This window comes from Electrona antarctica (genome assembly GCF_951216825.1).
Source record: "Electrona antarctica genome assembly, chromosome: 17".
In the NCBI taxonomy this organism is placed as follows: Eukaryota; Metazoa; Chordata; class Actinopteri; order Myctophiformes; family Myctophidae; genus Electrona; species Electrona antarctica.
This window is the reverse complement of record NC_136798.1, coordinates 39,279,654-39,351,742: the sequence shown is the minus strand read 5'-3', so window position 1 is coordinate 39,351,742 and position 72,089 is coordinate 39,279,654. Positions and strand designations below refer to the sequence as shown.

The window sequence follows — 72,089 nt, the reverse complement described above, 5'->3', positions numbered from 1 at the left end:
TTGCCCAAATCACAAGACCAACTGTGACTTAGGCCAGACAAATGGCCTAATTGTCACACTCTTGAGATAGGCCATTTTACTAAAAGGGGGCAGAAACATCATGATCCTTTTCAATAAGGACTCTTAGGCAGTTGTATCAGAGGTGGCCAGTGTCATGACATGAAGAGCTGACTTGGGCTAAAAATAAAAAAATAAATGAACAGGGGACAAAATCCTCAAAAAATGAGCCGCGCCATTGTTTTAACCCTCCTGGGTCCATGTTATAATTGTCCGTTTGGGCATGCTTTTGGTTTTTCTTTTATAAAACACCTAAATACCTATAGCAGTGTTTGTTATCCTGTTTTCCAGGATGACCTCAGCTATAAGATTCAGCAATACATTATTGACTTTTACATACTATTGGAACCAGAAACACATAAAACAAAATAAAATCAAACAAAAGGTGACGAATGACGATACATGCATGCACTCCATGCACCACAAATATGACAGACTGAGTTCCTTCTCTCTTCTCTTCTCTTTCTCTTCTCTTCTCTTCTCTTCTCTTCTCTTCTCTTCTCTTCTCTTCTCTTCTCTTCTCTTCTCTTCTCTTCTCTTCTCTTCTCTTCTCTTCTCTTCTCTTCTCTTCTCTCATCATCTTTAGAATATGGTAGCAGGTGACATTTTAAGGTGTTCAGATATGGCCAGTGAACCGTGAACCTAGCATCTGTCATCAGCAGATTACATAATCCCTGCTTTCTGCTGCTGCCTGTCTGGGATTAACACACTGCTTCTAGTTCCTGCTAGCTCAGCATAATATTAGCTTATGTCGTCATAGGTTCATATAGGCTACAGTATGTGCTGATGCTAGCTCAGCACATATAGCTTTATATATAGTCAATGTTGGGTGGAAACGTTATATGTCCAAAACGTTCCTTTTTGTATTCCTTATTTTAGAATCACTTTGAAATGGTGAAAATAGCCCAAACTGCCTGACAGCAGTGATATGCTGTATGTTCATGTTCTACTGTAACTCAGCATAGCTACAGTGCTGTTGCCATGGATTAATATATGCTACACAGTATGTTCTTATGCTAGCTCAGCATAACAGCTTTATATATCAGGGCATTAATACTAATGGTATGCCTGGTGGAAAACCTTGTATGTCCAAAATGGTGACTCTTCAGGAAATCTAAAAAGGAACTAACTTATGGTAAAATGGTAAATGGTGCATTTATATAGCGCCTTTATCCAAGGCGCTTTACATAGATTGTGCATTACATTCACCCATTCACACACACACATTCATACACCGATTGCGGCGGAAGCCATGCAAGGTACCAGCCAGCACATCGGGAGCAATTTGGGGTTCAGTGTCTTGCCCAAGGACACTTCGACATGTAGACAGGAGGAGCCGGGATTCGAACCGCCGACCCATGGATCATTGGACGACCTGCTCTACCTCCTGAGCCACAGCCCTAATGTAGTTACTAACAATACTATTGGTGAATTGATTTTGAATTCCAATGATACAACTGCATTGAAATGTAAACAGCAATTTATCAAATTGCGTGACTTCATATGGTGTTTCGTATGGTGTTTTTAATGCAAATAATCGATTGTATCGATACCAAGAACTTGTGTGTAGTAAATGCTAAGACAAGAAAGAGGGGTTTAAGTGCTTTTCCATTCCATATCGCTAGACTTTGTCTATCGATGATGTATGATATCTGTTTTCATGTCAAGGTGCAAGTTTGCCCCATTATGTGTTCAAAATAAATACAATGTATTTGCCAGATAATCACTTTCCGTTAAAACACATCATATGTATGTTAAAATGTTATGTTATGTATGTTAAAATGTATCGTTACACCTTACCTTGCTGTACTTTATAAGCACTTGTGAATACTAATATTTTTAAAAGCAGGTTAAAACTTTTTTGTTTCGTAAACATTTTCCCCATGTTGTCATCGGATTCTCTTATACAGGTCTACGTTTTGTTTTGTTTTAATCCTTGAGTACTGACTGTATTGTGCATTATTATACTACTGTTTTTAACTTGATTAAACACTTACAGCACTTTGTAACCTTGTTTCGAAAGGTGCTTTATAAATAAAATGTACTTACTTTTCATTTATAAAACCCATGGACACACTTATACAGTAACCACGTTCACTACACTTGTTTTTTTATTTTCTTTAAGACTTGTTTTTGGCTTTTGTGCCGCAGTGAAGACGTACAGGAATGAGGGAGAGAGAAGGGGAAAGACATGCAGCAATGGTTGTCATGAACGGGACTCGAACACGCGGCACGCTGTCAGGCCAGAGCCTATGTGGTCAATGGCCAGCGGGCGTCCCCACTACACTTGTTGAAGATAAGTACGAAGAGTGTACGATGTACTGTACCTTATACACACACAATAGTGAAAATAGCCGCAGAGCGACATAATTGACGGGGCTGATTTGTTTATTTTTGGAACACAGTATCATGCATGATATTTTCAAGGGAGAACTAATATCAGCACAGGATCTCCCCTCCGAACGCCACAGGACACAGTTATGTCACCTTATGTTCTGCGTGCGTGCGTGCGTGCGTGCGTGTGTGTGTGTGCCGTGCGTGCGTGTGCCGTACGTGCATGTGTGTGTTCGTGTGTGTTGTGGCATTATGCTGGCTGCGAGTGTGTTGGGGATGTGACTAGAAGACAAATCACCCGAGGCTGAGAATTACATCACCAGTGAGTTTGTCGCCATTTCAACAATAAAGCCAGTGTTCGGTGTGTGTGTGTGTGTGTGTGTTTTTTAATGGAGTGACAGCTCGCATTGAAATGAGGTCAAATTAAGGGGGGGTGTAGAGGGGGGTGTATGAGGGGCTCAGTGGCTGTTGAGAACATGAGAGGCTTTTAACACCACAAGACATCTGCTCCCAATAGTAAATACAAATCACACCCGTGTGAAGTGAGGGGCACTCATTACATCATCATACATCATCTCATGAACAACTGAATTTATGTGATTGGTTAGCTGATTTGCTCGTCTACATATGACGTACATTTTCCCTTCATTGTCAATGGCATTTAATGTTTGTGTTGCCACAAATTTACGTCATATTTGAGGCACATAATGACCTCATTTCTCCTTTCATTGTCAATGGCAAATATGAGACTTGTGTGGACAAAAGCTGTAGGGGCTAGCACCCCTCAAAAAAGAAATACAAAAAACACTGGTTCTCAACCTGTGGCCCAGGGCCCACTGGTGGGCTGTGAGGGTATTGCAATTAGGCCCCCACATAATTGAAAAAATAAATAAAAAAAGATTGTGATGCTATAAAATAACATTAAAAAGGAAGCCTAAGTGATATTTTTGGGTTAAAACAAAAAGGTTTTCATCAAAATGTTAAGAGCTCTATATTGTGATATTAGTAGGCCTATTCATTTCTATAGACCAGGGGGTCTTCAACGTGTTTGAGGCCAAAGACCCCCTAGCCGAGAGAGAGAGAGAGAGAGAGATAGAGAGAGAGAGAGATGAAGCAGGGGGACCTGCTGTCAAAACGGACCAAAACTGCAAACGTTGGAAGCCAATCTTAGCCAATCGGGATGGAATGCGGAAAATCGGACAGATCCATGTTGATCACATGACTATATAGAGTGTGTACAGATTTGCATGGTGTATGGATAAAATATGTAGGTGTGAAGTGAGGGGCGCTCTTATCATCGTACATCATACAATTACATCATCTCATTCCGGCCAATCAGAATTTGCGTCCTCACCTTCGTCTTCAATGTTTGTGATTACACGAACACTCAAAATTCCATTCATTGTCAATGGCATTTAATGTTTGTGTTAGAATAATGTTTACACACACACACACACACACACACACACACACACACACACACACACACACACACACACACACACACACACACACACACACACACACACACACACACACACACACACACACACACCAAAAGCTGGACATAGGAGGGGCTCAAAGAAATGTGTTTTGCAAAAATCGGCCTCATGGTGGCGCTATAACATCCCGTTCTGGACCTCCATTTTTAAATGGGGGTCCATCCGCAGACAAATTCATACACATCTGGGGGTCCAAGGGCATTATAGGAAGGTAGCTCCTCCTCCCCTCTCTGTTCCTCCCCTATAGGGGTTACCGACCATAAGGATGGTTACCACGGCGACCACAACATCTTTCCTCCACTCTGATGAACATGCTGTTGTCCAATTTGCCCTTGATGGAGCTGTGTGTGTGTGTGTGTGTGTGTGTGTGTGTGTGTGCGTGCGTGCGTGCGTGCGTGCGTGCGTGAGTGGTTATGAGTCATACAGCTAGCTGTTGCTGGCTAATACCCTCAACCACTAGCATCTCTATTCTGGGGGGAATATTCTCCGAAAATATCCCATCTGAGGGATTTTGCCTGTCAATCATTGCCTCTGCTCCGCCCCTCCCTGGGGGATCTGAGGTATTTTTCCTGTCAACCATCGACCTCCGCCTAAATGCCTAAATTGTAAATTGTCATAGATCTTTTGCTCTTGAGACTGTAAAATGAAACCGAATGGACCCTTATAGATCTTTAACCCTTGAGACTGTAAAATGAAACCAAATGGACCTGTGATCCATTTGGTTTCATTTTACACTCTCCTACACAATCATAGAATGCAAAATAATTACTTTGATCAACGTTTTCTGTTATCTCTCCTATGGTAGGCCTACCACATCAACACAGCATGGAATTGTGGACAAATTATTATTCAACCACATCAAAATATTCTTTCATTTTGGGTCTGAGAGGCTAAATGTCATCAAATGGTGGTCCATATGGCTCAAATGCTACATATATAATGGACCGATTATTGATATTTATTTATGACATTGTTGGACACTTTCCCCAAAATATAGGTCTGTGTCTAACCCTAACATCCCATGTACACATTAAAAATGTAAAGGGCTTTACATACATTACATAATTGTAATTATAAAAAACACAAAAAACAAGATCAATTTGGTTCTTGCAAATTCAAAACATTCTCCTGGATGGAGGAACAGGTGATAGGCTATGTGTGACTGTGTGGTGCCGTGGGAGGGAGGGATGGAAAAACAGACTCATCATGTATTGATTGTGGAGGTGTGAAAAAAACATGATTTTCCTCTCCCTTCGTCTATTTATAGCTCATCCTCAAAGGAGGAGAGGAGAGGAATGGAGAGGAGAGGAGAGGAGAGGAGAGGAGGTGACTGCAGTGGTGCAATCTCCCAGAGTGCACCAGGGCGATGTGGTGGTATTAGGAGCGTGACATGTGTGTCCCTCTGTCTGTCCTTCACATAACCTACATGCACATTATGTAATCGAATGGGTTGCATATCTACTCATGACAATATTGTGTAAATAGATGTTGTTGAATGCATGTAACAGAGAGGACCTCTGTTACTATGTTTGCACATGTATTCAATTAATTTAGTGAATGATATTTGCACAGCCTATTGGCACTTTATTAACTTGCACAGTTGAATTTTGCCCAGTCATGATTTTATTGTTGGATATGGATACTGTTTCCTGCTTAGAGCTGAGATGGCCACTCAGCCAACGAGTAACACCTGGAGAAATGCTTGGTGTTTAACAAACGAGGGGCAGGTGCAATGTGGGTAATATAATACATGCAATAGGGACTAGGTACAAATTGTTTTGAGAAGTGCAATATATCTAATGTGATGTTTTTATTGTGTAGTAATTCATGGAGACTTTTGATATACTGTACTTGTGGATATTGATGTATTTATTGTGTGTTTATTTATGTATTTATTGTGCTATATTTATTGAATGATAGGTTTAGAACACACCCTTCTAATGGTATAGTCCATGCTGGCTCATTAGTTCAGCTGAGCATAAAAGGCTGGCAATTGCCAGTTGATAAAGGTCTGTGTTGAGGGGAAGAGCTGCATGCTGTGCTTGTCCTTATTTTATGTTCAAAGGTGAATAAATACACCTAGTTTGCTTGCAACCTATGATTTGGCTCTGTACTGTCTGTTTCAGCTGCAAGACGGTCATCCTAACAATCGCATTATTATAACTACATAATGCTGTCGTTTGTCTTTGAAGGACAAGACAGACCGATTGAAATTGACCAATGATGACCGATAATAGCAAATATATCGGTCAATACCTGTATAGTGGCTGATATGTCTGTGCATCCCTATCCAAAATCAGTACATTTCAGCAAATGACAATCCTCAAATACTTTTGAGGAGATGCTGTAGCGAGCACACTGCACGCCAACTTTTCACCAATAGAAAACCTGCCATTTCTATTAGCTTGGATTCCCCATCGATGGTGTCACTGGTTGCTGGGTTTCTGAACTATCCACAGCCTAGCCTGGCTAATAAGCCAGACTCAAATCACACTGTCGTGTGGTATTTGAGTTTGGAGATGCTGTGTATGGATCTTGTTTCCCGGGGGGGCGGGTTCAAACATTTTCTCTTTGACGCAATTGGTTAGAGCTACTGTCAGTCAAAGGTCTCAAGCATTGAACGTCGCTGTACCAAAGCCCGCCCATATTGCATACCGTGTCCCGATTGGCCACACCAGTTCTCTGGTGTAGGAAATGGGCGTACAATTGAGCCTCTCCAGACCGTAATCCGCCGGCAGGCAATTGTTTTTTGCCAACGGCTGATTCGGTCTGGCTTATTAGCCAGGCTATCCACAGCCCTCCTCTGAGACACAGAATGAGTAGACAGAAATGAGGATACGACTGAAAATAGCTGAAGTGGCACCGGCCCCTGAATCGTTAACCTGGCCATGGTTCAAATCAAATGTGCATACTTTTTTTGTCCCTAATATAGACACACACACACACGCACACATACACACGTAGCACTTGCCCTAGCCTCGACAACCTTATGGCGTATGCATGCATAGGCTCAATTTATGTAATTTAGATAGCATTTTATGTATAGCACTCTAAAGTGTATACGCATAGTTTCATTATATAGACATTCCACTGTTAGGTTCTTAGCTTTCGTGTGATTCATGGTGACTATTTTTTATTTGATGTATTACCATTACATTACCATGTTTTTGTTCTTGCTTACTGTAAATCGCTCTGGATTAAGAGCATCTGCTAAATGCCTGCATTGTAAATTGTAAATACAGTACAGGACACATGCCAGGTAGAAGGTTGTTTTTGTTTGGACCCCCCACCGCACAGTCCAGGGGATCCTTGGCATGACCGGCACTCTCCCACGGGCAGCGGTTGCCAGGCAACCAGCGGCGGTCAGCCATGCTTGCTTTTGTCTGGGTGGCCTTTTTAGCTGTCAACGGAACCGAGCCGTTGTCGTGGTAACCGAACCGAGGGGTACGCCTGCCGTTCCAGTGGTCCTGCGAGCGGCATTGTGGGTCTTCTGAGGACAGAAACCCAGCAGGGACAAAACTCAACTGAGACTAATTTGACATAATCTACGAGTCAGTGGCTCTTAAAGTGGGGTCTGCGGACCCTCTGGGGGCAAATTAAGGGCTCCCAGGAGGTCCCCAAACATTATATACAGTACATTGACCATTTGAAATTAGCAGTCGCATTGTGAGTCTGACGCATTGTGAGCTTGTAGATCTGCTATTTAAGAAGATAAACCACATTCACAGAAGATATAATATATTATATTATTTATACTCTAATATTAAACTGACCTTAAAATTAAGAACAATATAAAACCAATAAAAAAATGTAAAACGATATGATCCCAGACAAATAATTATATGTAGCCTACTGTAGCCTACATTAACGAGACACATGACGTGCATTTATTCATTTTTTTATTTTATTTATTTGGAGATGTTAATTGGAACCTTAGGAGAGAGTGGGGACAATATGATTACTAGTACATTGTGTTACAGTCATGCCTACAGTGTTGCATTGAAATGATGACCATATTTGCTTTCTCCATTGCCTCTATTTCGAGGTCCAACTTCCTCATTTTCCTTCTTCGATACTCGATGTTGACCTCACCCAACTCAATTTGGGTTCTGAGGTGTTTTGCGTATAGGTTCCTCACAGTCTCTGAAGTCTGTTAAACACATATCACTTTGCACAGCAGCAGGAATTGTGCATTGGAGGTGAATGTCCTCAAGTTATAGGCTAGGCCTGGCACTCACTGCATTGGCATGCTGGCCATCATCCGGCTGGGTCTGTCCAGCATACAGGTATGGTGCTTCCTCCTGTAAGGAAAGTATATTTTATATGACAACCACATCACTGACGTCTTAGACAATGTAGACAAAATAAATAGGCATATTTATTTGACAGATGATTGACAATTTGACATGATACCTCCAACACCGACACAGTCTCCTCATCATGTGCCATCCCCTCGTCGTCTGCCTCCTCTTCAGAAATGCCCTCACACCTGCACATTCAAGTCTGTCTCTTATCTGCGTTGTGAAGGGACTAGACGGACCCAGAACTCTCTTTGGAGAAAACCTCCGTTTATTAAGGAACAATAAACAACACGTCTCCACGTTAGTTATTTTTGTACTGCATGGATTCCTCTCTTCTCTGCCGTCTGGCTGTCGATGTGACGGCGGAAGGCCTGGAGCTGTTCCAGCGAGGGGACTGAGGCCTCATCGATGGAGTAGGGCTCGGAGCACAGGTGTCACCCAGCGTTTGTGTGACACCAGCAGAGCTTGGAGCTGCTGCACCCTCTGGCTCCTCTCCTTTACCAGCACCTCCGCCCTGGTGCGGAGGTCCTTCTCCTGCTGGAGGATGGTCATCCCGCCCTGGCTCGCAGGCTTGTGGGGACATCCATCTCACAAGAAGAAAAAAACACATTAAAATAAGCTTGATTCGTGGGTTTGGTGCACCGGTTTTGTTTGCGTCTGTTGTTGTTGAGAAAATGAGAACGCCGTTCTTAAATCTAACTACAGCTGTGCGGAATGTGGAATTTAGAGTGTATTAACCTAGTCTTGACAGGGGCCATTACATTTAAATTATAATACTCACTGGATCCAGCAGTGGCTCAATCAAAAACATAGCCCTTCCTGACACTGCAAGACAATGTCAGACCTTTAATAAAATGTGCCCATCATTTATAGCGCCCGGACCACTTTTACCGGGGCACCGGAAGTTGTTGTGAATGTCTGTGTAGCAGCTAACAATAGCCACACCACTCTAGAGTCGATCGACAACAACGGGAGGTAAGAATAAATCTATCGCGACTAGCGACTGGACAGCGGAGCGCCGTCTAACACAGGATCTTTTTTCAGAATTAGATGGGATGATTTAGATCGCGAGTTATGAACGTTTTAAGATTTTCGTTTTCGTCCGCTAAACAGGCAGGGAACATTTTCTATGACGTGTCACTGTTGTGCAACACCGAGGATTGGGCAACAAGCGCTTCTAGGCTGTGGAGCGATGCGACCGGTTTTGATATCATTAATCTCCGTCCCGTTTATCAATCTCCGTCCTGGGCAACTGACCCAGGACGGATATTGACATCTCTCCTGTTAATCTTGTTCCGAAGATGATACATTGTGCCAAAGTCAAGGGAGGAAGATATGGTGTAGAACATTATAGACGACATCATTGAAATTCATACTGCAGTGGAAGTCAGTCGCTTTTGTTGTGATTACATCCTGTCTTGCTTTTTTTTGTGTTGCTGTTGTTGATTGAACGTATATGGCTTTGTCAGAATTTTGCTTTGTCAGCTGATCTCCAGAAAGTGTGATTCTGATCGGTTGCATTATGGGTTCTCCGTACATTTCTGATTGTACATAGACATACATGACGTATCTTTCATTGATTAACTTAATAGTGTCTACCATGTCTTCATGGCTTTTTCCATTCCAGGATTTCTTTGTCATAAGTTTCACCCATCTCTTTGAGTTTCAGTAAAGTCTGGTTGTACGAGACACACATCCCTTGTGTCCGAAACCACTGAAAACAAAGTTTTGTTGCTCCTGCATGTCTTAATAGTAGTTTCACTAGTAAGTCTTGGGAGCTGACGGCCATCGTTGCTCTACTCGAGGAGCGGTCGGTCGTCTCTGCTCCGTCACTGCCACACCTGGATTCCTAGAGAAATAGAGAAGGAAGGAAGAGTGAGAATTGAGGAGGAAGGAGGAGTTTGGGGTGGCCTCCTCCACCTCCTTGACCCTTTTGTTTGGTTGCTGGGGTGCCAGTCAGGGCGGGGCCTGACAATAATAAAGTATTAAATAAAATACTCAAACCCTACAAAGGGTGCATGTACCCTCCCATGAAGACAAAGCAGGAAAGGGCGCGCACAAGTGTTGGTGAGGTGCTGGCCTAAGGCTGAGCTCACACAGTTAATGCAATGCTCTATGCTCGTTGGGTAGTGTCATGGCCGCCCCAATGCATTTCCAATGGGAGTCACATGGTTTGACACAACATTGTGTTGTGTGAGGGGGAGGGGCGCAGTCGAAACACAGCTGAAAGCCATACAACACACCATGTGACCTCCATTGGAAATGCATTGGGGGCGGCCATGACACTCACAACAAAAATCACTGCATTAACCGTGTGAGCTCAGCCTAAGGCAGTAAATAAGTAAAAATGAGAAAAAGGCAGCACACACGTAGCCACGAGGCTGTATTATTTATTCAGAATCCAACGTTTCGACCTAGGAGGTCTTCTTCAGGGAATAAACCAGCCAGAGGACAAACACACACACACTTATAGGGGAGCAACAACAGGTGGACTCCATAGGGGGTGTGGTCGTCATCAGGAAAAAACAATCAAGTGATTGGGAAGCCATTTTGAGGCAAGTAACCATGCATAAATAACAAATATAACCAGAATAGGTAAACATTCAATGCACAAGATGTGTTTACTGTTTAGCTATGTGCAATAATAAATACATTTGAAGTCATTGGTTAAATATCTGCAATAGCATTTTTATATTAATTGAAGAGATACCCTCCCATGAACCCTTAAACATATAGAGCAGGAAACCATAAACCATAAATCATTTGTCAATAATTCAACTCTTAAATGCACAATTAGGCAATCACAATTCACAACAATAATAAATAAACACCACACAGTATTTCAAAGTTGCGTTTTCTTATATTAAAAAAATGTAGAGCAAGGGAATGCAGTTCAGATTAATATCCAGTTCAGTTCAATTCAAATATTCAACCCACAGAAAACTTGAACCAAAGAATCCAGAATCTGGGTTTTAACTTTCCCCCAAAACAAAACAAAATCAACTGAAAACTTCCTTTTTAGGTACTCAAAATAATAATACTTAATCTCCAAAATAAATGAGGCTCCAAAATATTCCAAGCAAAAATAAACTCCTCTTCTTTATTAAATTAACTTTCCAAACAGTGATTCCAACCGACCTGTCAAAACTCCACTCCGGTCCGGGTTTTACGGCGCTCTGGCCATTCACCGTCAGCAGTAACACCAGACAGATTGTGTTTACTATGCGACGTGGTCGTAGCTCGTCTCTTGCTGCGCTTAATACGAGATAGACCTCTGACTTGGAATACAGCCGATCCTCTCCTGTTGACGACTGGCGCTAACTAACGCACACAGACGCGCAACGGAGAGGTGTGTGTATGGGCGTGCATGTGAAGTTGGATTTGACAGGTTCAATGTTGTTGTTTAGAAATAACGGTGGCTCCAAACGGATCTCCACACTCCAATCGTTAAGGCTTAAAATCCTTTAAAGTCCTCATCCACAGTCTCGTCCAGGAAGACTTTGAGTACTCGTTGTCGAGCATCCTCCTCCTCTGTACTGTTCATCAGGGACTCTGAGAATGAGAGATCAGGGTCGGAAGCATTTACATATTGTGTGGCGGAGTGAGGCGACAACGAACCCCACCATCCGGTGGAGGATGGTGGGGTTTTACCGGTGGAGGGCTCCCGTAGGTGAAGGTATGGGGTATCATTGGGATTGGGTTCCGTGGATCAATGTTGTAAGTGGCCCTCACCTGTCGAAACGGCATCAATTCCATATTCACGTCAATCCTGGCATTATTATAGATATAGTGGAGAGTGTATCTCCCCAGGGCCATGGCCGCCCCAATGGCCACGGCCAGAATGGGGTCCATCCCATATTCTGAGGCCTTCATGCCTGGAAAGTCGTTCAACGACATTGTTCCACCTCTGAGTTGATGTGCAGCCGATCCTCTCCTGTTGACGATGCAAGCTAGAGCTAACTAACGCACACTTCTGCAGCCGTGAGTCCTACTTCCTCCTCCTCTCTCTCTTCCTCCACTCTGCGCCTCCATTCATACAACGACGCTCCATGCGTCGCCTGCCGTGAGTGCGTGAGTGATTCCTAGTGGTTGAGACAACGGAGAGGTGTGTGTATGGGCGTGCATGTGAAGTTGGACTTGACAGGTTCAATGTTGTTGTTTAGAAATAACGGTGGCTCCAAACGGATCGCCACAGCTACTCACAATCCATGTTTGGTCTGTTGTGAAGCAGAACAAACAAGCTGGCTGAGATATCACAGGTGTATTTATACCGTGGTGATTGCAGCAAGGATTGGCTATGGTGAGTGGAGGCAGGTGTAGTGGATACGGGTGATTGTGAATGGGGAGTGGCTAATGAGTGAGGGCAAGTGTGGTAGATGGGGAAGCGATTGAGAACGGGGAGTGGCCGTGATAAGCAGAGGGTGGTCTCTACTCCTGAACCTATGTTGAACACAACTACATGAGTTGCGGAAAATGGGTGCATACTTGATTGTTTGAATGTACTTTATTCTTAATTACGTCCACAACATAATGAATCAAATTGACAATTGATGTTTTTTTTAATGCTCACTCAGTTTAATTATAAGATAGCATAATTATTTTTAATTTCATACGTGCAAATGCATGACATCATGAAAAAGAATGAAAAAACAATACATGGTACAGCATCCAGACAGGATGAAAAAATGACATCTTTGGAAACGATGCAGCGTCTCGGTATAACTCCATTTGTTGACAAAATCCTCTGCACAGGATTCGATGTAGATTAATCCTTGAAGAATTACAGCATACATCATCATAAAATAGTTACTGGCTTTGAGGATGTTTTTCAAGCGCCGGTGGTGTTTCCTCCTTTGTTGTAGAGAGTGCGGAAAAATGCGACCTACCTCCTTGGCTGCCATCACCAAAAAACCCATTGACCCTAACTCTGACTCTGTGTTTAAAAAATGGCTTACGGTACAGCATTAATACTTTCAAAAATTATTCAAGTTGTAGCACGAGAAAATCCACTGACCCACTGGTCACCGACCCTCTAAAAGTCTGGGTCCGAGTCCACTTCAATTCGGCATAGAGTAGTGCAAACATCTCTCACTCTCTGCTGATTTCTGATCGTCTGCACCTTTGTTAAATTGACACACACTGTCGCTCTAAGTAATTAGTCTCATGTCGCGCAGCTGCGCATAGTTTCTCCCGGCGAATCCTGCCGGGAGCTGCCTATGCCATAAAAAGCATAGGTGAGTTCCAGGCTACTGACCCTCTGACATGCGCACGTGACAGCTTTTATACGTTCAAACACGTTTTTAATATTTTTGGTTTTAGCTTCAGTGGTGTCATTAGGTGTGAGCTCATTCAAAGATTTTTAAGTAGCACTTTGCATGGAACTTGTGTAATGTTGGTGGCTTGGTGCACTTGTCCACCATTCCTCAACTAAGTCCTCCCAACGATAGTTCTTGAGGGACTGTAGAGAACTTTCCTGTAAGATGCAACCAAATGCAGGATGTGCGCCGCACACTCTTTTTAAAAAAATAAGTATTCATCACCTCTGTAATGACCAAGTCACGAAGTGCAGGTACTGCCAATCTGCCATCATGTCATTTGGCAGGGTTTCAAAGGCATCTTCAAGATAAAGACAATTAAAGAATGTTTAGCACATCAACAGGCATGTATCAAACTTTTCAAACTCTTCTATCAAACTCTTCAAATGCATCAACATATCAAACTCTTATCAAACTCTTCAAAGGCATGTATCAAACTCTTCAAAGGCAAAGGACACACAGCCTCTACAGGCATACACTACTCGGGTTGTCTGACCACTAAGCACCCCTGCAGAGCAACGAAGATCCCCCCCCCCCCCCCCCCCGATATTGCTGGTACCAAATATTTTCCTGTTGATCTTGCAAGGCCCCTTCCCTAGCTGTGCCGGAGCCCTTCTCATCTGGTAGGGGGCGGGACTGCGACGCTCTATATAAAAAGTGTTAAAAACATTGTGTTTAAAACAGCAGGAGTGCTACAAAATCTTCTGCAATATACAGAGTAATAAACCTGGATGCTTGGATAATTTAAAGGCTAAAATACAAAACAAAACATGACACGGTAGCAGAGCGTGTGTGACTAGCAGCCGCCATCTTGGAGACCGGGAGCTCAGTGTGGGGCTACATTAGCCTGGCTAATAAGCCAGACCGAATCAGCCGTTGGCAAAAAAAAAATTGCCTGCCGGCAGATTACGGTCTGGAGAGGCTCAATTGTACGCCCATTTCCTACACCAGAGAACTGGTGTGGCCAATCGGGACACGGTATGCAATATGGGCGGGCTTTGGTACAGTGACGTTCAATGCTTGAGACCTTTGACTGACAGTAGCTCTGACCAATTGCGTCAAAGAGAAAATGTTTGAACCCGCCCCCCAGGAAACAAGATCCATACACAGCATCTCCAGACTCAAATACCACACAACAGTGTGATTTGAGTCTGGCTTATTAGCCAGGCTAGGGCTACACGACCATTACATTGTCCGAGTCTCTAGAACGCGAAACCGGACAACAGATATTTGGCACCTGTAGCACGGTCTCCCCCCGACTCAGTGTTGTTTTTGGCAGCAAATTTCTATTTTTGTTTAGTCATAGTCTTTGGAATAAAACTTAATTTAGTTTTAGTCATATTTTAGTCACCTGGAATGTTTTACTAAATCTACAGTTGATTAAGTTGACTAAAATGTATTTTGGCGGGCCTTGATGCTGTCGCAATGACTGTTTTTACAAAGGTAGTCGACGAACATTTTTCGTCTTAGTTTTAGTCGACGAAATCAACACTGCCCCGACTGACATCAAGCTATTTTCATGGAATATGCTCAAGGAGAACCGACCATGAGAGTCTGGCTGCTATAGTATCAATGGGGTTTGAGGTACAAGCTTGTGCATCATCCTGTGTTGTGGTGCACTTTCAGTGAGGTTTGAGGTGGAGTCTTGTTCCGGACATCGATGGGTGTTTTATCATTACAGATGCACATCTAACAGTCACAACTTGCTGTTACTTAACATTTAATCTGTAATGAGACAACGTGTCAACGTCCACACAAAGCAAAGCACTCATTCATGATTCACCTCTGTTGTCACCCGTTTGTGATTATTTCGCTTGATAATCACTGATGTCCTGACGGAGGCGCGCCGTGTCTGGTGGCCTTGAGCGTTGCGAAGGCCACCAGACCCGACTCAGCGCCGTCCGAGTTACGTCCCGATAGGCAGAGAATAGTATATATTAGTAGCTCCTAGTTTCCATGCGCCGACAATAGTTGGAAATGACACGTGCACCAGGGGGAAACCTTGACCAGGACATCAGTGATTATCAAGCGAAATAATCACGGAGAACTACCGACTGAGCCGTTGGGTCGGCAGAGCATGCCCATACTCGTCCGAAAAAGTCGTGCTGATCCTAACTGATAACTGCGGTCTTGTCGGTTGATACCAGTCGAATCGGCTACTGTTGTTGTGTGTATAAGCTCTGCCATCCACGTGAGTTAGTTTTTTGGTAGTACATTAATGTATTTGGCTGAAAATCAAACTCAAAGTGGCTGCCAACTTATAACAGAAAACATTTGACAGGCATAATATATGTTTTGCCTAAAGATTGTCACATTCACAGACTGAGATATGGTGAACCGAGACGTCAGCTGAAGAAGAAGATGAAGAAGAATAAGAAGGAGAAGGAGGTTGTTGCCTGACAGTGATGGCATACAACATAACGTTTTAGTATTTGACAGATGGAGGTCTGTTTCTCCATAGGCTGTGAACGATATAACTGCTAACGCAGCTACCAATGTGAGAGAGGGAGAGAGAATGTGTGTGTGCGTGTGTGTGTGGGGGGGGGGGGGGGGGGGGCAGATGGTGTCCCAGTTCTCTGAGACAAATCTGGGTTCACACACACACGCACACACACACACACACACAGGCGCGCATGCACATACGCACGCACGCACTATAGGCACACGCACGCACGCACGCACGCACACACACACACACACACACACACACACACACACACACACACACACACACACACTGAGTGGCTGAGCTACAGAACAACAGATGTTCTGATTGGCCGAGAAACAGACAGTTGCTGTTATGTAACATCCTGCTGCTGACTTCAACCAGGTGCATGCTGGGATACCTGAGGAGGTCATTGCGGACAAAGAGGTACAGATGAGGAGAGGAGAGGAGAGGAGAGGAGAGGAGAGGAGAAAAGGGGAGAGGACAGGAGAGGAGAGGAGAAGAGAGGAGAGGAGAGGAGAGGATGGTCGAGGAGAGGAGAGATGGGGAGGGGAGAGGAGAAAAGTAAAGGAGAAAAGGGGAGAGGAGAGGAGAACTGTGTTACATAAGCTACCAGAGTGAGAGAGAAGGAATCCATTCATGTATTGTAACCTGGGGGTGGGGGAGGGGTGGTAGGGTGTGATAGAAGGAGAGATAGAAAGAGATAGGGATGGACTGAAGGTGATGAGTTAATGACGCGTTGGAATGACGTTACTGATGATGGAAGAATGTACGAGAGAGAGAGAGAGAGAGAGAGAGGAGACTGCAGAGGGGGGTGATATGGAGGAGGTACTCTCTCTCTAAGTGACAGTGTGTGTGTGTGTGTGTGTGGGGGGGGGGGGCAACCAGGCCATGTGAATGTTGCCATGACAACAAAGGAGAGGGGAGGGGGGGTGAGAGTGTTTAATGTGTGCATGCATGTTTGACAAAAAAAAACACACACACACACACTATTTGTCGGGTGACTGAGGCTTACATGACCACTAGGTGGCACCAGAGATCAGATGTGCATTCTGTTGACCATTCTTTTCCACTGTCCATTTCTGTGTGTTCTGTTCGTATTCTGTTCATTATAATAACTACATCACTCGACTGGTCAAATAGCCAGCATACCTGAGACGCACGCACATACGCACACATTATTATTATTATTATTATTATTATTAGGCTATTCTTTTTATCTATTTCATTGAAAGTTTACTCAACCTATGGCCCGCTATGGCATTGTTGAAAACAATTAGACATTTAAGTTGATGATTCATATGATTGCTTTGTTCCTTTAATTGAGATTCATTTGCTTTATAGGACATTGTGGGTAATGTGGGAGATTAGACGTTTGCCCAGGACCCACACTAGTGAAAGTAGCAGATACTAAGCGCACAATCAGCTATCTTCACTACTTCTTAAAGATTTGTTTTCTAATTTAAGGAATTTCGTAGTAAAGGGACCCATAACAATTTGGGTCCCGACAGTGGGCAGTGGGGAGCATAGACAGTAAGATTGCACACATGCAAAGGTTTTGATGTGCGGCGTTGCATGTTTTCCTAGGTGTATATCAGAAAACCATCTCAACAGGATGACTCAAATTGTTTTAAACATTTGTTTATTGACATTGTCTGGGGAAGTTGAATTGTTTATGGGGTCACCTGTCTCTCCTCTGCAATGCTGGCAAACCTGTTGATTGAAATGGGCCAAGCAGAGAGTAGAGAGGGGTGTGTGTTGGTAGGGCCAAGCAGAGAGTATAGAGGGGTGTGTGTTGGTAGGGCCAAGCAGAGAGTAGAGAGGGGTGTGTGTTGGTAGGGCCAAGCAGAGAGTAGAGAGGGGTGTGTGTTGGTAGGGCCAAGCAGAGAGTATAGAGGGGTGTGTGTTGGTAGGGCCAAGCAGAGAGTATAGAGGGGTGTGTGTTGGTAGGGCCAAGCAGAGAGTAGAGAGGGGTGTGTGTTGGTAGGGCCAAGCAGAGAGTAGAGAGGGGTGTGTGTTGGTATCATGTTTTGGGCTTTATTATTATCTGTGAAGGAATTGGCACCTGCATGGGAAACATTATTGATTATGTTTATAACTTCAATATCTGTGAACTTATGGGCCTTGGTTAAGTTATAATTGGTTAAGTTATAAGAGTTACCAATTAGCAATCAGGTGATGGTTTGCCTCACTGTGAACTGAAAACATCCAGGGGAGAGCTACCAGGGCCTTTGCAGAAGGTTTTCCTTACTACTGTAGTTTCTTAAATTCCTGGATTGTTTCATTTAGTTAGCTGTCAAGTGTTCATAAGTTCTGTTATTTGAAGCTCTGTTTTGGCCAGTCTTTTTTGTTTTGTTTTTGTTTTGTATGATTCTGCATGTTTGGAGGTTAAAACAAAAAACTGCATCGTGGACTCGTCAACTTTTTGGAACCTTGGCCGTTAGAGCCTTTTCACAGTCACTCTTGAGTATGAAGAATGCTTTTATATCTATCGTAAACAAATCACAGAAGGCAGTAATGCCATTAGTTGATAGCTTTATTTCCACAACATACATTTTTAACTGCAAATCTTATTTGTGGTGGGTTCTCTGAGTCCACAATGCATTCACAACAAACAAAACAAAATGTTGGCATAATCATGGTCTGCCAATAGTCTGTGTGGCTGCCTAGGTTCCAATATCTGGGCACACGTTTGTTCTCTGATGTGGTTCACAGTGTTCTCCCTGTCCCCGGTGTCTCTGATGTGGTTCCCACTGCTCTCCCGGTGTCCTGGTCAAGTGGAGCAGGGGGACCAGGCTCTTCAGTCCGCGGCTCTTTGGGCTGACAGTCACATCACCATTGGCCAAACAAATATTGTGGAGGAAAGCACAGGCCAAGACAACCTCTGAGACAAGGACCTCCAGTGCCTCGGATAAGGTGGATCGCCAGCATGCCGTCATGAGGCCAAAAGTTCTGTCGTATATTACAGAGCCACATTACGATGAAATATCCATATAATGTTGTATAATGTCATATACTGTTTGTGTAGGACAAACCTTCACTAGCTGAGTTTCTGCATGTGAGCTCTGAGAGGCTTGATATTAGCTGGCCCACAGCCACATTCCAAGAAGGGCCTATGTGATCAATTGAAAAGGTCTGCTATGAAATTGTAAAGGCTATTGTATTGAACCGTGGATACCATTGTGTTAATAATCTATAGAAGTGACCATCTACTTAGTATGCGGTGGTTTAGACACATTTGGGGACGCACATGCACGTGCGTAGTGCGTACACACATACAAGGGCTTTGGGGTGCACACCCTACACGCACTATTTGGATAATTATAAAGAGGGTCTCAAATGTGCGGAGATCCAGAATCCAGGGAGAATCAACAGAGTCAGTCAGAGTGAGATCTATAGCCAGGTTCCAGATGAGATCGGGGACAGCTATGCGGGGACTGCTCTAGGATGGCTCTGGAGTGGACTGATCATGAATTTGGTAACTAAGCTTTGTCCTTAATAAAATGATACAGAAATAAGGACACGCCTGGCCTCTCCAATCATTTATGCAACAGGGTAAAAAGTGCTTCCTGGACACTCAATATAAGACAAATAATGGCAGTACACTACAAATAATGGCGAGCTAGATCATGGCCTCATTGTTCGCGCTCGGGGGGGGGGGGGCAGTCTGCTCCTCTGGGACGGATTGAGGAAAGGAACTTTGTTTTGTCACGGAGTGTGTCTGGGAGTGCTTGACCTTGTTGTTTAAGTGGTTGGAAGGCCATGACAACTTGTAGGGATTCAGATTATTGGAATTGAGGATTTAAGTTTAGTTCACTACAGTTCTTTCCACGATATTGCGAGCCCTGCTATGCAGCATTGGCCCATCATATGGCTTATTAAGCGGGACCATGATTGTGATTGGCTGGTCAATGCAGGGGTCGAAATATGGCGGCCCCCCTCCGGGCACGCACTTCATGTTTGCGAACAACTTGGCGCCAAATGACTCGTAAACTGGTATCCTTTATTATCATACTCACTTTTCAATGGGCATCGCAAAACTTTGTCTGTTTTTACACAAGCAACACAGTGTCCAAACTGTTTTTCTTGTAAAGAAAGGATGTTCCTCACTCATGATGAGACAAATGCATTTAGATTTACACTTCCTACACTTCCAGCAATTGCCACCGGTTGAATTTTTTTTAATGATAATAATAATAACGTCCTCCAAAGACACCAGGACGGGCTCCTCCCCGTCCACAAGTAGGACTGCGTCTCCACCTGTAAAAAGTAAAGATGTGATGTTTGAGTGCACTTAAAGTGGCACAGATATTTTATACAGCATCACTGCGTCATTGGTTGTGAATTATGTTCAGTTGCCATTTTCATTGCAGATACTAAAGTGTGACACATGCCTTCTACTACGTTGGTGAGCCAGTCGCGGAAATAGCCCACCGCTCTCTCTTCTGCCTGCTGACGAACAGCTAACTGTACAGCCGGACTGGTTTTTAGGGCCTAGATCACACCCAAGTTAACTCCTCCCTCCCGCTGTGCATACAAAAGTCAGTGACTGGCAGGCATTAATACGTAATAGGCATACAACTACTTTAGTAGTAAGGTATTCTTTTTTTTCCTTCTCTCTATTCATTTTTATCCCACGATTTTGCAACCCATTTTTTCACCTGCAGTGTCAATTATCTAATGTCTAACGTCATGTGAAAAAAGGAAAATAGAATGCACACACGCAAATGCCAAAGCAAATCCCTGTGTTTTACACAATGGCAAATAAAGGAATCTGAATCTGAATGTAATCCTGGGCTGGCTGAGTAGTCTGGGAGGCCCCACTCCTCCATGGACCAAGCACACCGAGATCATCACTGCTATTGCTCTGTAGTTGCCCCTTTGGAGCCCTGAAAGTAAAAGACATTTGCAGTATAGCAGGATAAAAAGTCAAGCTAAAATACAGCCGGTTGGGTCAGGGATATGCAGTTGTACACTGGTTGATACACATTATATAATGCCATTTCCCATCTAGTTTGCATTGTCATCTGACCACTGAAAGTTGGTTGGTAAAGGGATGTTTGCTGGATGTACAGTATGTCTAAGGGTGCACTCACACGGTTAATGCAATTCTCTGTGCTCGTTGGATCAATGCTGTGTTGTGTCATGGCCGCCCAATGCATTTCCAATGGAGGTCACATGGTTTGACACAACATTGTGTTGTATGAGGGGGAGGGGCGCAGTCGAAACACAGCTGAAAGCGATACAACAGACCCCTCCCCCTATGTTGTGTCAAACCATGTGACCTCCATTGGAAATGCATTGGGCGGCCATGACACAACACAGCATTGATCCAACGAGCACAGAGAATTGCATTAACCGTGTGAGTGCACCCTAAGTAATAGAGGACGTTTGCTGGTTGTACATACACCCTAACACCAGGGCTCCACCGGACGCGTTGCGTCTCCGTCGCGTGCGTCAAAAAACGCACCGGTTCAATTTGAATGCACGCGTCACGCGGGCAGTGGAGCCACCCTTCATTGATTAAAAAGGGAACATTCCCTGACGGTGACGGAGACGCGACGCTGCCTATTAGAGCACATGGTATATTTATTCAGAATGGTGAATGAATGATGTTGGACATGATGATTTTTAACTGAAGAAAGGAAACAAGGTATCAGTGCAGAAAACAAAGGCACAAACAAACTTAGGCATAAGCAATCAACAAATACTCAAAAGGACAACAGAAAGGAGAAAACTTACATGATGCATCAACTTGAAGAAATCAACAAATACTCAGAAGGACAACAGAAAGGAGAAAACTTACATGATGCATCAACTTGAAGAAATCAACAAATACTCAGAAGGACAACAGAAAGGAGCAAACTTACATAATGCATCAACTTGTGGCACAACGTTCAGGGTTCCTGCAATACTTCTGATAGAAGGCACAATGTTTGTGAGGTTACCGCCTGTGCCTATATAGGCCAGCCACAGGTGTGCCTAATTAATACTGGTAGGAGGCCGGTTGCTGGGAGGAGGAGCTGTACTGGTTGGAGACCGGTTGCTGGGAGGAGGGGGAGTAGTTACCGCCTGTGCCAGCCACAGGTGTGCCTAATTAATTAACTGGTAGGAGGCCGGTTGCTGGGAGGAGCTGTACTGGTAGGAGGCCGGTAGCTGGGTGGAGGAGCTGTACTGGTAGGAGGCCGGCTGCTGGGAGGAGGGGGAGTAGTTACCGCCTGTGCCAGCCACAGGTGTGCCTAATTAGTATAGGGCCCCACCCACCACTAGATGAGGAATGAGGTACAGAGAGCCGAAGTCCTGACGTCACTCGCTCATCCCCTCGATTCCCCTGGTTCACGGAAGTAATTTCTCTATGGAGAATAACATGGGCTCATCTTAAAATTGTTTCATATAAGCATTGTGTTCCAACAATAAAAAAGCTGTCTCTGCGTTATTGTCAGGGAGGTGTCTCTGTTGTTTGCAACAGTCAGTCACTCATATATGTTATGAGTATATTTCTAGCGAAAATTTAACTAATTCAGTAGCAGTAACAATAGCGTTTTCTCTCAGTCAGTTGATTCTTCATATCCATATGAGTGAAGCGGCCTGGATGATTTGTTTATTTTTCAAAAACAGTTATTATATGAGGCGATCTAAAATCCCACTATGGGGATTACAATGCAAATAAAAAGTACATGAACCCGTGGATTTGCGCCCTCTACCGATATTGACGTCAGACTTCGGTGCTATATTCAGCTCCCACTCCACCCCACTCTCAGCTAGAGAGTGAGGGGATTTTGTACAACCACAATGGACACAATGGCTTTCATTATCCTTTTAGCATATCTTGTTAGATTGTACTAACTACGGTTTACCTCCACACAGCCACAATAGGCCTACTAGAGTGAGCGATAACAACAATCTGGTAACACCCACCTATAGAACAAACATGGACAAATTCTCGAAGGAGAGGATGCAATTCAAGCCCTTTATTTAGGTGCTAGTATAAAAACAAATTACTAACGTTTTTTCGACCTAAATGATCTTCATCAGAGTCATACAATGGCAGCATTTGGGGATGTATTTATATGCAAGGTAGGTGAGGGCTGAGCTCTCAATAAGCCAATGGAAAATGGCCATGTTACATGGTAGTAACCCCTTTCTGCCATGCAGTCTGCAGAAGTATAGGTTTGGCTATGGAAAAAGAGTTACATAAATAAAGTCAAACAGTGAATTAACCACATAAAAGCCATAGAAAATATTAAAGTCAGCACAACCAGCTGAGCTAGAAAGTAAGTGGGCTGCAGAGTTATTAAATGGTATTAAACTCATACAACAATTTTAGTTTCTGAAACATAATTTATTAACAACAGCTTTGGCCATTTCTTGTGACCCCCAAGAGACATGAGACAAATAAACACCAAAACCAGATATAATCATTATGGAAAGTTTATCCATTATGTAAACTCTTAATTTCCATTTTCCAGCCATTTAGTTGCATTTCTTTTTTACACATTCAGAAAATAATCTGGCGCCCCCCGGAAACAATTTGGCGACCCCCCGAGTGCTCGCGACCCACATGTTGAGAACCTCTGATCAAAGTGACAGTCGGATGTAAACAGAGCTACTGATGAGGACTTCACGTCAAAGTAAAGTCTTCCTTTGGGAACTTTTTTCAAGTCTATACGGGCCCCCATTTAATGGCATTTTTATCTCTGGGACTCCGATTTATATTGTAAAATCAATGTTGATTCAACTTACAAATGGAACACTCTCTAAGTTACAGACCCATAAGGGTCCATTTGGTTCCTATCTATAGGCCTATAGATTTTACATTTAGGAAAATGTAGGTGAACCCATGGGTTAACCCCCTCTCATTCAGCACCATGGACAGCGACTAGTCTCTCTGTCTGTCTGTCTGTCTGTCTGTCTGCCTCTTTTAGGCAGGCTGGGTACCCCAAAATTATACCAAAATTAAACCAAAACACCCCAAATTGTCAGGGGTGGTCGTGACATTTGGTCTAGCCCAGGGGCCCCGACTACTGTAAAACCTGGCACTGGACACCCCTGAGCTTAATTGTATCTTTATGTTGCTGGCTTCCATTGAGAATGAAGGGTAGCCTGTATCTTTGTAATCTTCATGTTGCTGTCTCCCATTGAAAATGGATGGTAGCCTGTATCTTTGTAATCTTCATGTTGCTGTCTTCCATTGAAAATGGATGGTAGCCTGTATCTTTGTAATCTTCATGTTGCTGTCTCCCATTGAAAATGTATGGTAGCCTGTAGCTTTGTACCTTCATGTTGCTGTCTCCCATTGAAAATGGATGGTAGCCTGTAGCTTTGTAATCTTCATGTTGCTGTCTCCCATTGAAAATGTATGGTAGCCTGTAGCTTTGTACCTTCATGTTGCTGTCTCCCATTGAAAATGGATGGTAGCCTGTAGCTTTGTAATCTTCATGTTGCTGTCTCCCATTGGAAATGAATGGTGACCTGTGGCTTTGTAGCTGCCAGTGTGAACATAGCATAAAAAAGAGACACTACTGAAACAACCTCATCCTGTCGTCCATCTTGTTTGGCACGGTTATTTTCCAGTGAGGTCAGCAGGAGCAAGATTGAACATAAAGTTTACATTTTTATTATTGAATATATTTCCCATACAAAAGTGTTATTACCCACTAAGTTCCAATGGAACTGGCTCCAATTGATCCTTTATCAGACCACATCACTCTCGTATCACGCAGGCAGGTTGCAAAAGAGCCTGACTGATCATAAGGCGCCATGGAAAATAAGTCACGACACTCACATGTAAAACTTGAATTCGATAAAATGTTCAGCTGCAGATAGTTTTCCTCCCAGCATTAGGATGTTTACCGTGATATCTCTTTCTTGAAATATGGTATATATTCCTTGCTTTCTGCAGTTTGTAAGAGATAAAAATCCTGCCCTCCAGTCGTCGTGACTCGTGTGAGACACGCAAAGTGAGTGCTCGTACATCTCTGTAGGGAATCCCTTTTACACAGCGGATACAGACGGTGGTGGAAAACAGTACTCAATGTAGACGTACATTGCGGTATCAAGTAAAAGTCCAGAATTCAAAATGTACTTGAAGGATTTTCCAAAGCATTTTTTACAGTGTGTGCCCAGAGACATCTTAGAAGCCTGTTTGTCTACAAATAATCGGTCTGTCTGCTCTCTGCTCCGAGCATCGACCTGCTGTATCCATTAGGGCATGTGGTTCGGAAACTTTTTTGCTCAAGACCCAAAAAAGAAATGAGACCTTTGCCCGGGACCCAAACTAGTGAAAATAGCAGATCTACAAGCTCACAACGCGACGCAAACCGTCACGTTGTGAGCTTGTAGATCGGCTATTTTCACTATACTTCTTAAACATTTGTTTCCTAATTAATGGAATTTCTTCGATTATTTCGGATTTCTTCATGAAATTATTGCATTTTAATTCATTCATTAATTAGCCTTTTGGGAATGTTTTTTGAAAATGTTTTGAAACAATAATAATTAAAAAAACAAAAAAAACAAGGAAACAAAAATAAAATTAAGGGACCCATACAAATGTGTCCGTTCATGGTCCACAAATGGGTCCCGACCCAATGTTTGGGAACCAGTGCATTAGGGAACAGAACCAATCCATGAGGGATATATAGGAACCCTGGCCATGACATCCTGGTCGTCGTCAAGGACTATTGAAAGAGGACGGCAAGCGACATGTTGCTCCCTGGAAGGAAAGAAACAAGCGCAATAGAGACCAAGGAAGCTGAACGCGGAAGTGTTGGCTGCATATAGCCCATTGTTTCTTTCCATCCAGGGAGCAACATGGAGTCCACCGTACGGTCTTCGCTTCCTGTCCTCTTTCAATAGTCCTTGGTCGTCGTCCTCAGACAGGCTGCTGCTGCTGTCTGGAAGGCACTTCCACGGGGGACGGTCCCGGGTTGGGGACGTTGATGTTGGGGTCCTCGTGGTCCTCCACCTGGTAGCACTTGCCCAGGCTCTTGATGATGTTGAAGTTGTGGCGGGCCGTCTCCGCCAGGCTGCTCTCCAGGATCCAGCCGTCCGACTGCAAGTCGGGGTCTCCGCCCAGGCGCACCACGTTCTCCAGGGCCGTCTGCAGGTAGCGCACGCCCGTCAGGACGAGCAGCTGCATCGTGGTGACATTGGACAAAACACACGTGACACATCAGTGTTGTTTTTGGCAGCAAATTTTGATTTTAGTTTTAGTCATTGGCCTCAGTCACACCTATAAAACACCCGTCTTGTCCGTGTCTTGTGTCTTGTCCGTGTTTAATGGCCGCCCCAATGCATTTCCAAATGGAAGGTTTCACCAAACATTTTTGTTTGATGGGGGGGAGGGGGGCACAACACAAACATCAAACCAAAATGTTTGGTGAAACCATGTGACTTCCATTGGAAATGCATTGGGGGGGCCATTAAACATGGACAAGACACAAGACACAGACAAGACAGCCGTCTCAATAGTGTGACTGAGGCCATAGTCTCTTGAGTAGTTTTCATTTGGTTTCAGTCACATTTTAGTCACCTGAAATGTTTTAGTGTTAGTCTAGTTTTAGTAGACTAAATATCATAAGATTTTAGTCGACTAAATCTACAGTTGATTTAGTCGAACAAAATGTATTTTGGCGGGCCTTGATGCCGTCGTAATGACAGTTTTTTTTTCACTTGCTATAAATAGACGATCTACAAGCCCACAACGCGTCGCAGCGTGACACGTTGTGGGTTTGTAGATCGTCTATTTTCAGCATGCAACTAATTGTAAAATAACTTATACTGGATCTCCTGTCCACTAGTCCCTTCCTAACATTTTAGTCTAGTTTTTATATTTAGTCTTAGTTTTAGTCATCAAAGCTTAGTCTTCATTTAGTTTCCATTTAGTTTTTGTCAGTGAAAACAGGTCGACGAACATTTTTTGTCTTGGTTTTAGTCGACGAAAACAACACTGTGACACATCTTATGGATTGCACTTCCACTCCCTATCTTCCGCCGTAGTCTGAAAATCCACCCCCTTCAGACTCCAACTTAGCCCATAGCACTTGCCATAGTACTTGCCCCAGCCTCGACGACCTTACAGGCGTATGCAAAGGCTTAGATAGAATTTTATGTAGACATGGAACTCTATAGTGTATACGCATAGTTTCATTATATAGATATTCCACTGTTCTTAGCTACGTATGATTATTGCTCTTGTGCGTCTGCTAAATGAAGCAAACACTGCATAGGCCTATGTCAATGGGAAATTGCACCTAGTTACCACCCTGCCATTAACTTATACAGGTATGGCCGCGGTGTGCATATGGTCTATCGCTATTAGTGTAACGACACCTGCAGTACCTCAAACAGCCAGATGATGGAGACGATGAAGCCAATGGACTGCATGATGCCGGTGTAGTGGTCGAGCAGCACCTGGCGACAGCCCCGACGCCACAGGTTCAGCTGCTCTGATTGGTGGTGGTAGTTGAAGTGGGCGGAGTCGTTGGTGACGTGCTGCTGGATGCAGGGGCGCGGCGAGTAGGTGCTGCAGCAGCTGAACGGGACGCCGTCTGTCAAATACTGGCCCGCCACGTTGCTATGGAGACGACTGGACAGACAGACAGACAGACAGACAGACAGACAGACAGACAGACAGACAGACAGACAGACAGACAGACAGACAGACAGACAGACAGACAGACAGACAGACAGACACTTAAGTACAATTTTGAGGTATTTCCAATTTCCAGTACTTTTACTTCTACTCCACTACATCTCAGAGACAAAATGTGTACTTTTACTCCACTACAATTATTTGAAAACTTTAGTTACTAGTTACTTTGGAGATTTTCATTTTGATTAGAAAACATACATTAACCACTTCAACCCTATACATTTTGGCCATTTGAAAATAGCTGATCTACAAGCTCTCAATGCGGCTATTTCCAATAGATTTTCTACACATTTTGAACTTGTGAAATGGGACATTCTGCAATATGAATACTTTTACTTTTAATACTTTACATACATTTTGATGCCGATACTTTTACTCAAGTACATTTTCCGTATACTTTCACTTGTAACGAAGTAGTTCTATGTTCTAAATTGGTACTTTTACTTAAGTAAAACAATGCAGTACTTTTTCCACCACTGAAGAGCATTTCCAACCGCACAACAATTTACAATTTACAATTTAGGCATTTAGCAGACGCTCTTAATCCAACCGCACAACAAACGTTCTCCATGGAGAATGGAGAACGTACTCTTGGACGTGGTTGTCGGTCATGTCCAGGTATCTGCTGCTGATCCACTGGATGGACAGCCAGTCCTTATAGCCGCTGTTCCCACAGCATTCGAACTGCATCTGCAGCACGTCCACTGTCCTCTTCAGAAAGCACCGGCCCGGAGTGTCTGTGTCTACACAGGACATGACAACAAAGACAGAGTTAGTGTCAAAGTGTCCTTGAGCAAGACACTGAACCCCAAATTGCTCCTGATGTGCTGGTTCGTGCCTTGCATGGTTTCCGCTGCCATCGGTGTGTGAATGTGTGTGTGTGAATGGGTGAATGTAATGCACAATCTATGTGAAGCGCCTTGGATAAAGGAGCTATATAAATGCACCATTTAATTACACTTACAAACACCCCATTGCAGTCAGAACTGCGGTGCAGACTGTTACAATTGTCCGACGTAATCTGAAGACTCGCCTCTTCAGACTCCACCTCATCCCCTTCACACAATGGTAAATGGTGCATTTATATAGCGCCTTTATCCAAGGCACTTTACATAGTTTGTGCATTACATTCACCCATTTACACACACACTCGTACACCGATGGCTGCGGAAACCATGCAAGGCACCAACCAGCACATCAGGAGCAATTAGGGGTTCAGTGTCTTGCTCAAGGACACTTCGACACTAACTCCGGGGGAGCCCGGGTTCGAACTGGCGACCTTGCGGTTGCCATCCAGACACTCTACCCCTGAGCCACCGCCGCCCATCAATCCCCCACAATCCCTTCCTGGCACCTTCTCGTCTGAAGCTATAGCGACTGACTGTCCAAGATATGGCTACCATGTAGACATTGGTCACTCATTCTCATATTGTTACATGAGAAAGACTAAAGTTAGGCGTGTTTCTTTTTTTTCTTTCTTTCATCACAATGTTAAGAATGTAATTTAGATAGCATGCCATTTTAACACAGATGCTAGTTCCATTGTTTGGCTGTTTGCCTGGTAGTAACTATGATCGGCTAGTTTACTGAGGCACTACAGCAGGGGTTCTCAACGTTTTTGGCCGGGGACCCCCGGAAATGCTTTGGCAATGTCTCGGGACCCCCACCCCGCCCCCTCCCGACCCCCAATATAAATTGACTGCTACAATAACCTTAAACCATTTTGGGCGGGAACCCCTTTTGGTGTTTTAAGCATTGTTATAATTTAGCTATTGAAAAATAGCAGATCTACAAGCTCATAGCGCGCCACCGAGTGGCACGCTATGAGCTTGTAGGTCTGCTATTTTTGAAAAATCGTGAAAATAAAGATTTAAAAAACTTTTTTTTTCTTTTTTTTTGGAAAATAGTTTGGGGACCCCCTAAAATAATTTGGCGACCCCCCGAGGGGTCGCGACCCACGGGTTGAGAACCCCTGCACTACAGCACTGTCTGTCTGTCTCTATACAGTCTATGTGATTACCTTCATTGTTGTAAGTCACACTGCATAAGAGCGTCTGCTAAATGCCTGAATTGTGTAAATTAGTCTACCGAGATAGTGATGCCCATAATTCATGCGAGGCCTATGGGACATTGGAAACCCGGTGGATAATAAATAACCTTGCATGGTTATGCGAGGTTCTCACCTTTGTAGTAACGCATGGCGTTGCGGAGCCCCACGAACAACGACTCCTCCAGCTGATTGCGTATGCTGTAGCACATCAGCGCCCCCACCAGGACGCAGAAGGTAAAGACGAAGGTGAAGGCTATGTAAGGCAGCATGACCAGCTTCCAGCGCAGGAACTTGGTGGAGTCCACGCAGTCGTAGCAGATCTTCCCGCCCAGGAAGTTGATGCAGCACGCCACCACGCCCGTGGAGATGAGCATGTGGGGCACGTACAGGATCTCCTGGTCCGACATCACTTCCTGCCGCTTCTGGATCTCCACCTTGAGCAGTGGCGGAGGAAGCAGTAGCTTGTTAGCCCATTTAGGCCTGACATCGAAATTTAAAAAAATGTCTTCTAAATCCTGTTTCTGTATCAGTGGTGCTCAATATTTCATGTCAATTTCATGTAATTGGCCGCCGAACCCCATCTAAAAATATGTTGTTCCAGGGACCCCCATAGAAGCAAAGATTTGAGTTAAAAACGTTCGCTCTGAAAGAATATATATTCAAAGATTTGCGCCACATTTTCACGTTTTTTTCAAAAATAGCAGACCTGCAAGCTCGTAGCGCGGCACTCGCTATAGGTGCTGCCACACTATGTAAAGAGTTGCGCACGTTCTCGGCTGCGCGCAGCTTAAATTCCGAGTTTTTAGACAGCTGGTGGATGGAAATTAAGCTCCACCTCCGCGGAAGACTTGCGCGACGGCCAGATTCCCGGAAACGCTCTCCTCCGCGCAAGTCGTCCGCGGAGGTGGAGCTTAATTTCCATCCACCAGCTGTCTAAAAACTCGGAATTTAAGCTGTGCAGAGCTTAAGAAGTGCGTGGCTGTCGACCGTTTTGCGCTTAGGTGTGGAAAGGGCGTATGAGCTTGTAGATCTGCTATTTTTCAACAGATAAAGTATAACATAATGTTTAAAACACCAAAAGGGGTTCCCGTTCTGAATGGATTAATAAAGTGTAGCTGCTTGTTCCCTAGTGTTGATTAATCCCAGTTAACATTTTCATGTCACAGACCCCCAAATAATTTAGCGATACTAATCAGATAAATAGCGAAATAGATCTGCAAGCTTGCAACACAGTCGCATTGTGAGCTCGTAGATGCTATTTTCACATATATACATTGTATACAGGTATAGGTTTAAACTCCAAGTGCTTGTGTGGCCTATAATAGTCGCTTATTTTTTGGGGTTTGTTTTCATACACCTGATTTTGCTTGTTTCTCTTGCAAAATCTGGCAACGACAACACTGTGATACTTTCCGTGGTACTGACCTTGAGGAAGAGGCCCAGGCTGAAGAGGACCACCCCTGTCAGCACAGAGATCCAGTTGAGCAGCCACAGAGCCTGGGCCAGCCGGTCGCGCTCTGCCCGCGTGAACGTCACCCTGCCCACCGCCATGTTGGCGCCTCGGCCGTCACTTGACGGTCGTGTTTTCCCGTCGCCGCCTTCTCATCCAATCAATCACAAGAGCTTCAGGCAGGAAGCAGTAGCGTAGTCCAGAGGGACAAAAAACTGTTTAGGATCACAGAGGGAGACAGTATGAGAATCCAGAGGCTAGAGAAAGTATAGTTAAAATCCCATGTTAGCAACTGTATTAGACTGGCTGTGCTGGTCAGACAGCTCCATCGTACAACAGTATTAGACTGTGGTTGTACTGGTCAGTACAACAGTATCAGACTGTGGTTGTACTGGTCAGCTCCCAGTACAACCGTATTAGACTGTGGTTGTACTGGTCAGCTCCCAGTACAACAGTATCAGAGCTACCAGTACAACGGTATCAGACAGTGGTTGTACTGGTCAGCTCTCAGTACAACAGTATCAGACTGTGGTTGTACTGGTCAGCTCCCAGTACAACCGTATCAGACTGTGGTTGTACTGGTCAGCTCCCAGTGAAACAGTATCAGACTGTGGTTGTACTGGTCAGCTCTCAATACAACAGTATTAGACTGTGGTTGTACTGGTCAGCTCCCAGTACAACCGTATTAGACTGTGGTTGTACTGGTCAGCTCCCAGTACAACAGTATCAGAGCTACCAGTACAACGGTATCAGACAGTGGTTGTACTGGTCAGCTCTCAGTACAACAGTATCAGACTGTGGTTGTACTGGTCAGCTCCCAGTACAACCGTATCAGACTGTGGTTGTACTGGTCAGCTCCCAGTGAAACAGTATCAGACTGTGGTTGTACTGGTCAGCTCTCAATACAACAGTATTAGACTGTGGTTGTACTGGTCAGCTCCCAGTACAAAAGCATCAGACTGTGGTTGTACTGGTCAGCTCCCAGTGAAACAGTATCAGACTGTGGTTGTACTGGTCAGCTCTCAATACAACAGTATTAGACTGTGGTTGTACTGGTCAGCTCCCAGTACAAAAGCATCAGACTGTGGTTGTACTGGTCAGCTCCCAGTACAACGGTATCAGACTGTGGTTGTACTGGTCAGCTCCCAGTACAAGCTTCCGGCGACCTTCTGCTGCATACATACTGGTTACTGTGTGTAGCAGGGTATTAGCACACTGGTTGTACTGGGTGGTGTCTAGCAGGGTATTAAAGTGAGTGAACAGTGTGAATGATACTGTATGTGGCAGACTGGCAGTGAGTGGACTGTAAGCTGATTACTGGGGTCATGTAGCTATATATTAGGCTCCTGGTCAGCTAGAAACACCCAGAGAAGACATGGTAGGTTAGTGCTTAATACTGGTAGCCTAATAATATTTGTGTATGAAATGTTGTTAACCAAATCGTGGGTGTCGGCCAGAAACCTTGTATCTATCTAAAAATATGTTGTGCCAGGGGCCGTTGGAATTTGTTTAGTTCAAATGTTCAAATGTTAAAATAAAGAATTTTTTTTAAAATAATAATCACATTTTTAAAATTTCCCCCAAGATTTTGCTTGTTTGTGTTTAGTTGTCGTCGGTGAAAAAAAGGTATAGTAGTCGACAAACATTTTTCGTCAAAGTTTTTAGTCGACAAAATGAACACCGCTTCAGTGGTGTAAAGTAACTAGTAACTAAGTACATTTACTTAAGTACTGTATACAATTTTGAGGTATTTGTACTTGAGTAATTCCAATTTCCAATACTCTTACTTCTACTCCACTACATCTCAGAGACAAATATTGTAGTTTTACTCTACATTTAGGCTATTTGAAAACGTTAGTTACTAGTTACTTTGTAGACTTTGATTATTATTACAAAACATACATTGACCACTTCAGCACTATGTCAGCCATTTGAAAATAACCGATCTACACGCTCACAATGCGTCGCGATGTGACACATTGTGAGCTTGTAGATCGGCTATTTTCAAAATAATTTTATACATTTGAAAACTTTGAAATGAGACATTCTGCATAATGAGTACTTTGACTTTTGGTACTTTAAGTACATTTTGATGGAAACACTTTTGCACTTTTAAGTACATTTTTTATTCCAGACTTACAGACTAACAAAGTATTTCTACATTGCAGTATTGATAATTTTACTTAGAATAAACAACTGAGTACTTTTTTCCACCACTGCCCTTCACACACAGACACACACACACACACACACACACACACACACACACACACACACACACACACACACACACACACACACACACACACACACACACACACACACACACACACAAGTTTTACCTTGCTGCTAGAGGACTAGGTGAGGTTCCGGTCCACACACGTCGTGGACAGACAGGCATGGTGTCTTCTCTGAGCTCTGGGCGTCATGGAGGGACGTCGTAGCAGAAGGCAGCGAGACTAGTGGAAGCACACACATGGCGGTGATGAGTAATATGGCATCACGCCGGGCTGAGGATGGAGCACTTCTTCACCTCTCCTCCACTCTCCTCGCTTCACTGTCAAGTCAACTAAAGCCTCTTATGCAGGTTAAGCTCTTTAGAGCAGAGAGGCTGCAGACCAACTGGAGCTTCAAACAGCAGGACCACCCTGTCTGTAGTAAGTAATTAAGTACATCTTATTTATAAAGCACCTTTCAAAACTAGTGCTGTACATTGGGTAGTCGCAAAGGGAAAGGCGTTCCACAATTGTGGGAGCAACCACTGCAAATGCCCGATCCCCCTTAGTTATAAGTTTAGTTGCAGGAATAGTCACTAGTCAGGAGGCCCTTATCAGAAGGTAACAGGTACGGTCGCCGCTTTTCCACCTCGCCCCCAACCGCGAAGAATGGTCCCCCCCCCCCCCTATCGTCCGGTACGGTCGCCCCAAAGCCCGACAAAGTCACCCTAAAATCTCTGGCGAAGTCACCCCAAAAAGTCCGGACAAGTCGCCCGGTAAAACCGTTGTATTTTCGAGGTAAGAGAGAGAGCAGAGAGAGAGAGAGAGAGACAGAGAGAGAGATTTTTTTTTACCTTTACACCTTTTTTACCTGAGAGATCTCACATTTGGCTTTGCATGCAGTAGCCTAGATCTGAGATATATAGTGGGGCCAGTCTGTCTGTCTGTCTGTCTGTCTGTCTGTCTGTCTGTCTGTCTGTCTGCCTGCCTGTCTGTCTGTCCCAAATTGGATCAAAAAGCAATTAGAACAGGGGTGGGCAACTTTGATTTCCACACTCAATCCAGAGGGCCACGTTGTATTAACCTGACTCCGCCAGATGGGGGCGGTATTGATTCACAACTACACTGTGAAACAAATGTGATTGTAAAGCAATCTAACATTGTATACTGTCAGGCAGAAACCTGATCTTTATCTCTGTATTTTATTTATTTATTTTATATTTATTTTTTTGCAATGAATGCCCTCATTCTATGGCAAAAATAGTCGATCTACAAGCTCAAAATGCATCACAGTGCCACACATTTGAGCTTGTAGATCTGCTATTTTTTAATTGGAATCCTGATTATTATTAGGCCTATTATTATTATTATTTTATGGAATTTATGGAAAAGTAGGCTAGAGTTGTATTTCATTTCAAAGCAAAGCAAAGCAAAGTTACTATTTTTACCCAGGGTATCTGGGCTAAGCTCAAGAACTTGTTTCCAGCCAGGCCCTGCTCATAGAACATTTCATGGTAGTGGTTCAATGCCTTGCTCAAGGGCACTTCAGCGGTGGTAATTTTAACGTGTCGGACCGCTGATTCGAACTGGCGACTTTCCGGTATCAAGACCGCTCCGCAATCCGTTCGGCCACCGCTACCACATGCATACCGGTACTTAAGTTAACTTTATGAACTTAAATACAAATAGGCCTACATTAAAAAAGACAATACAAGTAGTAATTAAAGCGGTTCATGTTTGCATGTTTGGAATTGGAACAGCTGAAATCATACTAGTCTATATCAGTATTCCGATATTAGCCCGACCGCATGTGGCTCCCGGCTGGGCTGCCAGTTGAACTGGCTTCAACTGGCATATATATTTTTATACTGGTTTTTATACTTTTATATACTGGACTGGTTGCCCATGTATAATTTAGAATCAGAAGTTCAGTATAGTACAGGCTAACAGGCTAACATATAAACATGTCAACACACTTAAACACACAAACCCGGCTGCATTGTGGGCAGGTAGGTATACAGTTCCAGAATGTAATGCATTATTTTGACATTGTAATTGATTGGATGGGATTTCGGACGCAGTGGTGCCACTCGGTGTCACTCCAGTGGTAGTCTCTCAAGGCAACAGGGTCCGCTGTTTTCCCGAATATTTGACGATGGGATTCTCAGATTGCTCCAGTGGTGACTCACCGGGCCGGAACTCAAGAAAGAGTAGTGTGTTGCAACACAGATGAGAGAGAGGGAGGGACACGTGTCCGGTGTCCCGCACTCTCTCGTCCGGAGCGGGTGGCGATACTCTATGGTGGCGACACGCTTTGATCTCACCGCAAGGCGGGGTGCTATTTGGAACTATCCCATTGAGATAGAATGAGCACTTCCGCATTCCATTGTTACAATGGGAGTCACTCGATTACGCTGGGTTTATCCACTTCGTCGTCCAAACAAACATCAGAGAGCGAACGAACAGACTGACTTTTTCAACCTGAAGAGCAGTGAAGACACAAAGAGGACAACCCAGATAGAGCTTTGAGCAACCAGGGCTCCGCTTCACTCGAAGTTCCTCTCTGGCACCGTGGGAGGAGATTGAGACAACAGTGAGTGGACTGAAATGCCACGTTAGCCTGCTGCTAAACCTGCATGTGTGAACGACTGAATCATTGTTCATTCAGGGGGTGTGTGTGTGTGTGCGCTCGTGTGTATGCGCGTGTGTGCGTGCGTGTTTATTTTATGCATTCATACTATTGTGTAACTTGGAGTGTTATAACTTGAAAATAAGAGACAAGAAAACAAATGTAGGCATATTCACTTGTAATGTAGGCATCCCCCCCTTTTCCCCTCACTGTATATGTTTCTTTTCCCTTTTTACCTCCATTATGATGAATTCCTGTTCTGTTCTAGAATTGTCTCTAAATGTTTTGATGAATTGAACATGGTGGACCCTGTTGTAAACAAGTGTAATGCTTAATTGGGTCGTCCACTCACAGTTAACAGCCTTTGTATTGAGTTTGTGCTTGAAATGTAATTTTGCAAACTGTTAATTACATTTTCAATCAATCAATTTGCACAAACTAAATGATTGAGAATTGTTTTTCTAAAAAACAAAACTGAGCGGAGCTGTGGGAATTCATTATTCTACTTAAAGGGACACTTAAAGGGACAAAAATATATATGTTAATGATGTTTAGAAGATTTAGAACACTTTCCTGGGGGTCTTTATATGTGTAATATGTGGTTTTAGATATTTTAGATTGTAGCAGTGAGCCTAGTGTCTCTGATATCATCGAAAGTGGGCTCACTTCCTTCCTGGACTAGAATTCCCATAATGCTTTGGTGCACTGCTCCTCCTTGTGGATAGGGGGAGGGCTGTTTTACTGAGACAACATGTAGTCCAGGAAGTGGACTTCATGTTGTGTAGCCCAGTGAGCCCAGTGTCGATGACATCAGAGACACTGGGCTCACTGCTAACATCTAACATATCTAAAACCACATATATTACACACAAAAAGACACCCAGGAAATCTTCTAAACGTCTTTAACATATATATTTTTGCAAAAAGGGTGAAGTTTCCCTTTAACTTAAAGAGGGAACATTTTCTTTCTGAGATATTTACATTATATTCATATAATCCACATATTTGAGGATGAAGATATGTATACTCGGCAGCTTGACGTGAACATGGTTTGTTAATTCATATTCATAATCAATCATAATTGGCAGAAAGCAACAAGAACACATCGAAACGTTAATAGAGACAATATAAATAAATAAGGTGTCTTTGCACAGTATGCAGCATTACAGATAAGGCGAACATGACGACGGCACAAATTAGTGACTGATTGATTGATTGAAATATTTATTAACAGTTTGCAGAATTACAGTACATTTCAAGCACAAACTCAATACAAAGACGGTTAACTGTGAGTGGACGACCCAATTAAGCATTACACTTGTTTACTTGTTTAAGAGGGTCCACCTTGTTCAATTCATCAAAACATTTAGAGACGTACAAATAGACACTTCTATATAGTCAAAGAACAGAACAGGAATTCATCATAAAGGAGGTAAAAAGGGAAAAGAAACATATACAGTGAGGGGAAAAAGGGGTGGTGGGGGATTCAGATTTTACGGGGGCCAGTTTCGAATTGCAGCCGTCCGTAGGTGCCCTTTGAGAGCGGTTTTGAAGGCGTCAAGGGATTCGCATGTCTTAATGACTGTTGGTAGGGCGTTCCACATTTTGGTGGCATAGGAGCGAAAATAATTTAGTCCCTTGTTTGTGCCGAATCTGGGTTGTACATGGTTCGTTGCACTCCCTCTGGTGTTGTGGGTGTGGACTTCGTTAACAGGAAGTATCTAGACAGGTACATGGGTATCTTGGTGGTGTATCGAATCTTGTGGACCAGACCCATTGCAAGATGCTGTACTCTGTCGTCGACCCTAAGCCATTCCAGCCTGTCAAAGTGGGCAGGGGTGAGGTGGGTTCGGGGAGTGAGGCCAAGTAGGAGCCTGACCAGTTTGTTTTGGTCAGGAGCCTAGTTTTGAGGTGCTGTGGTACCAGGAGGTGCATGCATAGTCAAAGAAACCTTGTACGAGGGCTCCTGTTAAGGTCTTCAAGGTGTTTTTGTTGACCAGTGAGGAGATGTAAAGGAATCTTGTTCTTTGGTTGACTTTTTTGATTACGTTGGTGGCCATTTTATCACCGGAAAGATTAGCCTCCAGGATGGAACTCGTACTCTATCATTCTGATAGATTAGTCCTCATGATGTATATACTTTTACTTTATTTGTTTATTTAGTCGGGACAATGCACATTAATGAACATTACATTAAAAATGCAGTGTAAATATACCAGATTTAGCAAAACATGCTAATTTCCATCTGCAGTCCCCAGACATCGAACATCAAACAGTACAAACAGGGCTGACATACAGGACATAGCATACAAATACCTAGTACATTTCAAATGTATTAAGACTAGTAAGAATTAAAAAAAAAGAAAAGATTAAACTATTATTAGGGTAGGTTTACTCTAATAAGCTATCTGATACAGCATAAAAGGAGATACACCTAAAATAATTACAAATGGTTGCAGCTTTGATTTTCAAGCAACCATTTTTTCAAATTGTATTTAAAGGAGGAAAATGTAGCACATTCCCTTATATGCAGAGGAAGTCCATTCCATTTTATACAGCCCTGTAATGAGAGGACATTTTGGCCGAATGTTGTTTGCCGGTGCGGCACTTCGCAGTCTCCTCGAGTTGTTGCTCTGGTACTGATTCCCCTATCGGGCTTTCGTTTGATGAATTCACTTAGGGGGGGCGGGCACAGACCATGTAGGGTCTTGTATATGACCCCAACCTGTTTGAAAAATATAAAGTTATCAAAGCTAAAAAAAAATTGAGCCTCCGGAGGATGTTACAATGATGATATGAGTGGGGCTTCCTGTCAAACACCTTGAGCGCACTCTTGTAGAGCTGCTCTATGGGTTTGAGAGAGTAGTCACACCTGTGCAAGACCAGTTTGTGAAACAGTATTCAATGTGTGATAGGATCATACAGTGAAGATACGATCTGGCCGCTCCAGCTGTCAGGAATGGTCTAATTTGTTTAAAATTTTGAAGGTTGAATTTAATTGTATTAGTGACTTTCTTCACATGTTTTTTAAATGTTAGGGTTGAGTCTAAAATGACTCCGAGGTACTTGAACTCTGTGACAAGGTCAAGTTCCTCTCCACCCACAAACACATTTGATGACTCCAACACAACTGGTCTTTTGGAGAAGGCCATGCAGACTGTCTTTTTGGCATTCGACAAGAGCAGACATGAATCTATAAGCCAGTCTTGAATGCTTGTCAGGGCTAAGGTTAGGATTGACACATCTGCATAGCTTTTTCCATGGGCAAGTACAACAGCATCATCTGCATACATCTGGAGATGTAGATTATTACATACTTCAGGTAGGTCATTTATGTACAGATAGAACAACATTGGACCCAGTATTGAGCCCTGGGGGACACCGACCGAACAGGTGTGGTAGGGAGATTTTACACTGTTGACACTTACACACTGTTTTCTGGTGGATAGATAGGAACTAAACCATTCTATAGCTTCTGGAGAGAAATTAAAATGTGTTAATTTGGATAAGAGGACCTGGTGGCAGACGGTGTCGAACGCCTTCTTGAAGTCCAGGAACACCGCCATTGCACAGGGAGCTCTGTTCAAAGCACATTTTAGTTTTTCTATGAACAGGCAGTTTGCTGATTCAGTGGAGTGGAAGGCCCGAAACCCAAACTGCATGGGATGCAGTACTCTTTTCCTTTGTGTCAGACCACGTACCTGTGGTCTGTTTTCAAGGAGAGGCGAGGTTGAGACTTGGCCAGACGGCAGCCTGGGGCCTTATTGTGAATACGCCTCTGGTTTCTGGTCTTAATGAATCCTAAACTCTGGGTTTTTAATGGTTTCTTTACAGACCCAGACAGCAGGCTCAGATTAATTCTCCAGACCCAGCCAGACCAGTGAAACAGGAGGAACCTGAACCTGAAGACCAGCTAGACCTCAGTAAGTCTCTCTTTTCCAGCATCAAGGTGTTGTTCATTGTCACATACAACAGTTGAAGCAATTGTGACAATTGTGACAAGACAAAATTCTATTTACAATGTAGGCATTTAGCAGACTCTCTTAATCCAGACTGATATAGCAAGGAGTAAGCAAGGACAACACAATTAAGGTACTACTGTACATCAAATGCATAGAAATAGTAATATTTGATCATACATAACATGCTATCTAAATTACATGTTTAGCCTTTGCATATACCTGCAAGGTCGTCGAGGCTAGGGCAAGTGGGTGTGTGGGCTTAGGGCTAAGGTGGAGTCTATGGCGAAGATTGGGAGTGAGTCTGCAGTTCTAATTGCACTGGAGAGTTCATCCCATAGTTTAGGAGCCAGAAGAGTCGGGGACGTGTGGACCGCTGTCCGGAATGTTTTAGTGAAGGTTTTGCCAGCTTCCCTGCAGCTGATCTGAGCGAGCAGGAGGGGTTGTAGGGTTGTATCATGTGAATCACTGAAATGTGATATAAAGGTAATAGTAGTGATACAAAATGAATACCGGTAATACATTAGAAACACATTAACATAAACTCAGGTTGAATCTTTTATAATAATAATATAGCTGCAAGCAGCGATAAGGCGGGGCCAAGAAAGAAGACAATACGCAATAAGAACAATATGCACACATAAGACTCACGGGCTATGTTGTCGGTACCTGGATTTGAACACACAACCTTGTGGTCTGAAGGCGAGAGCTCAACCAACTGAGCTATCTTGACACAGTCATTTGTTTCATTGTAAACAGTAACATCATTCAGTATTTTCAATAACAACTGTGTTCTGGTTTTGGGGATGTCTTTATCCATTACTACAGTGTGTTTTCACGTACAAACTTATCTTTGTACGCTTTCAGTGCTATTTGCCATGACCCTCTACTATACTGTAAAGTGAAACAAGCATATAACGCTGCATGTATGAATTAGAGGCAGAAGAAGAATCTTCACAAAAAGTCTTCTGAAAGAATATATATTCAAAAAATTGTGCCACATTTTCATGATTTATTCAAAAATAGCAGACCTACAAGCTCGTAGCGCGCCGCTCGGTGGCGCGCTATGAGCTTGTAGATCTGCTATTTTTGAATAGCTAAAGTAGTATAACATAATGCTTAGTTAAAACACCAAAAGGGGTTCCCGTCCAGAATGGATTAAAGTCCTTATTCACTTGCTTCATTTCAGACCAGTGTGTAGAGTCCAGACTGCAGGTGAAGATGGACTCTCCAGACTCAGCCAAGGGCATTTCTATTAAACAGGAGGAACCTGAAGACAACCCACAACTTGGTACGTATTTTCACTATAATCTTGGCCACAAGTAATGAAATGTATAATATCCGGATATTATAAGACTGCAATGGAAACGGGCCCCCAGGACTTTTTGCGTTATCCTTTTGGCCTAAATGTTTTACTGTACCAGGCAAGTTACATGTTAGACTAATAAAGTATTCAATAAATCAATCAACCAATCAATAAGCATAGCCATCATTAAATATGCAATAAAGAATAGAACCACACAGTTTTACAGAGTGGCAATGGGCCAAAGCATTAGAACAGGGTTTGTCAATCACACAAGTGCATGACGTCATGAAACAGAGGCAACTCCAACCATGCAAGCCAGAAATGCCTGGTTACATTCTGGTAGTAGTTGAAAACCATGGGAAGAATACATAAATAAATAGATGCAAGCAGCGATGAGATGGGGCCAAGCAATAAGACGAATCACACCCATATTAACTGAGACGTGCAGGCTGCTCAACAACACCGCTGGCTGCAGGTTTGAGGCTCATACATAGTCTGGATTTTCAGTGGTTAGGTGACCACCGAACTACAACATGACGTCACGAGCCGCGGTGAAGAGCAAACCACCGCCACCACCCCAGCCCTTCTCTCTGTTTTTACTCACCACCGCTCAATGTTATTTCAGCTCCGGTGGTCAGCTCACCACCGGAGTGGTGGTCACCTCACCACCGAAAATCCAGACTATGTATGAGCCTTTATAGTTATAGCGCTCAGTGTGAATGGCCCTTTTAGGCTGCTCAACAATGCCACTTTCGGTCACCCAGCGGTATTGCAGCTGTTCGTTCCCCAAGCGGACCCCAAATATTGTGCGTATTGCATAGTCTTTTTCTCATTGCTGCATAGCTTGGCCCCTCTTATTGCTGCTTGCAGCTCTATTCTGTTTTACAAATGTCTTCACGTACAAAGTGACAGATGTGTTTTCCGCATGGGTCAAGGCACCATGGCTTTTGGCCAAACGAGAACAATTGCTATAGTGTGCCCCCGTATGGACAATTTGATGAAGACTGGTTTCAGCGCTATTTGGCATGACCATCTACCATACTGTAAAGTTTCATAAGCGTGTGTCCGTCGTCCATCGAGACTTTTAAATCTCGTCTCAAGTCAAAACGCACCTTTTCATATTGGCTTTTAACTGTAGTTGAGTGTCTCTATGGTCCACGTCTTGTTTCACTGTCTGAAGCTGCTGCGTCTTGAATTATTCAGTGATGTGTCTCCATTTGTGTTGTGTTTTTACTATGTGTTCTTTTTGCTGCTGCTGTTCTGTTTTTGAGGGCCGCTAGCCCCTCCTATATACAGCGTTTGTCCCCACAAATTGTCCGCAACACAAACATTAAATGCCATTGACAATGAAGGGACAATTTACGTCATTTGTAGACGTCATATATATACAGCTTTTGTCCACACACGTCTCAATATTTGCCATTGACAATGAATGAGGTCAAATATCCGCCAAATATGACGTAAATTTGTGGCAACACAAACATTAAATGCCATTGACAATGAAGGGAACATTTACGTCCTATGTAGACAAGCAAATCGGCTAACCAATCACACAAATTCAGTTGTTCATCACATGAGATGATGTATGATGATGTACGATGATAAGAGCGCCCCTCACACTCGGGTGTGATTTGTATTAGCTAGTGGATTTAGTTTTTATGTTCCCTTGTTAACCGTTGTAAAATGTGCTATATAAATAAAGTGGATTGGATGTGACTGCATGTATGTACAGTATTAGGGCCGATTCATACTCCTATTTTACCGCTGTTTCGGCGCTGTAGTGCCGAAATGATTTCGGCTCGTCAGAAATTTTCAGTAGCACCGAAGAGCCGACTTTAGGACGGTACCCGCCCCCCCGAACCTCAAATGACGTCACATTGTAGGCTCTACAGAGCCGAACCGACTTTTATTCGGCTCTAAAATAGGAGTATGAATCACGCCTTAGGGGCAGAAGAATTTTCATGAAACTGCAATTGTCACTGGCTCATAAAACCTTCATTTTTTCACGTAAAAGAAATGTACTCCTGAATTTTGTCTATTGGCACACAGTTTGTCTGTACACATTTCTGTGAATTTTGATCAAAGATCCCATGAGGAGATTGATTTGAACAGTTGTTCATATAATTCAACATGTTGGGAGATCTAAAGGTCAGAGGTCAAAAGTCAACACGAAAGTTGTTCGGCATGAGGAGACGCATATGGGTACAAAGTGTTATTGCTGACGATCAAACGGTTCATGAGTTATGCCTGTTCAAAGTTTGCATTTTCTTTCTATAATTTTTATCCCACGATTTTGTAACCCATTGTTCACCCCTGTGTCAATTATCTAATGTGATCCTGGGCTCTACACACCCTCCGCCAACCTGGGGAGAGCAACGGACTTGAACTCATGCTTCCTTCATGCCTGAGTGTCCAAGTTGCTCCTTGTTTCCCTGGTTGGACGTAGCGCGTGGAAGGAACACGTTATTCCAACCAGTTCCTTTCCCCTCCATCACGCGCCCCGGCTGGCCAGGGGGAGGCAGTTTAGAGAAAGGTTTGCATTTTCAATTGAGTGCTACAATGGTCATGGGCTATGGAAGCGTAAAGCTGCCAAAATTCAAATGAAATGGCAAATACAAAAAGTCAATTGAAATAAGAGAAATGCTTTTTCATTTTCAGGTCATTAACGCATTTCATGAGACAAAAATAAATCTAAAATGCATAGCATTTACATTTAATATACAGATGTGCTCATTCTATGACACAATTCAAATTTTAAAATAAAATCATTTGATTTTCTAATTTCACAAAATACCCCGCAAATTAGTGGGCAATATTACAATGAAAATGCAATTTAGAAAATTCAAATGAAATAAGATAAATGCTTTTTAACCTTCAGATATTGAATGCATTTAAGTGAAAATATAATGCAATAGAATTTACATTTGCAAAAGCAATTTACATTGCATTTGCATTTTCAAATTGGCTTGAAAATGAAAATGAAAATGCAATGCGATTTGCTTTTGCTTTTTCATTCGGTCATAGAATGAGCACACCTGGAGATGAAGCAAAAGCAAATCACATTGCATCTTCATTTTCAAATTGGCATGTGTACGATTTGAAAAGGAAAATGCAATGTGATTTGCTTTTGCTTCATCTGCAGGTGTGCTCATTCTATGACCAAATGAAAAAGCAAATCGCATTGCATTTTCATTTTCAAATAGTACACACGCCAATTTGAAAATTAAAATGCAATAGCATACATTTAATCACAATAATAACATTGCATTTTAATTTTCAAATGTATGCTATTGCATTTTAGATTTATTTTTGTCCCAAGAAATGCGTTAATGACTTGAAAATGAAAAAGCATTTATCTTATTTCAATTGACTTTTCATATTTGCCATTTCATTTGAATTGTGGCAGCTTTATGCTTCCATAATGGGCTTCGCGTCATCACCGTTTGGCATAGCCCTCCATATTGCCAAGTTTCATGAAAACCGAACTGCTATTTTTGGCCGGGGGAGAAATAACTTTCTCAAACTCGATTGCAATAAATCGGAAATCATCATCATTAGTCCCAACTCCCTCACCAGTTCCACCCAAGATTTTTCACTTACTGTAACATTGATGGATCCACTGTCATACCCTCCATCCGCAACCTTGGCATCATTTTTGACCCCACCCTTTCATTCCTCCCCCATGTAAATCAAGTCACCAAAACTGCCTTCTTCCACCCGTCTCCGACCCTCTCACTCATTTTCTGCAGCTGAAACACTCATCCATGCTTTCATCACATCCCGCCTCGATTACTGCAACAGTATCCTATGGCACCACCTCCAAAGTCCTCAATAAACTTCAATATGTCCAGAACTCAGCTGCCCGTCTGCTTACCAGTACCCGTTCCAGAGATCATATTACACCAGTCCTCTGTCACCTTCACTGGCTACCGGTCAAACAAAGAATCCACTTCAAAACACTCCGGACCACCTACAAAGAACTTTACAACCTGGTTCCCCATACCTCTGTGACCTCCTCAAACCTCAAATGTCCCCTCCCGCTCCCTCAGGTCTGGTGATGCTAACCTCCTCGACGTCTCCAAGACCAAACTCTGTACATGGGGCGACAGAGCTTTTGCCATTGCTGCCCCAACCCTGTGGAATGCCCTCCCTAAGGCACTCGGAGATGCCCCCACCCTCCAAACTTTCAAAACTGCCCTCAAGACCCACCTCTTCAACAATGCTTTCCCTAGGCCTGGGCCGTGGCTCAGCGGTCCAGGCACCTTGGCTGGTAATCCAGTCTGGCAGTGTGCCGCGGGTTCGACTCCCGATCCCGACGGCCTTTACTGCATGTCACCCCCCATCTCTCTCCCCATTTCCTGTCAGCCTGTCTGTCCCTCCATAAAAAATATAAAATGGAGGCGAAAGCCAAAAAACTAAAAAACAATGCTTTCCCTAGCTAACTCTTTTCACTGTTTTTAATATTTTTATTTATTTTTAGCTTGTAGTGTTTATTTCTTTTGTCTAATGAAGTTGTTTTTATTTTTGTTACCTCTGTAAATAGCGGAGGCCCTACAGGCATACATTGTGCACTTACGCTTCAAGTATCAAGTCTTAGTTGACCACCTCAAGCTTGAAGAGGCTCGCCTGGTGGCCGACGCTTACCTGAACTTCCACACAGCATACTCGACATCTGTCGAGGCAATAGGGCGGCCTTTGAGAAGTTTGAAGTACAGTACTTCAAACATGTGCAGCTTCTAGTTGAGGTGGTCAACTAGGACTTGATACTTGAACCGCTGGGTGGCGTTGATGGCAGCAGGTTTGAGTGATAATTTGAGGCGGGAAAACTCACTCAGGTCTCTGTTGGTGAAGTCGGGGGTGGTAGGTCGTGGCCCCCTGTATTGCTGCTCCACTGTGTTATCTGGTGGGGGGTACGAGGGCTGGTGTTCTGACCATGCCGGATACTGGCAGTTCAGGGGCAGAGCTGGTTGGCGAGCTGGAAGGGCGTCTGGGTAAGAGTACACAGACTGGTGTTCTGACCTCACTGGGGGTACTGGTGAGCTTGTTTGCGAGCTGGAAGGGGATCTGATGAGGAGTACATGGAGTACGCCAGCTGATGTCCTGGGCTCACTTGACTCTCACATGTCAAAGTTTGAAAACATGTACAGTCAGTACTACATCGATATTACACATTTCGATGGTTTGACTATTATTTAACATGTTGTAAATAGTACCACTGTATTCCTCATCCTTGAAAATGTATGATTAGTCACCAGAATAAAGATCCTAAGTTGTCTAGAACTGGAGTTATTGGTAAAATAACAGCAGGTTGGTGGCCATTTTGAAAAATGGCTGCAATGCAGGACAAATCTAAATAGTACCAGTGTAATCCTCATCCTTGAAAATGTATGATTAGCCACCAGAATCAAGATCCTAGGTGGTCTAGAACCTGCATTTGTAAAATAACGACCATTTGGCCACCATGGTCACCACGGGACAAATCTGCGATGGCCCTATAGCCAAAAATCTGGTAGAGGGCCATGCCAAACGGTGACTATGCAAAGCCCATGACCATTGGCCAAAGGGTGGCTCTATAGCACTCAATTGAAAATGCAAACTTTGAACGTGCATAGCTCATGAACCGTTTGACCATGGCAATGCCACTTTGATACACGTGTCTGTCTTGTGAAAATTCTTCTTCTGCCTCTAATACATGCAACGTCATATACTTATGTCACTTTACAGTATAGTAGAGGGTCATGGGAACACATCTGTCACTTTGACAAGTAAGCTCCACCCTCAGATTTCCCGCCATTTGGAGCAGTTTGAAAAATGCTTAACCTGACTTTCTGCCTGGATTTTTGAGCAATTTGCGTGAAACGTCCTACACACAATCTATGGACAATTATCTGCAATCCCGGTTGAAGAGAAGTTTGTATGTGTAAACATGAACAGCGGTAATCCATAATGACATGCCCAAAATGAGGACACACATACTTGTTACCAAAACACTGAATGGTTTTGCTGTTTACAATGTGGTCACTTATTGTCTCTGTAGCTCAGTCAGTAGAGCTCTTGCCCTCAGACCACAAGGTTGTGTGTTCAAATCTGGGTACCGACAACTCAGCATAGAGCATCAAGAACCCTGCACAATGACTTTGTCTTCTTTTTCTCAAGTTCAGTCTTCCATTTCTATGGCTTATTCTATGGCTTTTGTGCATATATTTGTTATTGCTTATTGCATGAAAACATGAACATCAAACACACTGTAGAAATGGATAATGACATGAGGACACACATACTTGTTACCAAAACACTGAATGGTTTTGCTGTTTACAAGTAGTCACTGATTGTCTCCGTGTAGCTCAGTCAGTAGAGACAATTTACAATTTAGGCATTTAGCAGACGCTTAATCCAGAGCGATTTACATTAAAGGACAAATAAATTCAACTTTTTCAATTTATTTGTGTTTTCTATCCCCACAAATAACCAATTTTGAACAATCGCTTTCATATCATATGGGCGCTTTAATGGAAATTGCTCTCAGGAACAGCTCAACTGATTTTGTCCTCATCGTGATGTCATCAATGTCACCCTACTTTGTATAATTCCTCCTCTTCTTCAGTCTTCAGTTCCAAATTTGCATTTCCACTTTGTTTACAATGTCCACCATTGTTGATTGTCCAAGCTGGCATGGAATGTTAACAAGCCTGGTTTTATCTAGCATCAGTATTATAATGACTCAAATATTAAATCTGCACATCAGCACCCCCACCACCTCAGGACATTGTGGTTCTGTAGCTAAAACTGCTTTCAAAGTCCAGAAAGAAATGACAAGGACTGGTTATATCAGAGTGGTGATTGAGGCTCAAACCATTAGAAATAACTTTGAGGGACATAGACAATATGATATTAAATATTAAAAGCAGTTTTAAAATGCATGTTATTTGCACTTTAAGCAATAACAAATCATGGCAAACTATATATACTATACTATATTATATATTATACATGTGTACTATAAAGTGCTATGACTACATCAAATGCAATTCTAGTGCGGTCTACGTAACATGCTATAAGTGTTTAAAATGCTATCTAAGTCTACATAAAGTGCTACCTAAGGGGCTAGGGCAAGTGCTACGGGCCATGGTGGAGTCTGAAAAGGTGGGTTTTCAGACTACGGCGGAAGATTGGGAGTGAGGCTGCAGTTCTGATTGTGATGGGAAGTGCATTCCATAGTTTTGGAGCCAGAAGGGAGAAGAGTTTGGGACCTGTGGAGCCGGTTGTCCCGGTGTTTTTAGTGAAGGTACTTCCAGCTTCCCTGCGTTGGCTGATCTGAGTGAGCGGGAGGGTTTGCAGGGTACGATCATAATTGTAAGATATGGGGGAGCCATGCCTTTGGTTGCTTTGAATGCCAGCATCAGAGTTTTGTATTCTGTGCGGGCAGCGACCGGGAGCCAATGGAGGGAGCGGCGAAGGGGGGAGACGTGTGAGAATTTTGGCTGGTTGAAGACCAAGCGAGCTGCGGCATTTTGGATCAGTTGGAGGGGCTTAAGTGCATTGTCTATTGACAAAAAATACTTGTCAACGACACAATGCACAGAAGTTACTTCTGGTCAGACGGAGGAGCCAGGCCCGGAGGAAAGACACCGTGTTCCAGTGTCTATACAGCCTTACTTCCAAATCAGAGCTCATATATGAATTGATACTTTATCTGTCAAAAAAATGTAAACGGCAAAGAGGTACAGTAAAGCATTTAGGCTAAAGGACACAGAACATGTTAGCTTTTCTTGGCATTTCTTAATGTCGTTTTGGCCTTTTTTAACATTGATTTAGAGGAATACAGACATCCCACCCTAGAAAAAAGCGGCACCGAGTGCCACACTACGAGCTTGTAGATCTGCTATTTTTGAAAATGTGGCGCAAATCCTTGAATATATATATTCTGTCAGAGCAAAAGTTTTTAACTCAAATCTTTGCTTCTGGGGGGGGGGGGGGGGGGGGTTCTTGGAAAAACATATTTTCAGATGGGGGTCGGTGGCCAATTTCATATAATATTTGGGGTCCTTGACATGAAATATTGAGCACCACTCAGTGATGTAAATAGATTTTCAATGTAATGAGTCCCGGGATGCAGGGGTGGTCTTTTAGATGAGTCCCAGGGACATTTGATGAGTCCCACTTCAGCAACGTTTTTACAAATGGCAGCATTTAACTCCCATTTCATTTTATATAGTTATAATGTGGTTATATTCATGTAGAAAACGAAGAACTAAAGCTAGCAAAATAAATTACAATAAAAAAAAAATGCTCTACATACATATTTCATATTATTTTGGCTATATGAAATCTATAATAATTCTGCCAGTTTTAAGTGTTAATAAATATTTGTTTTCATTACATAAAAAATGAATGCTACAAAACTAACCTGGAGATTAAGTAGAAGCAGTCATGGAGGAGGTAGGCTGTGCACAGCAGCACACATCATTAGCAGATGATGATCATTAGCAGATGATGATGTTCGGTTTAGAAAATAGGGTTGCTAATATTTTCTGTTGCCCTGCAGTTGGCTTTGGCACTTTTTTGGGCATTTTAATGTGTGGTGGCACCGGTCCACAACGCACAACATACAACAGTGTCGGCGTTTGTTACACGATGTGTACGGTATGTTGTCGTCACTCTCTCTCTCTAAACGGCTCTGGTCTCCAGGCTGCGCTCCGCTCAGCGCTCGTCTCTGAGCAAGATGGCGGCGCCCGTCAGACCGTGTTGTTGTTACAAACTAGTGGTTCTACAACGATTCCTACGTGGATTTTATCGTTTATAACGTAGGATGAGGTCGCATGTGGCCTAATCTCTGCCACTAATATAGAAACATAGGTATTTCAGAAAACTGTCAGGATTTAGAAGCCATTTTTTAAATTTTGACCTCAGGCCTAAATAGGTTTATAAATATCCATATTGGTTTACATAAAAGTCAGACTTTTAAAAACGTATTCTGATGTGATAAAACGGTCTACATCACAAATTAATCACCCACCTCAGTGGAACATTGTCTGTCAAAAAAACTAAAAACTAAAGAGGCTATTGGAGAGCCTGATTTGGATATAGGGACACATGATCTGATGCAGGACAATGTCACTATGACAGAAATAGACAAGATGGGTCTGTTTCCACATTCATTCACCCCATAATCTCCGTGGAAATTGGGGAATATGTTGTGAAATAAAAAGTCAGATTCTAAAACTGGAATTAGGGGAAAGCCTTATTTTTCTTAGTTAAAACCATTCCATGATTTCCCCATGCCCACACACTTGCGGATGCGGACCCTCCCCCTTCACACACACACACGCACACACACGACTTTGTCCCTATAATGTGCGCACTGGCACCATTCCTCATCCTCGCGCAAGAGGCAGTATAGAAGAGAGATACTCACTTGTTGTGTAGGCTATTGTCTTCCATGAAAAATATTTCGAAGCGATGTTACTACTCTGCATGGCTCATTTCCATGCGTCACAGTCAGGGACCCTGCTGACGATTTGGTGGTTACCCTACTACTGCATATAACGGCGCTGCATTATCTCATGCAGATCGGCTACTTTCACTCAGTAACGAAATCCGAGTACCACAATTTAAAACGTATTAGGTTACTTTCAGTTACTTTTGGATTACTTTTAAGCAAAACTCTATTTAATTAGAAAAAACAAGTGTTACCATTGATAACCAGAGCAGAATGTTGAGCTTATGAAATTAAGAAAAAACTACAGAAATATTGTTAAATCACCTCGTAAAATATTTGGCTCTCAAGTCGGACTACCAGGCTACCACCATATGATTCATGTTAAAATACAGTCCTATTCAGCTAGGCACAGTTCTCACAAAAGGCAAATTAATTCCTAATCATTATAATAAATATACAAATATAAAGAATATATATGTATACAGCCAAAGGCATGCTGTACAAATTGGTAGGCCTATTGAAAAAAAATGGGGAAAAAATCAGACAGCCAGACAGTGACAGACAGACAGACAGAGCTGGCAGACACAGAGGCACGCACGCACGCTTGCTAGCGCAATTGTTATACATGCACGATTGAGCGGACAAGTTTGACTTCGCAATGCGTGATGCGATCCACAGCTGTAATTAATCGCGGACTGATTAAGTTTGAATTTAGAAATCAACGCCGTTTGAAATGATCTTAAGTTGATACCACCACCGCAGCACAGTCAACACAACAGTTGACAGTTAAACAGTCAACACAGAAGCCGTTGAGGGTTGATTTCACCTGGCTGCGTGTTAATTAAATCCATAGAGTTATGGTTATGTCCGCATCATATAGCGAGCAATGCATAGCCTACTGGTGTGCCATTTGAACGGTATCTATCGTATCATTCTACTCCCCGTCAGAATCTCACAACCCACGGCCACCCGTGTCCCCGCGTTGGTGCTGCTGGGGGACCAACGAGAGTGCGCTGCTCGTGTGCCCGCAGTGAGGGATACATGGAGCTATATGCATATGGGCAGCAGCAGCGACACACAGCGCACTGAGTGCAGCGCCTGATCATATATATATCGACTGATTATTTTATTGTTTGGTGTTATAACTTATTTGTAGCCCTAACATTGATGAGGGGAAGGGGAGAATGTAACCAAGCCTGTAACCCCCGTTACTATACCTCCGTTACTGTAATCCAGATTACACATTTTAAAATGTACCCTAAAACGTTACAGTTACCGGTTTTTTTACACTGTTTACTTAACAGCGTTACATGTAATCCGTTACTTCCCAACCCTGGGTGCGTGGTATAAAATGTACATTTTAGGAACGTACTGTTGACTATCATGTTATTTATTTGTGCTCCTAGACATCCTGCACATGGTTGTGTGTAAAGATGAAGTTCCTCCTGAACTGGAGTGGAGCCCCAGTCTCCTCCAGGAGGAACCAGAGCCTCCACACATTAATTCGGAACAGGAGGAACAACTTCAAAGACCAGTGGAGCCTGTTCGGTCAATGTTGACCTTACTAGCAGTGAAACATGAAGTTGATGAAGACATCTCTTCACACTGCTCTGAAATTGAAGTTGAAGTTGAATCTGACACTGAAGTCACTGATGACAGTGATGATTGGGGGGAGACAAGTGGAGGTGTCCATTCGGGAGAAAAACCTTTCCAGTGTAAACATTGTAACAGGAGTTTCAATTATTCAAGTAATCTGAAGAGACACCAGTGTATCCACACTGGAGAAAAAACATTTCACTGTAAACATTGTTCCAAGTGTTTCAGTCGGTCATGTGTTCTGAAGGCACACCAGCATGTCCACTCTGGAGAAAAATCTTTCCATTGTAAACATTTTGACAAGAGTTTCGCTATTTCAAGTATTCTGAAGAAACACCAGCGTGTCCACAATGGTCGAAAAACCTTTCCACTGTAAACATTGTGACAGGAGTTTCACTTTTTCAAGTGATCTGAAGACACACCAGTGTGTCCACACTGGAGAAAAACCTTTTCAGTGTAAATATTGTGACAAGAGTTTCAGTCGGTCTTGTGATCTGAAGAGACACCAGCGTGTCCACACTGGAGGAGAACGTTTTCAGTGTAAACTGTAACAAAAGTTTCAATTAGTCTCAAGAGACACCATATTGTCCACACTAGAGAGAGACCTTTGCAATGTAGACATTGTGACACGAGCAGTGGTGTAGGACTAATGGTGTTTTTTTGAGGGGCGCTAGCCCCTCCTATATCCAGCTTTTAGTGTATGTCCAACACAAACATTAAATTCCCATTGACAATGAATTGAGAATTTTACATCAAAGTGCCTGTGCAAAAAGGCATAGTCTCTATCAGGTGCGTAGTGTGGATTCAATTATTGACTGGGCAAATTTGCATGCACAGGGGGTGAATGGCTGTCAATGTATGCTATCTTTTGTTGTTTTTCTTGTTTTTTCGCCACCGTTTTTTTAGAAGCTAGACTGGACCAGCTCTAAATAGACGGGGCTACAGCCCAATGGAGAATACGCCTCTGGTGTCTATTTTCCGTAATGATGATGTACGATAAGAGCGCCCCTCACTTTTTTCTCGGTACCATGGCACGCGCACACACACGCCTACTGTACATGTGCGCACAGAACAGATAATATCCTAAACCTAGTAGTGTTTATAGTGTATGAGAGTTTTAGATACACAAACACAAAAGTAGACTTAAAATAATCAGACAACTTCTTTACTGCGCTGCAGTAGCGAAACTAAAACGTTTTTTTCCGACAAATCTGTTCTTCACTAGAGGAGGAGGCATCAGCATTGTTGTTGTGTCATTGCATATTGGCAATTTTGGTCTTATGTATTTATGCTATAGATTACCAGGTAAAACATGAATTGTATGGTAGAACAGCTTTTCTGGACTTTTACAGTTTTTATTTTTGTATTTTATTTGTTTTGCATGGTTTAATGTCATTGTGTTGTGTTCTATTAGATTGCCAATGGGACACTATTTCTATGTTCCTTAATAAACATCAGTTAACTGAGAAAAACAAACCTTTGTATGTATTTGAATGAATTACAACAGTAATCATTACACTTCATGGAATGGTTAAGTCATGTTACATTATAGGGCATATCAGTGGAGGCCATTTTGTGGTGCCACAAATCGAAAACCCATTAACTCTCTCTGTGTGTGTGTGTGTGTGTGTGTGTGTGTGTGTGTGTGTGTGTGTGTGTGTGTGTGTGTGTGTGTGTGTGTGTGTGTGTGTGTGTGTGTGTGTGTGTGTGTGTGTGCGCGTGCGCTTGCAGTCTCTCTACTATTGTCTATTGACAAAGAATACTTGCTTGGCCTACTAACGGCATGCACAAATCATTTTGCGCTGATCATTACAGTAGTTTGTGAAATTAGCCCCAGACACAGATTAATTCACAGACTCAATTCTAGACATACAGAGCCACCTCACAAACATCTGTTTGAATACATTTTAAACTCCAACCCAGTAACTTTCACCAGACAGACAAGCTTTTAAAAATCCATCAAGGCAGAATGAGATGTTTGATGCCCAATGACGACACAACGCACAGAAGTCACTTCTGGTCAGACAAAGGAAGAGCCAGGCCCGGAGGAAACCCACAGTGTTCCATTGTCTACGGCCTTACTTCCAAATCAGAGCTCATATATTAATTGATTGAATACTTTATCCGTCAAAAACATTTAAACAGCACAGAGGTACTTTACTGTACCTCTGTGCTGTTTAAATGTTTTTGAACAGCATTTAGGCTAAAAGGACACAAAACATGTTTTATGATTCAAATTAAATATGTGTTCTACCACCATATTAATTTGTTGGGTGATATAACTAATTAAGGTTAACTTTTAAAATATTGATTTTGTTTACAGAACCACCTGTGACAACTTGTACTTGTTTACTAACTGGTTGCTCAGTCTTGTTAGTTAAGAGCTATGTACATGGACTATGGAACATTTGATTTACATTTTAGGAACCTAGTGTTGACTATCATGTTATTTCTTTGTGCTCCTAGACATCCTGCACATGGTTGTGTGTAAGGAGGAAGTTTCTCCTGAACAGGAGCGGAGCCCCAGTCTCCTCCAGGAGGAACCAGAGCCTCCACACATTAATGCGGAACAGGAGGAACTACTTCAAAGACCAGAGGAGCCTGTTGGGTCAATGTTGACCATACTAGCAGTGAACAGTGAAGTTGATGAAGACATATCTTCACACTGCTCTGAAGTTGAAGTTGAACTTGAATCTGACACTGAAGTCACTGATGACAGTGATGATTGGGGGGAGACAAGTGGAGGTCTCCACACTGGAGAAAAACCTTTCCAGCGTAAACATTGTGACAAAAGTTTCACTGATCCAAGTAGCCTGAAGAAACATCAGCATGTCCATACTGGAGAAAAACCTTTCCAATGTAAAAATTGTAAGAAGAGTTTCACTGATCCAAGTACTCTGAAGAGACACCATCTTATCCACACTGGAGAAAAATCATTTCACTGTAAACATTGTGACAAGAGTTTCATTCAGTCAAGTAACCTGAAGAGACACCAGCGTGTCCACAATGGAGAAAAACCTTTCCACTGTAAACATTGTGACAAGAGTTTCAATGATTCAAGTAGACTGAAGAAACATCAGCATGTCCACACTGGAGAAAAACCTTTCCAATGTAAAAATTGTAAGAAGAGTTTCAATGATTCAAGTAATCTGAAGAGACATCAGCATGTCCACACTGGACAAAAAACATTTAATTGTAAAAATTGTAAGAAGAGTTTCACTGATTCAAGTGCTCTGAAGAGACACCATCTTATCCACACTGGAGAAAAACCATTTCACTGTAAACATTGTGACAAGAGTTTCACTGATTTAAGTAGACTGAAGAAACACCAGCATGTCCACAATGGAGAAAAACCTTTACATTGTAAACATTGTGACAAGAGTTTCAATCATTCAAGTAAACTGAAGCGACACCAGCATGTCCACACCGGAGAAAAACATTTCCATTGTAAACATTGTGACAAGAGTTTCTCACAGTCAAGTAATCTGAAGACACACCAGATTGTCCACACTGGAGAAAAAACATTTCACTGTAAACATTGTGACAAGAGTTTCAGTTCGTCACGTTCACTGAAGATGCACCAGCTTATCCACACCGGAGAAAAACCTTTCTAATGTAAATGACAAGAGTTTCACTCATTCAGCAAACCTGAAGAATCATCAGCATGTCCACACAAGCGTTTCAATCAGTCTCAAGAGACACCAGATTGTCCACACTAGAGAAATACCTTTTGCAATGTAGACATTGTGACACGAGCAGTGGTGTAGGCCTAATGGTGTTTTTTATTTTTTTTTTGGTACCATGGCACGTTGTCAACCGAACCGAGCAAGACCTGAAAGTGAGGCACTTGCATGGAGGGCCCTGAATGGCATGACCAGTGTATGGAACTCCAATCTCCCCCGTCAAATCAAACTCGGCTTCTTCTACGCAACAGTGGAGTCTGTTCTCCTATACGGCAGTGAATGCTGGACCCCGAAGCCAACCCTGCAGTCTGCAGAAGTCCCTTGACGGGTGCTACACCAGAATGCTGCGTGCAGTACTTAACATCAGCAAGAGTGTACATGTTACCAACTAGACTCTGTATGAGGGATTACCAAGGGTGAGCCAGAAAATGGCAGCCAGGAGAATGAGACTAGCAGGGCACTGCCAAAGGCATCAAGAACTGCCAGCCAGCAAACTGGTGCTCTGGGAACCAACACATGGGCATCAATCACGAGGACGTCCCACGCTAACATATGTGGATGTACTCAAGAACGATGCAGGAGCGCAAAGTACCAACAAACTGGCCAGATGTATGGAGAGCCGGGATGACTGGAAGCGACGATGGAGGGCTCGTCTGAGAGAGAGAGAGAGAGAGAGAGAGAGAGAGAGAATGCAAACACACGCCTATGCGCACAGAACAGCCGATATTCTAAAGCTAGTAGTGTTTATAGTGTAAAACAAAAGTAGATTTAAAAAACCAGACAACTTATTTACTGCGCTTGCTTTGGATGAATCTGTTCTTCGATGGAGGAGGAGGCAAACCTAGTAGTGTTTATAGTGTATGAGAGTTTTAGATACACAAACACAAAAGTAGACCTAAAAATATCGGATAACTTCTTTACTGCGCTGCAGTAGTGAAACTAAAAAGCTTTCTTTGGACGAATCTGTTCTTCGCTTGATGAGGAGGCATCATGCATTGTTGTTGTGTCATTGCATGTCGCATTTTGGCAATTTTGGTCTTTTGTATTTATGCTATAAATTACCAGGTAAAACATGAATTGTATGGTAGAACAGCTTTTCTGGATTTATTTTTGTTTTGCATGGTTTAATGTCATTGTGTTGTGTTCTATTAGATCGCCAATGGGGCGCTATTTCTATGTTGCTTAATAAACATCAGTTAACTGAGAAAAACAAACCTTTGCATGTATTTGAATGAATTACAACAGTAATCATTACACTTCATGGAATGGTTAAGTCATATTCCATTATAGGGCATAGCATTGGAGGCCATTTTGTGGTGCCATGAATTGAAAACCCATTAACTCTGACTGCCAATGAAGTGATTGACGTAATTTTCCTAATGTCATTCCTGCCAATGACGCGTGTGTGTGTGTGTGTGTGTGTGTGTGTGTGTGTGTGTGTGTGTGTGTGTGTGTGTGTGTGTGTGTGTGTGTGTGTGTGTGTGTGTGTGTGTGTGTGTGTGTGTGTGTGTGTGTGTGTGTGTGTGTGTGTGTGTGCGCGCGCGCGCGCTTGTCTATTGACAAAGAATACTTGCTTGGCCTACTAACGGCAGGTACAGTAAAGCATTTAGGCTAAAAGGACACAAAATGTTTTAATGATTCAAATTAAATATTTGTTATACCACCATATTCATTTGTTGGGTAATATAATGGGTAATATAAATACCTTTTTAAAATATTGATTTTGGTTTACAGAACCACCTGTGACAACTTGTACTTATTTACTGACTGATTGTTAGTTACGATCTATGTACATGGACTATGGACTATTTACATTTTAAGAACCTAGTGTTGACTATCATGTTATTTCTTTGTGCTCCTAGACATCCTGCACATGGTTGTGTGTAAAGAGGACGTTTCTCCTGAACAGGAGCGGAGCCCCAGTCTCCTCCAGGAGGAACCAGAGCCTCCTCACATTAAAGATAAACAGGAGGAACTATTTCAAAGACCAGAGGAGCCTGTACTAGCAGTGAAAAGTGAAGTTGATGAAGACATCTCTTCACACTGCTATGAAATTGAAGTTGAAGTTGAATCTGACACTGAAGTCATTAATGACAGTAGTTTTTGGGGGGAGACACATGGAGGTGTCCACTCCGGAGAAAAACCTTTCCAGTGTAAACATTGTGACAAGAGTTTCAATCGGTCAGGTGACCTGAAGACACACCAGCATGTCCACACTGGAGAAAAACCTTTTCAGTGTAAACATTGTGACAAGAGTTTCAATCGGTCAGGTGACCTGAAGAGACACCAGCATGTCCACACTGGAGAAAAACATTTCCATTGTAAACATTGTGACAAGAGTTTCAAAGATTCAAATAGTCTGAAGAGACACCAGCATGTCCACACTGGAGAAAAACATTTCCATTGTAAACATTGTGACAAGAGTTTCTCACAGTCAAGTAGTCTGAAGACCCACCAGTATGTCCACACTGGAGAAAAACATTTTCAGTGTAAACATTGTGACAAGAGTTTCAATCGGTCAGGTCACCTAAAGAAACATCAGCATGTACACACTGGAGAAAAACCTTTTCAGTGTAAAAATTGTAACAAGAGTTTCAGTGATTCAAGTCATTTGAAGAGACACCAGCATGTCCACACTGGAGAAAAACCTTTTCAGTGTAAACATTGTGACAAGAGTTTCAGTGATTCAAGTAGTCTGCAGACACACCAGCGTGTCCACACTGGAGAAAAACCTTTCCAGTGTAAAACTTGTAACAAGAGTTTCAGTGTTTCAAGTAATCTGAAGAAACATCAGCATGTCCACACTGGAGAAAAGCCTTTTCAGTGTAAACATTGTGACAAGAGTTACAGACGGTCATGTGATCTGAAGATACACCAGCGTGTCCACCATGGAGACAAAAACATTTCACTGTAAACATTGTGACAAGAGTTTCATACGGTCATCTGATCTGAAGAGAGACCAGCGTGTCCACGAGAAGAACGTTTCCAGTGTAAACTGTAACAAAAGTTTCAATTAGTCTCAAGAGACACCATATTGTCCACACTACAGAAAGACCTTTGCAATGTATGACACAAGCAGTGGTGTAGGCCTAATGGTGTTTTTTTGAGGGGCGCTAGCCCCTCCTATATCCAGCTTTTAGTGTATGTTCACACATTTGTCCTACACAAACATTAAATTCCCATTGACAATGAATTGAGAATTTTACGTCAAAGTGTCTGTGCAAATAGGCATAGTCCCTATCAGGTGCGTAGTGTGGATTCAATTATTGACTGGGCAAATTTGCATGCACAGGGGGTGAATGGCTGTCAATGTATGCTATCTTTTGTTGTTTTTGTTTTTTCGCCACCGTTTATCAGAAGCTAGACTGGGCCAGCTCTAAATAGACGGGGCCACGGCCCAATGGAGAATATGCCTCTGGTGTCTATTTTCCGTAATGATGATGTACGATAAGAGCACCCCTCACTTCACACAGGTGTGATTTATTTTATTTCCCGGTACCATTGCACGCGCGCACACACACGCCTACTGTACATGTGCATACAGAACAGATAGTATCCTAAACCTAGTAGGGTTTATAGTGTATGAGAGTTTTAGATACACAAACGCAAAAGTAGACTTAAAATAATCGGACAACTTCTTTACTGCGCTGCAGTAGCGAAACAAAATGTATTTGGACGAATCTGTTCTTCGCTGGAGGAGGAGGCATCAGGCATTGTTGTTGTGTCATTACATTTTGGCAATTTTGGTCTTTTGTATTTATGCTATAAATTACCAGGTAAAACAAGAATTGTATGGTGTAGAACAGCTTTTCTGGACTTTTACAGTTTTTATGTTTGTATTGTTTTTGTTTTGCATGGTTTAATGTCATTGTGTTGTGTTCTATTAGATCGCCAATGGGGCGCTATTTCTATGTTGCTTAATAAACATCAGTTAACTGAGAAAAACAAACCGTTGCATGTATTTGAATGAATTACAACAGTAATCATTACACTTCATGGAATGGTCAAGTCATATTTCATTATAGGGCATAGCAGTGGAGGCAATTTTGTGGTGCCACAAATCGAAAACCCATTAACTCTGTGTGCGTGCGTGCGTGCGTGCGTGCGTGCGTGCGTGCGTGCGTGCGCGTGCATTGTCTACTATTGTCTATTGACAAAGAATACTTGCTTGGCCTACTAACGGCACGTACAGTAAAGCATTTAGGCTAAAAGGACACAAAACATGTTTTAATGATTCAAATTAAATATTTGTTCTACCACCATATTAATTTGTTGGGTAATCATCATCATCAAACTATAATTCTGACAATGTCTGAATGTGTGTGTGTGTGTGTGTGTGTGTGTGTGTGTGGTGTGTGTGTGTGTGTGGTGTGTGTGTGTGTGTGTGTCTGTCTGTCAGAAACACCGCCGTATCTCCTCACTGCCTGCACCAATCCCTCCCACTTTTCACACAGGCATTGACCATAATAATATGTAGGTCTTAACGAAGTCCTTTACACATTAATGATTAATAATGAATTTATTAGTGAATTAAAAATGCGAAAACACACCGAGGGCGCAGTACCCCCTGCGGCCACAAGGGGGGTAGGGGGGGCAATATCTCACAACGGGTAAGGGCTAGTATAACTAATTAAGGTTACATTTTAAAATATTGATTTTGGTTTACAGAACCACCTGTGACAACTTGTACTTATTTACTGACTGTTAGTTAAGCGCTATGTACAGTACATGGACTATGGACTATTTACATTTTAGGAACCTAGTGTTGACTATCATGTTATTTCTTTGTGCTCCTAGACATCCTGCACATGGTTGTGTGTAAAGAGGAAGTTTCTCCTGAACAGGAGCGGAGCCCCAGTCTCCTCCAGGAGGAACCAGAGCCTCCACACATTAAAGATGAACAGGAGGAAGTACTTCAAATACCAGAGGAGCCTGTTGGGTCAATGTTGACCGTACTAGCAGTGCAAAGTGAAGTTGATGAAGACATCTCTTCACACTGCTATGAAATTGAAGTTGATGTTGAATCTGACACTGAAGTCATTAATGACAGTAGTTTTTGGGGGGAGACAAGTGGAGGTGTCCGCTCCGGAGAAAAACCTTTCCAGTGTAAACATTGTGACAAGAGTTTCAATGATTCAAGTCATTTGAAGAGACATCAGCAGGTCCACACAGGAGAAAAACCTTTTCAGTGTAAACATTGTGACAAGAGTTTCAGTCGGCCAAGTAATCTGAAGACACACCAGCGTGTCCACACTGGAGAAAAACCTTTTCAGTGTAAAAATTGTAACAAGAGTTTCAATGATTCAAGTAATCTGAAGAAACATCAGCATGTCCACACTGGAGAAAAACCTTTTCAGTGTAAACATTGTGACAAGAGTTTCAGTCGGTCAAGTAATCTGAACACACACCAGCGTGTCCACACTGGAGAAGAACGTTTCCAGTGTAAACTGTAAAACAAAATTAAATTAGTCTCAAGAGACACCATATTGTCCACACTAGAGAAAGACCTTTGCAATGTATGACACAAGCAGTGGTGTAGGCCTAATGGTGTTTTTTTGAGGGGCACTAGCCCCTCCTATATCCAGCTTTTAGTGTATGTTCACAAATTTGTCCTACACAAACATTGACAATGATTTGAGAATTTTACGTCAAAGTGTCTGTGCAAATAGGCATAGTCCCTATCAGGTGCGTAGTGTGGATTAAAATATTGACTGGGCAAATTTGCATGCACAGGGGGTGAATGGCTGTCAATGTACGCTATCTTTTGTTGTTTTTCTTGTTTTTTCGCCACCGTTTATCAGAAGCTAGAATGGGCCAGCTCTAAATAGACAGGTCCACAGCCCAATGGAGAATATGCCTCTGGTGTCTATTTTCCGTAATGATGATGTACGATAAGAGTTCTCACTTCACACGGGTGTGATTTCCTTTTTTTCCCGGTACCATGGCACGCGCACACACACGCCTACTGTACATGTGCGCACAGAACAGATAATATCCTAAACCTAGTAGTGTTTATAGTGTATGAGAGTTTTAGATACACAAACACAAAAGTAGACGTAAAATAATCGGACAACTTATTTACTGCGCTGCAGTAGCGTAACTAAAAAGCTTTCTTTGGATGAATCTGTTCTTCACTGGAGGAGGAGGCATCAGGCATTGTTGTGTCATTGCATGTCGCATTTTGGCAATTTTGGTATTTTTTATTTATGCTATAAATTACCAGGTAAAACATGAATTGTATGGGGTAGAACAGCTTTTCTGGACTTTTACAGTTTTTATTTTTGTATTTTTTGTTTTGCATGGTTTAATGTCATTGTGTTGTGCTCTATTAGATCGCCAATAGGGTGCTATTTCTATGTTGCTTTATAAAAATAAAAATAAAAATAAACTGAGAAAAACAAAATGTTGCATGTATTTGAATGAATTACAACAGTAATCATTACACTTCATGGAATGGTTAAGTCATATTACATTATAGGGCATAGCAGTGGAGGCCATTTTGTGGTGCCCCAAATCGAAAACCCATTAACTCTGACTGCCAATGAAGTGATTGGCATGATTTTTCCTAATGTCATTCCTGCCAATGACGTGTGTGTGTGTGTGTGTGTGTGTGTGTGTGTGTGTGTGTGTGTGTGTGTGTGTGTGTGTGTGTGTGTGTGTGTGTGTGTGTGTGTGTGTGTGGCGCGCAGTGTCTACTATTGTCTATTGACAAAGAATACTTGCTTGGCCTATACTAACGGCACGTATAAAGCATTTAGGCTAAAAGGACACAAAACATGTTTTAATGATTCAAATTAAATAATATGGTGGTATTCTACCACCATATTCGTTTGTTGGGTATAACTAATTAAGGTTACCTTTTAAAATATTGATTTTGGTTTACAGGACCACCTGTGACAACTTGTACTTATTTACTGACTGGTTGTTAGTTAAGAGCTATGTACATTACATGGACTATGGACTATTTACATTTTAGGAACCTAGTGTTGACTATCATGTTATTTCTTTGTGCTCCTAGACATCCTGCACATGGTTGTGTGTAAAGAGGAAGTTTCTCCTGAACAGGAGCGGAGCCCCAGTCTCCTCCAGGAGGAACCAGAGCCTCCATACATTAAAGATGAACAGGAGGAACTACTTCAAAGACCAAAGGAGCCTGTTGGGTCAATGTTGACCATACTACCAGTGAAAAGTGAAGTTGATGAATACATCTCTTCACACTGCTATGAAATTGAAGTTGAAGTTGAATCTGACACTGAAGTCATTAATGACAGTAGTTTTTGGGGGGAGACAAGTGGAGGTGTCCACTCCGGAGAAAAACCTTTCCAGTGTAAACATTGTGACAAGAGTTTCAAAGTTTCAAGTACTCTGAAGAGACACCAGCATATCCACACTGGAGAAAAACATTTCCATTGTAAACATTGTGACAAGAGTTTCTCACAGTCAAGTAGTCTGAAGACACACCAGTATGTCCACACTGGAGAAAAACCTTTTCAGTGTAAACATTGTGACAAGAGTTTCAATCGGTCAGGTCAACTACAGAAACATCAGCATGTACACACTGGAGAAAAACATTTCCATTGTAAACATTGTGACAAGAGTTTCTCACAGTCAAGTAGTCTGAAGACACACCAGTATGTCCACACTGGAGAAAAACCTTTTCAGTGTAAACGTTGTGACAAGAGTTTCAATCGGTCAAGTAATCTGAAGACACACCAGCGTGTCCACACTGGAGAAAAACCTTTTCAGTGTAAAAATTGTAACAAGAGTTTCAGTGATTCAAGTCATTTGAAGAGACATCAGCATGTCCACACTGGAGAAAAACCTTTTCAGTGTAAACATTGTGACAAGAGTTTCATTGATTCAAGTAATCTGAAGAGACACCAGCATATCCACACTGGAGAAAAACATTTCCATTGTAAACATTGTGACAAGAGTTTTTCACAGTCAAGTAGTCTGAAGACACACCAGCATGTCCACACTGGAGAAAAACCTTTTCAGTGTAAACATTGTGACAAGAGTTTCAATCGGTCAAGTAATCTGAAGACACACCAGCGTGTCCACACTGGAGAAAAACCTTTTCAGTGTAAAAATTGTAACAAGAGTTTCAATTTTTCAAGTAATCTGAAGAAACATCAGCATGTCCACACATCTGAAGACACACCAGCGTGTCCACACTGGAGAACAACGTTTCCAGTGTAAACTGTAACAAAAGTTTAAATTAGTCTCAAGAGACACCATATTGTCCACACTAGAGAAAGACCTTTGCAATGTATGACACAAGCAGTGGTGTAGGCCTAATGGTGTTTTTTGAGGTGCACTAGCCCCTCCTATATCCAGCTTTTAGTGTATGTTCACAAATGTGTCCTACACAAACGTTAAATTCCCATTGACAATGATTTGAGAATTTTACGTCAAAGTGTCTGTGCAAATAGGCATAGTCCCTATCAGGTGCGTAGTGTGGATTAAATTATTGACTGGGAAAATTTGCATGCACAGGGGGTGAATGGCTGTCAATGTATGCTATCTTTTGTTGTTTTTGTTGTTTTTTCGCCACCGTTTATCAGAAGCTAGAATGGGCCAGCTCTAAATAGACGGGTCCATGGCCCAATGGAGAATATGCCTCTGGTGTCTATTTTCCGTAATGATGATGTACGATAAGAGCACCCCTCACTTCACACGGGTGTGATTTCCTTTTTTTCCCGGTACCATGGCACGCGCACACACACGCCTACTGTACATGTGCGCACAGAACAGATAATATCCTAAACCTAGTAGTGTTTATAGTGTATGAGAGTTTTAGATACACAAACACAAAAGTAGACTTAAAATAATCTGACAATTTATTTACTGCAGTAGCGAAACTAAAAAGCTTTCTTTGGACGAATCTGTTCTTCACTGGAGGAGGAGGCATCAGGCATTGTTGTGTCATTGCATGTCGCATTTTGGCTATTTTTGGTGTTTTTTATTTATGCTATAAATGACCAGGTAAACATGAATTGTATGGGGTAGAACAGCTTTTCTGGACTTTTACAGTTTTTATTTTTGTATTTTTTTTGTTTTGCATGGTTTAATGTCATTGTGTTGTGCTCTATTAGATCGCCAATGGGGTGCTATTTCTATGTTGCTTAATAAAAATCAGTTAACTGAGAAAAACAAACCGTTGCATGTGTGGCAGGATGGACGTGCGATGACACGGCCCATCTCCCACCCCTGTTTGTGGATGGATTCGTGCCACCGCCACCCTCCGCCCACTGATTAGTGGGTTGATTTGTAGCACGTTATAAGGCGGCGCATCTTCCGGGTGCATCAGCTGTCTGTCTCTGCTCTGCTGGTGGGTGCCACACCACACTCTCCACGGTTGGGAGTTGTTCGTAAGCCACTGAAGTGGGTCATTCTAAACCAACACTGTCCCGTCGGGTGACAGTGTGGTTGGTTTGCATGTCGGTGCAGCCTCGGGGCTACATTGACTCACTCCTCTTGGAGTCCCAGTGCTTGAACTTGGTGCTTGAACTTGGTGAAACTTCACCACGACACGGTCGTCTTGAACGTCCGCTTACCTGGTCTGCCGTGGTGGACACGACGGTGCGTGTCGCCTTCGTTAAAGCGGCCCGACACATACTGCTGCTTTGTTGGGAGTTGGTTATGAGGTACAAAGCCGCCTCGTTCCACACACTCCTCTTCCCTGGTGTACGAGCAACTATACTGACGTTTTATTGTCACCAGAGTTTTGATGTAGGCTATGCTGCATTCATTGCTGCCTGCCTGGTTTGTCAATTTCTGTTTAGGCTATTTTAATATAACTCCGCTCCTAGGCTGAGTCTCTCACCTCAACTCACCAATGAGACTGATTTACCTTGTTGACTGTTATACTGTTTAACTGCCTTGTATATTTATACTCAGATCATCCTGTCACACATCCTGCCAATGGTGTGTGTGTGTGTGTGTGTGTGTGTGTGTGTGTGTGTGTGTGTGTGTGTGTGTGTGTGTGTGTGTGTGTGTGTGTGTGTGTGTGTGTGTGTGTGCGCGCGCAGTGTCTACTATTGTCTATTGACAAAGAATACTTGCGTGGCCTATACTAACGGCACGTATAAAGCATTTAGGCTAAAAGGACACAAAACATGTTTTAATGATTCAAATTAAATATTTGTTCTACCACCATATTCATTTGTTGGGTAATATAACTAATTAAGGTTACCTTTTAAAATATTGATTTTGGTTTACAGAACCACCTGTGACAACTTATTTACTTACTGATTGTTAGTTAAGAGCTATGTACAGTACATGGACTATGCATTTTAGGAACCTAGTGTTGACTATCATGTTATTTATTTGTGCTCCTAGACATCCTGCACATGGTTGTGTGTAAAGAGGAAGTTTCTCCTGAACTGGAGCGGAGCCCCAGTCTCCTCCAGGAGGAACCAGAGCCTCCACACATTAAAGATGAACAGGAGGAACTACTTCAAAGACCAGAGGAGCCTGTTGGGTCAATGTTGACCGTACTAGCAGTGAAAAGTGAAGTTGATGAAGACATCTCTTCACACTGCTATGAAATTGAAGTTTATGTTGAATCTGACACTGAAGTCATTAATGACAGTAGCTTTTGGGGGGAGACAAGTGGAGGTGTCCACTCCGGAGAAAAACCTTTCCAGTGTAAACATTGTGACAAGAGTTTCACCCGGTCAGGTAACCTGAAGAAACATCAGCATGTGCACACTGGAGAAAAACCTTTCCAATGTAAACATTGTGACAAGAGTTTCAATGATTCAAGTAATCTTAAGAGACACCAGCTTGTCCACACTGGAGAAAAAACATTTCACTGTAAACATTGTGACAAGAGTTTCTCACAGTCAAGTAGTCTGAAGAAACACCAGTGTGTCCACAATGGAGAAAAACCTTTCTGCTGTACACATTGTGACAAGAGTTTCACCCGGTCAGATAACCTGAAGAAACATCAGCATGTACACCTTGGAGAAAAACCTTTCCACTGTAAAAATTGTAACTAGAGTTTCAATGATTCAAGTAATCTGAAGACACACCAGCTTGTCCACACTGGAGGAAAAAAACACTTTAAATATTGTTACAAGAGTTTCAGTCGGTCATATGATCTGAAGAAACACCAGCGTGTCCACACACTGGAGAAGAACGTTTTCAGTGTAAACTGTACCACGAGTTTCAGCCATTCAATCGGTCTCAAGAGACACCAGATTGCCCAGCTCCTGTGAGAGCCCGTATCTTTAACTCTAGGTCTGCTATTGCTTTTAGTGAGGCCTTCACAGCTTCTTCTCATCCTCCCCTTACTGAGCAGCCAGATATTGATGGATTGGTTACAATATTTAACAGTAACTGCACCTCCATTTTAGATTCCATTGCTCCCTTCAAAATAAAAACGCCTAAGCTAAATAAACAACCCTGGCTCAATGACCATACCCGTTCACTGAAGAGAGATTGTAGAAGAGTGGAACGCAGCTGGAAAACAAACCAACTGCACTCATCACTCATCAACCTTAAAGAGCTGATGGGAAGATATCAGAGGGCCGTAAATCAAGCCAAATCAAATTATTACTCAAACATCATCTCTAGTAACAGCAATAACCCCAGGACCCTATTTAAAATAATGAACTCTGTTACCTCACCCCCTACTATTACACACATTGATCCATCTCCGGACAATTTCCTAACATTCTTTATTAATAAAATTGAAACTATTCGGCTCCAAATACCATCTTCCATTCCTGAAAACTCAATGCCACCCAGTACTCCTTCCCCACTTAATAAATTTGAACCCATTACTGTCCCACTTATTATCAGTACAATCTCACAGATTAAATCATCATCCTCCCAATTTGACATAATTCCCACACATTTCCTTAAGGAAATCTCCATTTCACTAGCACCAACTATCCTCTCTATAATAAATAACTCTTTGGTTTCTGGTTTATTTCCCTCCTCATTTAAGCATGCCCTAGTTCAACCCCTTCTTAAAAAACCCAGCCTTGACCCCCATCTCCCTAATAATTATCGTCCAATCTCAAAATTGTCCTTTCTGTCTAAACTTCTTGAAAAACTTATATCCACACAGCTCATTGATCATTTACAGCACAATAATCTTTTTGAGACTTTCCAATCCGGTTTTAGATCCCTCCATAGCACTGAGGGTTAGTTAAAATCACCAATGATCTGCTCATGACTCGACGCCGGTGCCTCCTCCATCCTGGTCCTTCTGGATCTTAGTGCGGCCTACGGTGGTTCACACGGTTCTGGTGAATCGCCTGGAGTCATGGGCGGGTCTTGGTGGCAGTGTTCTTCAACTATTCCGCTCCTACCTTTCAGGCAGAACTATGTCTGTTGTTGTTGGAAATGCCACCTCTCCATCAGCCCAGCTCACCTGCGGTGTCCCACAAGGGTCCATACTGGGTCCTTTATTATTTTCTGTTTATATGCTCCCCCTTGGTCATATCAATCGCAAATATAACATTCAATTCCACTGCTATGGTGACGACACCCAGCTCTATCTCCCACTCAAAACCTCTGACCCTAGCTCCCTTTCCTCCCTTAAAGCCTGCTTGGCAGACATTTAATCCTGGATGGCTCAAAATGTCCTGCAGTTGAACTCTGACAAAACAGAATTAATTATTTTTGGTCTTATTGTGACGGGGGTCAACTGTTCTTTTCCTTTCTTTTTTCTGTTGCATAATGGCCTTATTATTTACCTGTTAATCGGTAATATATTGTTTTCCCTTGTGTCATTTATATTACTGTCTCAATGTGTTGTGTGATATCATATAATGGTTGTGTTCTTGAACGTCCCCTTTAAGCCCTTAATTACCTGACCAGTGCCAGCCCTGTCAATGAGTGGGGTGGAGCTCCATTGACTATAAATGGGGCCAGAGAATTCATTCAAGGAGGACAGTAAAGGGAGAGGGCCTGGAGAAGTGGGTCTGTTGTGTGCGGATGATAGGACCAAGGAGGAGACAGCTCCCAGGCTAAGCCATGGAGCCTACTGGCTTGCGTGGCTGTTCATGGGACGTGATCGAGGGACAGGAGGAGTTGTGCAACTAACCAAGGATCTGGACTGGCAGACGAGACAGTGACAGAGGGGAAGCCAAATCACCGCAGCAGAGGGGCTAAGTTGCGACTTGCCCCTCTCCAAGCTAATTACCCCCTCTGTGTCCTTCAAGTTGACCTTGACAACATATACTGTCTGTAGCTGTCATTGTGGAGTGAGGTTATTGGGAATGGATGAACTGGCGGTGTGTCCATTGTGTGTTCACAGTGATGCTGAGAAGAACAGAAGACTAGAAGTTCCCTCGACACAACCTGGCTGCCAATAAACGAATTACCCCCCCCCCCCCTTGCAAGTTGCACATTTTGATAACTATGTTTTAAGAGTTGTTTATTGTTTTGGTTGTTTTGTTAGTTTGTTTATAGGATATAGGTAGGTTAGGCTTTTAGATATTTATATTGTATTTTTAATCAGCCATCTTAGAGTGCCCCTATGTATAGGACTAATAAAATCCATATTGTTTTGTACCTACAGTACCTTAGAACCGTTTCTGTTTCAGTTATTCCTGGGTTTCATATGTTTAAATGCTCTTTTACCTGGTATAAGACTAGAACCTGTGTGCATCTTTATATCGAAGTTGAGAATGTTATGCAGAGGACCATCCTCGTTAAAAAAGGTGGCGTAGTGGCAAACAACCAGCTTTATTGGGTTTCACGATTATGCACCCTGCACTTTTAACAGTGCACCTCAAATATATATATTGTGTTCCTCATGAAGTAATTCAATTCAAGTTCTATGTGACTCTAATCGGCCCAGGTCACACTCTCAGTTTAAACACCACCTTCATAGACAGTCTTGGCCCCCTGGCATCAAATGTGACCTCTGTTGCGAGAAACCTGGGTGTCCAGTTTGACTCGGAACTCCGTTTTGAATGCCAAATAAAAAAGGTAGTACAGACCTGCTTTATGCACCTCAGAAACATCTACAAGATCAAATCTTTCCTCTCTTCGGATAACCTCAAAACTGTTGTCAATGCCCTGGTCTATTCTCGTTTGGATTACTGCAATGCCCTGTATTCTGGTCTCAGTCAAAACCTCATTCACCGCCTACAGCTGGTACAAAATGCGGCCGCTAGGCTCATCACAGGCACCAGGAGATCATCACAGGCACCAGGAGATCATCACAGGCACCAGGAGATATGAACATATAACTCCGGTCTTGGCTGCACTTCATTGGTTGCCAGTATCCTTTCGCATTGATTTTAAGATTGTATTATTAACTTTTAAAGCTCTTAATGGTCTAGCGCCTAGCTACTTATGCAACATGGTTGAATTTGATGTGCCACCACGTATCTTAAGGTCATCGGGTCAAGGTCTACTGAAGGTGGTCACTAAAAAGGATCGGGCTTTTGTGGTTAAGGCCCCAAGGCTCTGGAATAGCCTACCAGAGGAGCTGAGACTAACCCAGTCTCTAACACATTTTAAAACCCTCCTAAAGACCCATTTTTATAGAATAGCCTTTGCATCTCCCTGATTTTTATCTGTGTTTGTTATTTTGCATTTTCTATTGTTATTTCTTTTGCACCTGTGGTGTATTCTGTTATTGTTGTCTGACTGTTCAAAGCACTTTGTAACTTTGTTTAAAAAAGTGCTATATAAATAAAGTTGTATTATTATTATTATTATTATTATTGTCCACACTAGAGAAAGGCCTTTTGCTATGTAGACATTGTGACACGAGCAGTGGTGTAGGCCTAATGGTTTCTTTTTGGGGGGGGTTGTACCATGGCACGCCTATACGCACAGAACAGCCGATATTCTAAAGCTAGTATAGTGTTTAGAATGTATGAGAGTTTTAGATACACAAAAGTAGACTTAAAAAAACAACTTATTTACTGCGCTGCATCATTGCGTCATTGCATGCAGAACATGCACACGCGTGCACCATTCTGTTCCATACCTGTGCGTGCACGTCAATTTGTTTTTGGTACCATGCCGTTATAATGCCTTCTACGAGCATGACACCACTGGACACGAGTTTAGGTCATTCAGGTGACCTGAATAGACGCCAGCGTCTCCGAACTGTAGAAAACTGAGTTTTAATCAGTTAAGTGCTCTGAAATGACATCCGTGTATTCACATCCGGGGGGAGGGATTAGCTCGCTGGGAGGATAGAAATGTAACGGCTGTATGTTGACAGTGAGTTCTACAGACAATCAAGCGAAAATATTATGGATATTTCTACGGATCTTGACAAAAGAGTCCTCCATTAGGATTTTGTGGGAGAAGTTGGAGACTTTCCAGCTTTTTTGTGTTAACGACAACCATTTCTGTTGACTTCTTTTTGTCTAGTGGATGCTATTGCAGTGGTCACATGTATTGGTTCTAATTTTGGTCTTATATATTTATGCTATAATTTACCAGGTAAACCATATGAATTGCATGGGGTAGAACAGTTTTCCTGTACTTGTACAGTTTTCATTTTTTGTATGGTTTAATGTAATTTTGTTGTGTTCTATTAGATCGCCAATGGGTCGCTATTTCTATGTTACTTATTATCCAGAAACTATAGTAAAATACGCACATCAAAGCCAGCATGGCAGCTGCGCAGCTGACACAGGAATTGGAGAACATCTCAAACTGGCTAGAGTCGTCACAATTAACTTTAAATGTACAAAAAAACAGTTTCAATGTGTATCTCCAGCCGCAGCAGGCCTGCTGCGGATACCTTTGAGGTACGCATCAAAAATGAAACTCTTGCTGAAATGAGTGAAGTAAAATACTTAAAAAACTTAAAATTTGAAAAACAGGTAAAGCATATGCAAGAAGGTTAAACCAAATCTAAATTGTTTTCGTCATATTAGAAGGGACTTATCAGCTAAAACTGCACAGCTGTACATGCATGCTATGATTTTCTCACACCTAGCATACAGCATTACAACATGGTCGCAATCCTCTCAAACTGTCTTAAAACCAATAACATCAATATACAAACAGGCTATAACAATCATGGATCAAAAACCGATGAGATGGCACCTCTGTGGTATCTTAAAAAAACAACCTTTTTACTTTTGAAAATTTGTGTTTTTTTCTACTATCAAATTGTTTCACCTTTGTTCTCTGGACTGGTTGATAGACTTCCGAGCTC

The 72,089-nt window shown here is 42.6% G+C and overlaps 2 protein-coding genes across 4 annotated transcripts; one reads left to right on the top strand and one right to left on the bottom strand.

The window, feature by feature from the left end:
* Nucleotides 1–22,048: 22,048 nt before the first annotated feature.
* LOC306941112 (photoreceptor outer segment membrane glycoprotein 2-like) lies at nucleotides 22,049–31,212 on the bottom strand (the record flags this gene model as incomplete). The annotated part of the gene is made up of 6 exons (XM_079526427.1): nucleotides 22,049–22,147; nucleotides 25,836–26,090; nucleotides 27,299–27,545; nucleotides 28,201–28,354; nucleotides 29,795–30,095; nucleotides 31,087–31,212. The coding sequence occupies 6 exons, from the start codon at nucleotides 31,210–31,212 to the stop codon at nucleotides 22,049–22,051; spliced, it is 1,182 nt and encodes a 393-aa protein (XP_079382553.1).
* A 4,366-nt stretch (nucleotides 31,213–35,578) lies between these two features.
* LOC306940797 (uncharacterized protein) lies at nucleotides 35,579–62,288 on the top strand. Of its 3 annotated transcripts, none has more exons than XR_013792054.1 (4): nucleotides 35,579–35,920; nucleotides 39,791–39,879; nucleotides 41,105–41,206; nucleotides 60,737–62,288. XR_013792054.1 is itself a non-coding variant. In XM_079525997.1 (4 exons), exons 3-4 carry the CDS (start codon nucleotides 41,137–41,139, stop codon nucleotides 58,851–58,853), a joined length of 1,122 nt encoding a protein of 373 aa, XP_079382123.1. In that variant the 5' UTR covers nucleotides 35,579–35,920; nucleotides 39,791–39,879; nucleotides 41,105–41,136; the 3' UTR covers nucleotides 58,854–59,882. The 3 variants fall into 3 exon arrangements, 1 of the variants encoding a protein (XP_079382123.1); XR_013792055.1 differs by lacking the exon at nucleotides 60,737–62,288 and adding an exon at nucleotides 52,067–52,325; XM_079525997.1 differs by lacking the exon at nucleotides 60,737–62,288 and adding an exon at nucleotides 57,802–59,882.
* The last annotated feature ends 9,801 nt before the right edge of the window (nucleotides 62,289–72,089 follow it).

Bases quoted from the DNA above. Each gene is read 5' to 3' on its own strand.
- LOC306940797 (XM_079525997.1), top strand. From the start codon at position 41,137: ATGGACTCTCCAGACTCAGCCAAGGGCATTTCTATTAAACAGGAGGAA. The intron at 41,207-57,801 runs GTACGTATTTTC...TTGTGCTCCTAG, and splicing joins TGAAGACAACCCACAACTTG to ACATCCTGCACATGGTTGTG.